Source organism: Portunus trituberculatus, chromosome 15 (assembly GCF_017591435.1).
Source record: "Portunus trituberculatus isolate SZX2019 chromosome 15, ASM1759143v1, whole genome shotgun sequence".
NCBI lineage: Eukaryota > Metazoa > Arthropoda > Malacostraca > Decapoda > Portunidae > Portunus > Portunus trituberculatus.
The window spans coordinates 19,223,167-19,295,255 of NC_059269.1; the positions used below are offsets into that span (position 1 = coordinate 19,223,167).

The 72,089-nt window shown below is 40.0% G+C and overlaps 2 protein-coding genes across 2 annotated transcripts; one reads left to right on the forward strand and one right to left on the reverse strand.

Annotated features, from left to right (window-relative positions):
• Nucleotides 1–15,157: 15,157 nt before the first annotated feature.
• On the reverse strand, nucleotides 15,158–21,007 carry LOC123504060 (polysialoglycoprotein-like). Its single transcript, XM_045254327.1, has 7 exons — nucleotides 20,921–21,007; nucleotides 20,703–20,834; nucleotides 20,421–20,541; nucleotides 17,556–19,490; nucleotides 16,678–16,771; nucleotides 15,925–16,023; nucleotides 15,158–15,401 (listed from the first exon to the last, which is right to left on the reverse strand). The coding sequence occupies exons 1-7, from the start codon at nucleotides 20,960–20,962 to the stop codon at nucleotides 15,362–15,364; spliced, it is 2,463 nt and encodes an 820-aa protein (XP_045110262.1). The 5' UTR covers nucleotides 20,963–21,007; the 3' UTR covers nucleotides 15,158–15,361.
• Nucleotides 21,008–22,166: 1,159 nt separating this feature from the next.
• Nucleotides 22,167–28,017, forward strand: LOC123504061 (aggrecan core protein-like). The gene is made up of 7 exons (XM_045254328.1): nucleotides 22,167–22,275; nucleotides 22,795–22,926; nucleotides 23,022–23,142; nucleotides 23,687–24,367; nucleotides 24,517–24,613; nucleotides 25,871–25,981; nucleotides 27,130–28,017. Exons 1-7 carry the CDS (start codon nucleotides 22,225–22,227, stop codon nucleotides 27,167–27,169), a joined length of 1,233 nt encoding a protein of 410 aa, XP_045110263.1. The 5' UTR covers nucleotides 22,167–22,224; the 3' UTR covers nucleotides 27,170–28,017.
• The last annotated feature ends 44,072 nt before the right edge of the window (nucleotides 28,018–72,089 follow it).

Below are 72,089 nucleotides of genomic sequence, written 5' to 3' on the forward strand. Positions count from 1 at the left end.
ATGTGTATGGAGGATGTGAGGTGAGGGGGAGGAAAGTGGCTACATAATTTTTTTGTTGTAAAAAGAAGGAACGGGGCTAGTCAAGACGAAGTATATAAGAATAGTTTACGCGCATCAGTTATTATATATTGCTGACTGATTAGAAGATTCACACACCTTTCTATGGCCATGAAAGATTCCAATGTGAAGGCAATATAGCTCTGTAAGCATTATCTTGTACAAGGGCTACGTACGGACAATTTAAATCTCCACCAAACTTGACAAAATACATGTATATAATTCTGCAAACCAAGCGAAATCCGAAGTGAAATGTCTCAGCATCAATACCCATCTCATTGCTGCATCTTTTCATTTTATACAGCATCTCTTACCTTCATTTTCTACAGTTCATTTTGCCTTGACGCACAGAATCATTGCGATCACTTAGAAGTAAGACAACCTTTTCAACCTCTCCCATTACACATATAATCAGTTTATTTTCCATTACATCCTTACCTTATTTCCTTCCCTAACCTGCGCAGTGAATGTCTAATAAGAAAATAGTATTGGAGGTGACTAACAAATTTGCCTGTAATTACAGTTTCCAGAAGCCTCCCAGCTGCGGATGTTGGGATAATATGCTCAAATTACCAGGCATTTTCCTCTCGTCTGTCTTGTAGATTGGGATGTCGTTAGCATTTCTCCACTCGCTAGAGACACAGCAGTTAGGCAGCGAGAGAGAGAGAGAGAGAGAGAGAGAGAGAGAGAGAGAGAGAGAGAGAGAGAGAGAGAGAGAGAGAGAGAGAGAGAGAGAGAGAGAGAGAGAGAGAGAGAGAGAGAGAGAGAGAGAGAGAGAGAGAGAGAGAGAGAGAGAGAGAGAGAGAGAGAGAGAGAGAGAGAGAGAGAGAGAGAGAGAGAGAGAGAGAGAGAGAGAGAGAGAGAGAGAGAGAGAGAGAGAGAGAGAGAGAGAGAGAGAGAGAGAGAGAGAGAGAGAGAGAGAGAGAGAGAGAGAGAGAGAGAGAGAGAGGAGAGAGGAGAGAGGAGAGAGAGAGAGAGAGAGAGAGAGAGAGAGCATCTTGATTATAGACACCATGGCATATGAATCTACCAGCAAAGAGACTGACAAAAAAAAAAGTAAGTAGAAAATATGAAGACTGAGTGAATACTTCTCTCCGATACCTTGATTCATGATATTTGGTTCTATTTTTCATTCTTTCCTCAAGAACGTGTTTTCTCTCATTGGTCTTAACTCTCCTCTCTCCAAGTCTCGTTTGCATTATATTCCTGATATTGTCTCTCTTGGTTATCTCGTCTAATAGATGCATCCTGAGTGTGCGATTATGAGTGAGTTACAGTATAAGTTCAGAGGATTTTCTCATACTCATAAATCTCCTCTGCTCTGTTGTTACTATCAGCTTGCTAATGTCAAAGGCTTTCATTTTTACCTCCTCCAAATTTCTTTTCACTTTAAGAAGCTACGGATGTTAGAATGCATCAACAAAATTTTCGGTCTCAGAAAAACGCAAATGTTTCGCGATGGTTTCCTAGATTAAATGCGATAAATTACACTGGAGTATATTCCCTTTTTGGACATTACAAAAATTGCGACTTACACACAATTTTCAGGTTTAAAAAAAATCTTCTTGGATAATCAAGACTATAAAACAGAAGAAAATAAGGGAAGCTGCAGAAAATCATCAGGTCTTTAAGTAGCAAACCTTAAACAAGCCTACATATTTTCCATCATCTAGTCCTTTCAATCCTGCTACTGATGAGGCACTGGCAATTCGATTACTCTTTACCATTGCACTTCAGATCCGGACAATACCTGCCTCAGCGTATGTATTTCAACCCTTTACTATTTCCTTGTACTGAGTAGAGAGGCAGTGTGATAGAACTAAGGTTTGGGAGATAAATCCTTTGTGATACTACCCTTTGTTTACGTGACTTTTAATTTCATACTTAGGCATTTACCGGATAAAGAATTGGTGTCGTATAGAACCGTAATAGAATAGATAGATTTTCATGACAATACCGATACAGATGCATTAATTCTTTTTTTGGCATTGAGAAGGTGTGGTAAAGGCTCACGGTGTACAGAGAACCCTCGTAGCAGCGCCTTCACTTTCCATGTAATATACTTTCTCTGACGGGTGAGAGGCGGTGTGGTAGCGCCGTGACGGGGGCAGACTGCAGCATCGCGAGAATCCCTGCGGCAATACGTGTTGGGTATTTAGGTGGTGTTTTTTTTACTTTTCCCACGAGAAAGGGACGGAGTTTGGACACGTGACTTAAATACGTGACTTGTAGCAGCAGTCAGTGTGTGTGTGTGTGTGTGTGTGTGTGTGTGTGTGTGTGTGTGTGTGTGTGTGTGTGTGTGTAATGAAAGGAAGGATAGCAGCGAACAGTCTCATAATGTCCTTGACGAAGAATTGCGACTAACGTCAGAATTTCTCTAGAATGGCCATCCGCGTGTGTGTGTGTGTGTGTGTGTGTGTGTGTGTGTGTGTGTGTGTGTGTGTGTATGTGTGTTTGTTACGATATTTAGCATGAATATTCACAAGTGCTTCGGGTCCACTGATTTGGTGAAACTAAAAAAGAGAAAAAGAAAAAAATAATAATAAAGAAAATAAATAAATAGATGTTTGCCTTGATCTTTTCTCTCTTTTTTTTTTCATGTAAGACGAGATTAGATCAACATCATTAAGTGCTTATCGACATACATATAATCAATTTACTGACATACACACCTCGACAATGAAAAGAAAAGGCACTAACCACCTCTATTTATGACAAAAATGATGGGAAATTGCCACCACTAACACGATCGAAGGGCAAACAGGACACAGGAGACCAGAACATGGGAACAAAAGTAATTCTGTCTATATTTTATTGTGACTGCTTGAAAGAGAGGCAGACATAGAGACTTCTTAGAGCAGAACCGATGAGCACACACACACACACACACACACACACACACACACACACACACACACACACACACACACACACACACACACACACACACACACACACACACACACACACATACACAAGCGTGCGTAGATACAAATAAGTACAAATATACACAAACATTCTCGTATAAATTCTCTTATCGGTAAATTGATAACAACTGAAAACATGAGAAGGCGAGTGAGGTAGACAGTTGTAGGTCCTGTGTGTGTGTGTGTGTGTGTGTGTGTGTGTGTGTGTGTGTGTGTGTGTGTGTGTGTTTACCTACTTTTATTTGCTTGTTTGCAGCACACACACACACACTCTGAGCTGTGTTTGTGTTGGCCTGTATCAATATCTACTTGTATGCAATTTAGATTTAAAGTCACGGATTTAGTTTTAAGCTGCCGAACGTGTGTGTGTGTGTGTGTGTGTGTGTGTGTGTGTGTGTGTTGGTAGGGGTGGCGGGGGTGATGATATCGTTTTCTATTTATGCCTGAGGTGATCACTCGCTTTTTCTTTATTTTTCTTCTTATCGTTCACTTCTATTGGATCTGCTCTACTATAAAGCTCCGTCTCTGCAGCTTTACATGTCTATTATTTCAATCTGAGATGTTTTTACTGCTTCGCCTTCTGCTTCTCCATCATTCCGTGGATTGAATCTGTAACGCAATGGACTTCACGCTTTTCCCTCGACCTTTCAAGAAGCCACTCGTGTATTTTCTTTTTAATCTTTTAGTACACATCTCTATCTGTTCTTTCTTTCATGCAGGAGAGTGAGCTGACAAGGGCGACGAAATATTAGAAAAAAAGGCCCACTGGAACCGCAGCCCGCCTTAAAAGATCAGAAAGAATTAACCGAAAGTCAGTTCAAAGTTTATGTTTATATTTTAATAGGTTTTGAATTCATTATCTCCTAATTGCCTTAATTGCCTGTGTTAGTGACTAGTAGTGCTTCGTTCTGTTCTGCTTTTTTGTAGTATTAATTTCAAGACATTTAGCGATTGACACCTTCATTGGCCTCCTTTATTTCAGAGACTTTCTTAGTATTAGTAGTTGTAGTGGTAGTTGTAGAAGATGTAGTAGTAGTACATAGGAACATAAGAAAAGAGGAATGCCACCAGGCCTGTACGAAGCAGTCCCTGTGTGTTTCCATCTATCATCCCCATCCATGAACTTATCTAATCTTCTTTTAAAGCTCCCTATTGACTCAGCCCCGACTACATGACCATTGAGACACTAGTAGTAGTAGTAGTAGTAGTAGTAGTAGTAGTAGTAGTAGTAGTAGTATTATTATTATTATTATTATTATTATTATTATTATTATTATTATTATTATTATTTATTATCATTATTATTATTATTATTAGTAGTAGTAGTAGTAGTAGTAGTAGTAGTAGTAGTAGTAGTAGTAGTAGTAGTAGTAGTAGTAGTAGTAGTAGTAGTAGTAGTAGTAGTAGTTGTTGTTGTTGTAGTAGCAGTAGTAGCAGTAGTAGTAGTAACAGTAATAGTAGCAGTAGTAGTAATAGAAGTAGTTAGTAGTAACGATGGTAGCAAAAGTAGATTTGTAATGCTCATTGTTATTGTGACAGGGCTAGTCATAAAAATGTTTGTTTTAGAAAGACATTCTTCTTTGGGGATCGTTTGGATAGAGGGAATACTTTTCCTTTGATCTCTGACCGGTAACCAGGAGGTGGGAAGATGAAACAGATCCCTTGACTGGAGTAATTAAGTTTTGTCTTGTCGCTCTTGTTAACCCGTGCTTGTTCATGTTTTTTGCTCTGTCACCCTTGCCAGTATCCCATGGAGTTGGTGTGACAAAAAAAATTCTGTATTAGACATAAAGGTTTCAGATATTACATTGGTACTAGAAATAACTGTATAATTGATGTCCCTGTTCCCTCTTTCACTGTGATATGCAATAATTACTAGCAAGGACCTTACATATTTCTTATAAGCACTGTTATAAAGGAAAGGGAATAAAAAGGATAGATTTTCCAATGTGTCTCCAGTTTAGTGTTTATTGTGTGGTGGAAAAAAGAAACGCCTCTAAATGGTTTGTGATTAACCCTTGAGTACCATGATGATTCATTCTGCTTACTCTGTGGCGATTTTATACAGCTTTAGAATCTTATGTGGGGAATTGAAATAGTGAAAACTGCGGCCATTAGTCTTCTGCCCTCCATAGATCCTTTCTAATGTCAAAAAAATGGTCTAATCGTACACAAATCTCAAGGTAAAAATGTGTCCCAGTATTAAAGGGAGGATTTGACAAACACACACACACGCGCACACACACACACACACACACACACACACACACACACACACACACACACACACACACACACACACACACACACACACACACACACACACACACACACACACACACACACACACACACACACACGATGCAATCTATCACTTAATAAGACTGCCACACAGACGCTTTTGTGTGTGTATGTGAAATCAAGTAAATCATGATAATGAATTGCAAATATTTGAAGCACATTTTTCTTCTTTTAAAAACAAACATATCCTTTTTTTTTGGTTCTTGTCTTTAAACAAGAGCAATGTTACTCGTCGCAAACTATTTCTTTACCTGTTGCGTTATATGTTTGTTTCCAATATTTGTGATTGTATACCTTGTAATTTTTTGTTCCATCAAGATCAGCGCTTTCCAAAATTTTAAATCTATTTTTCTCAGGAGGGAAGTTCCTTTCCTCAAGATATTATGTGTAGCTGCTTTCCTCCTGGGTTTGCATGGAATCCTCAAAGACCTTTCTCTAGATTCTGTCACGTGCTGGTGCATTCTCAACATCTCCTTTGATCCTAGTTGGATATCATATTAAACTTATATTTTTCTTCATGGCCTCCTTGTCCCTCCTACCTGCCTCCCATTTACCTGGCTCTGCTTTTCCTCGTTAGTCTCAGCCCTTACCAGGAAGTGATATGAAAGATGCGTTTGTTTCTACTCTCCTCATTAGCAGGACGGCAAGACGCCCGCCAGACATGCACCACTCCGGTCTCGTGATGTGTTCTGTCTTGTTCTTACTCTTCCGTCATGTCTGTTAATGTGCAGTGATGGAGGCAACGAGAGGCTAATGCGTGTAATTTAATGTTATTGGTATTACTGTCAGTATTACAATGATTTTGTTACTTCCACAACCGCCACAACCACCACCACAACCACTACCACTAATACTACCACCACCACCACTACTATACTATTACTACTACTACTACTACAACAACAACAACAACAACTACTACTACTACTACTACTACTACTACTACTACTACTACTACTACTACTACTACTACTACTACTTATTGTTATTATTTTTGCTACTTTTCTTCCTCATTCTCTTTTTTTCACGTAAGATGGACAAAAAATAATATCTGTTTCCATTACATACTACCTAATCCATCACCACCACCACCACCAACCACCCCTACAGTACCACCACTACTAACCACAAAGTGCCCTAACTTAACGCTGATGAACATGTGAAGGCGAAAGTTTATTAAGACCGTAGAGGGCGAAGTGTATGGTAGTTCAAGTCACCTTAGGCACCAGTGGAGCTTATGGTTGCAGGGTGATTCTTATAAGAGGTCTGCTTCCTGTTTCTCGCCCCTTCGCCCATCTCCTAGTCGCGCCATCCTTCCCCTTGCCCGATTGATCAAGCTTCCTATGACGAGAGAGAGAGAGAGAGAGAGAGAGAGAGAGAGAGAGAGAGAGAGAGAGAGAGAGAGAGAGAGAGAGAGATCATGTCAGACAGAGCTGTAAAAAAAACAAATAAAAATGTCCTTCTGAATGTCTCATGCTGCTATATTACGAAATGCTACATATTTGAGACAAGAGACTAACTACAGTAACAGTGAAAGTTGCAGGTACACTCTCGCATCCCAATGACATATTTTCCCTCACTAATCATCTGAACATCTCGTCATTCATCAGCACTTTCCTTGTAACTTGATGATGACTGATTATTTTGAGATCCTTTTTCTTGTTTCAGTTATTTTCGAGCATTGCACCGCCTGAAAATCGCGAAATCTTTTACTTTAACTTCTTTTATTTTCTTCCTTATCGATGTTTATTAAGATTAGTTGTTTCCGTATCGCAGTGAAATGGTCAATCTATGCTTCTTTATCTTTTCTCTCTAATATTTCTTCATTCTATTTACTTACGTGAGAGGTCCAACAACTGAGCTCATGTTTTGGTGCAATGCGTCTCTAACAGACCAGAAAAAGCAACAGATGGACCGTGAACTACTAGTACCCCTTTCCTTCACAAACTGGTGGAGAGAAATGACAGGAATTGATGTACGAAACTATACAGAATAAACTGGACGTGACTCTTGGGACCACATTATGATACTCTTCTGCGTCACACCTCCACTGTTTGCATACACAGGGTGGAGAGAAATGACAGGAATTGATATATGAAATTGTACAGAATAAGCTGGACGTGATTCTTAGGACCACATTATGATACTCTTCTGCGTCACACCTTCACTGTTTTCGTAAGACTATATTTGAAGTTACAGAGGTATATGAGGCTGTTTTTCATGGTTGTAGTGCCATGTCAAAGTTTTTACCTTATTGACAGGAGAAACACTCTTGAAGACGTACCCAATAATCTCTGGCCTTAGGAACTAGTCTTGGTGAGATAGTAAAGAGTTTGAGAATACGGATGACGTGTGGACCATCTATGAGTTTGATAGGAGACACTCAGAAGAGGTAAAAATGAGTGAGCTTAAAGAATAATGGGTGAAAGGTGGCAACTGTTATCTTTCTGTTGGTTGACACGCGCATTCACACACACACACACACACACACACACACACACACACACACACACACACACACACACACACACACACACACACACACACACACACACACACACACACACACACACACACACACACACACACACACACACACACACACACACACCATAAATGAGAATATTCTAGTGCATTACTTCACATCTTGATATGTTAATGATTTTGTCTTTGTGTTTATATTTGCTTTGACCATTTTTCCAAGTTTCAGGTTTTGAAGGGATTGATTATTTCTTCTTTTATTTCGTTTTATTCATGTGTTTATTAATAATTAATTAACTTATTATTTATTTTTATTATCATTTTTTCTTCTAAAATTGTATGTTTATCCAGAGTATTTTAAGTTGCTCTGATGTTGTCTCTTTGGTGAATTTATTTCCTGTTTTATCTGAACTAATATTACAAAATATTTGCCTGCTACTGCTGAGAGGTGAGGATCTAAGAATTTCTCACAAGATAGAATTAAGAGACGGTGACATAATATTCAGAGCAAGTTTACTTTGAGGGATAAGGTGTCTAGTGCTCACAGTTTAATTCTTAAGGTTTTTCATTGATATTGCTTAATGAAAAGTCAATGAGCACCGATACTAATGGAGTTCAAATACACGTAATCTCTTTCGCAGTGTATCAAAGCTGAGTTCAGTAATTGAAAATCAGTTGAAATTTGAAATTATAAAGATGTCCAGAAGAAGGAAGCGACTTTTCAGTTATTAATTCCGTCAAAAGAGAATATGATTGATGAGTAAGATAATCAATAAATTGTTTTCGTTAGTTGTCCATACTTACAACTTTCTGTATATTAAAGTATCGATATTTTTAGCTCTGTAAATTCAGCCAAATGGAATTAAGATTAACATGTGATTTGTTTTATTCTAAGTAAGGAACCACAATCTATGACTATGTACTATTAAATGATGATTTTGTTTTAGTATTATAAATTTAACCAAACAGAAATATGATTAATAGTGGTTGAGATGAACACAAAATTTACACTTGTAAGTAATCATCCATAATCTTATTTATGTACAACAAAAGACTTATTTTTTTAGCATGTGAATTCAACCAAATAAAAATATGGTTAGTAGTGAATGAGGTTAGCCTGGATTTCAAATTGTCTTCAGTATGAGTCCACAATACTACGACCAAACATTTCGTGTTTACGCTGCTTCAAAACGATCCTTAAGAAGTGAATAAAGCAAGATGTATATGTGTGGAGAGGATACACAAAGCAAGGTGGTGTTTGGCGTGACGAGTGGAGAAGGAAATGTCAAGGTTCAGCAGCGATTGTGTGGAATGTATGTTAAGAGAAAATAAGCATTGTGGCCTGATTTATTTGAGAAGAAAGGTAATGTGTTTGCCTGTTTGGATGACAGACTTTTTTTTTGTAATGTGTTGTTTGCAGGGCATGGCAACTAGAAGGTTAGTTTGTTTTTCTTCTGTCGACTTTCAGAATACGTAATGTTGTGAAGAAAACAAAACTAAAACATGAGTTTTGTGTGGGTTGTAGTTCTTTAGTGGTGCTAACTAATGGAAACCGTCTGCCTTATTATGACAAATAATTCTAAATATTCTTCATGTAAGCTATCAGGTTAGATAACAGATATGAACAATTGACTGTAAAAGTTGGATAACATTATAATGTTGGACAATAAGGAACAAAAACAAAATGTAAGTGATTTCCTACTTGATATAAAAGAAACAGCAAATATTTAATGTAGTTGGCGACTAACCTTATGTTTTGTCTTCAAGGGACAGAAATTACCATTGCATAATAAGATTTAAAGTTTGGGAAGTTAGTGATAATGTGAATGGCAACGTAACTAACTGTCTACGTTGACTTACTTTCCACTCTCATCCGCTTGTGTGGTGGTTTGTAGTGAAGCAGTGGATGAACATAGATGTAAAGGCGGATAACACTATGGTGTTCATATTTCAATCATCATTCATAAGCCAGATAGACTCATCCAAGTGTCTCTTTATACACACGATCTCTCAAAAAAAGCGATATGGAGTGGAGATAGATGATTGACGCATGCAACATTTACCCGGTGTCCTGAGTGACGGGGAGTGTCGCGTCTGCAAACACATTTTCAGCGTCTTTGTATACACAGGGACGAGGGGAAAGGAAAGTCAGTGTGAGTTACGAAAGTCTGAATCGCTGGGATCCTGTGGTGCTCACAAGTTTACATTCCCTTGGCGGGGTGGAGGGGTGGCCCAGGCAAGGCGAAAACCGCGATGACGCCACACACAACAGCGAGCAAGACCCATGGGAACCCGCCACCGCTTTCTTTCCTGGCTAGTATTTTTCCATGGATTTCCTTTTCTCTTCCACATCCTTGTCATCGCACGTCACCGCATCCTCTACACCAGCCCACTTTAAGAGCACGTCTCTACTCCGCGACCCATTTTTCTTTCACGATTTTCTCTTTCTCTGTCTCTCTGTCTCTGTGCCTTTCTTTCTGTCTCTGTCTGTCTGTCTTTGTCTGTCTTTGTCTGTCTTTGTCTGTCTGTCCGTCTGTCTGTCTGTCTGTCTGTCTGTCTGTCTGTCTGTCTGTCTGTCTGTCTGTCTGTCTGTCTCTCTCTCTCTCTCTCTCTCTCTCTCTCTCTCTCTCTCTCTCTCTCTCTCTCTCTCTCTCTCTCTCTCTCTCTCTCTCTCTCTCTCTCTCTCTCTCTCTCTCTCTCACTCACACACACACACACACACACACACACACACACACACACACACACACACACATTGATCTGTCTTTCTGCCTATCGCTATTTATTAATCTATCATTCAAACTATCTATCTATGTATCTAGGTATGTATGTTTGTATGTATGCATGTATCTAGCTAGCTATGTGCGTGTACAATATTTAGTATATGAATTTAGTAAAGAGAACTCTAAAATTAACTTCCGTGTACAGTTACAATACCATTCAGACACACAGACCTGGCCACCGTCCTTGTCTCTCCTCACTCTTAACAGTCCTCATTGATCACTGTGACACCTTTTATTCCACCCTCCCCCACCCTCCACACCTCTTGAACCCACATCCTCACATCCGGCACCAGTCAGTAAGTAGCTCCGCCCCCTCAGTGCTCTCTGTCTCCCTCGTTCCTCTTGACCTTCACCGTCTCCTCGACTTGTATACAGGATGTTGAATAGGAGACACCATAAGGGAACCCAGTAACACCCGGAGTAAATAGAGATAGGGTACGTTTTATACCCAGTTTTTCTTTCATGTTTACGTCGTCCTGGGTTGTCATGAATACGTAGGTGCTTTTTGAGGTCCGCTTTGCTTGTTGTCATTTTCAGTGGTTCTTTTTTTTCTCTTTTGTTACCTCCCAAATCCTTCCTCTTTCGCGTTGTCATGGTAACTTATTTGTTCATTTACTCGGATGCTCTCTCCTTAGTGCAGCTGCCTTGGTCTGTTGTGTGTGTGTGTGTGTGTGTGTGTGTGTGTGTGTGTGTGTGTGTGTTTATTTCAAAGATAAATCTGCGTCTATCTGTCTGTTTATCTGTCTCTCTGCATATCCTCCTGTCCATAACTTTTCTTCAAATGTTCTTCTACAACGTCCCTCCAACACTTGTCCGAACTTCGAGTGTATTAAGATATTGAATATTACGAAGCTCAGAGTACACTCGCTCTTCACTGTGCCACGGGAAAAGAAAACTGTGTGTCATTAAAATCTCTTGCTATTATTTTGCACGCCGCTGGTGACTTCTGGGCGTATCGTGCACGTTGGGCCGCCGCTTCTTTTGTTGCATCGTGGCGTCTGCGGAGACTGGACCACAAGACCTATCACCTTTTTTCTTAATATTTTAACTTACTTCCTTTATGGTGTGCGCTTTGCTGAGGATTATTTGCATTGATATCAAATCTTTGTTTATTATTCTTTTTCTTTATTAGTTTTAATCTTTTTTTTTTTGCGTTTGCAGTGTGTGTGTGTGTGTGTGTGTGTGTGTGTGTGTGTGTGTGTGTGTGTGTGTGTGTGTGTGTGTGTGTGTGTGTGTGTGTGTTACTTGTTATAACGATAAATGAAGAAAAACCTAAATTCACTTTGATTTACATTAGCATCGGCAGGACTATTCATTACTATCTTTTTCGTGTCACATTCGTCAGTTGAGCTTAGGATCAAATAAGAGGAAGTATGATCACAGTTGCGTTTCCTTGGATCCATCTCAAGATAGAGGCTGAAAGGATCAAACTCTTCGGGATCAGACATCATCGAGCCGCAAGAATTTTCGGTATTTGGTGTCTTGAGTGTCAATGGAAACACCAGAAAGAAAATGCTGTGTAGTTTGGCTGGGTTCTGATAGCAAGAGATAATGGCGATGGGTGGTGTGACAAGGTGTTCTGTCTGGCTGACGACTTGCTGCCGCCCCTAAGGAGTCTTGGTCTTTGCAGGCGACTCCGGCGGCGGTGTTATGGACCATTGTGAGGAGCGACCCTGATATGGCGACACGCTGCAAGGAACGGTAAGTGTCTCACTTCGTTGTTATTGCTCGTCGGGAGGACAATTGACAAGGGTGAAGAGCGACTTTCACTTATCAGACTGTCATTACGATCCTTTGTAACACAGGAGTGTGTGACCTCGGCACGCACGACCGAGGGATGTTAGTGACTTGGCTTTTTACGCAGGACTTCAATATTAACAATGTCAGGTACAGCCTGTGGCAGTATTATTGCACTGCGACAAGACTTTACCAGTGTACAGACTCAATTTGGCACGCGCGTTGGCGGCGTCCGAGGATATTGAAGTAAAATGTGATGAATTTCTTTGTTAATTCAGAGGAAAGCAGATTTGCCGTGTACATATCTTGCCACATTATGCATCATTCTAAATCATCACGCATGCTGGGGAGTTTTGGACTTAGGAGGACTCTCCATATCACCGCTTGCTGAACCAAGAGTTTATTATATACGCACGCATTAATGTACGAGGATGCATATGCAGAGTAATGTGCTCACAACGTAGTCTTGTTAAGGCTCGAGCAGCGAGTCATGAGGTCGAGTAAGCTTATTACCGGTAAGAATCTCAAACTGAATCTCCCAAAGGATCTCAGTAATGCGGCCATCTGACTGCAGAATATTTTGTGGCAGACTGGCATACTTTACCTCTTTGTCAAATAAACTATCACTTCAGTGTACCTGTAAAGAAAATGTCTTCATCTACACTTGTATTTTATTGTTGTTGTTGGTGGTGTTGTTGTTGTTGTTGTTGTTGTTGTTGTTGTTGTTGTTGTTGTTGGTGGTGGTGGTGGTGTTGTTGTTGTTGTTGTTGTTGTTGTTGTTGTTGTTGTTGTTGTTGTTGTTGTTGTTGTTGTTGTTGTTGTTGTTGTTGTTGTTGTTGTTGTTGTTGTTGTTGTTGTTGTTGTTGTTGTTGTTGTTGTTGTTGTTGTTGTTGTTGTTGTTGTTGTTGTTGTTGTTGTTGTTGTTGTTGCTGCTGCTGTTGTTGTTGTTAATATTGTTATTATTATTATTAATATCATTATTGCTGTTGTTACTACTACTACTACTACTACTACTACTACTACTACTACTACTACTACTACTACTACTACTACTACTACTGCTGCTGCTGCTGCTGCTGCTGCTGCTGCTTCATGCTACTGCTGTATACAACAGTTGCTCTAGTATCACCTGGGTGAAGAAGGCGACATTTTCCTTATCTTCTTAACACTCGCGCAAAGAACCAATCGCGTATTTAATTTTCTTTTTAATTTGACACCGAACAAAAGTGCAGCAGCTGTCACGCTCATGGACAGGAGAGAGGAAGAGGAGGAGAGCTGTGGTTATACTAATTGGGTAAAAAAACCCCATGAGGAATCCCAGGAAAGAAAACGAGAAACAGTGGAGAGTGAGGCAATAATCAGATGAATTACAACAACGACGTCGCCTGCAGTAGGAGAGTTACTACATGAAAGACTTAGAACCACTTATAGGATTCTTGTTGTTCTATACCTGCCTAGGATTCGCTACTAACTCTATGCTACATACCAATACCGATAGAAATGGGCCTTCGTTCATACCCTTGTCAGGAGAATGTCTGTCTCATGCTTTTGGAATCAGATAGTCGTTTAGTTACATAGGAAGTAATTTGCTGCCATTTCCTGTTGCGATAAAGGTGCTAGTAAGAAGGGCGTCTCACTAATATAGTCGTCAGAACATTCATGATTTTTTTTTTGCCACGGTTCAAGATTTATAGCTTATGGGAATGCAGTCTTTCTTCAGTTGCTAGAAATCGATCTATTGCCAATTTCATTTTTGTAGTGGTAAAGTATGATGATTCCCTGGTTCATACAATCGCCAGGAGAACGTCTGTGTGTTTCTCCCTCTATCCGGTTCAACACGCACCCAGCACTTGCTCCCCTCCTACTTGAAGACGTGAGAAGCTGAAGTGTCGTGCCATTTAAGCAGTGCAAGGAAACATTATAATCTCGTATATTCTTAGAAAGGAAATGAAAGGCAGACTCCGTAGTTCGTTACGTTAGAGTCGAGAGGGTAGCGAAGGTAACGAGCTGGGGAGAGGAAAGAAAAGGAAGTAAATGATGGTGCGTTGTGTGAAGAAAGTGAGCCGTCCAGCGGTGGAGAAATACTGCAGGCTTGGTTGCCTTGGCGAGGAAAGGAGTCACTTGCTCATGCCGGAAAATACTCCAAGAAAACTTGCTTAAGAGAACAAGTAACATGTTTAATATGTTATATTAAGTGCTAAACAAATAAAACACATATGGTAATTTATCTATGAAGAAACTGAGAGATACAAGTGAAAGAGATAACATTTACTCGAGATACGCTATGCTTCACTTGTCATTTCATTAATGGCTGGAAGGTGTTGCATGAGCTGTCTGCCACACGCCCTGAGACACCCTTGTATCTGTGCAGGCAGGTCAGGCAGGTCAAGGTGGTGCTACATCTGGGTAAAGCAAAGTTTTCCCACGTTTACCCTGGAATGAAATTTTGAAGTGCAACTTCTTTCTTCTCTCTTTTCTGGCTGCCAAGACTGTAGTGGAGCTTAGCGTAAGGTGCATGATGGCGGGGGTGATTTGCTCCTGGGTACGACAAATGACGACGGGCTGGCGGTGTAATGGTTAGCACGCCTGGCTCAGTGAAGAGAAGCGTCTGGTGGTGACCTTTTAGGCTCGTCTCTCGTAACGCTACAGCTCTGATCACACCACCAGCGTTCTTGTGACGGATGGAATGACGAGAGTCTTTGTTTTTTGTTTTGTTATTTTTTGATTTGCAGTATTTTACAACATGATTGTATTTCATCGCATTTTATCATATCTTATCACATTTTATCGTATTTTGAATGAATTCAATCATATTTTATTTTGCTAAACACTGTTTATAATACATGATGTTTGTAATAGAAAATACACGACTCAGATTGATGATTTTATTCAGGGAATTAAAATGCATTGAAATAATGATATATAAATGAAATCTTCGTTTGACAGTCTTGCTGATGTTTTACACTAAATGGTGTTGGGAAGACTGTGTTATATACGTTAGCTTTCTTCTGTGATGTCAAACGCCAATGGCTAAGGCTGGTGACGGGCGTGGACGTGTAGGGTCTCAGGTTGGTGCTACACAGTCATCTCCATTGCCGGTTTTTCGCACAGCACACTGCACAACAAACAGGTGAAAATTTTAGTATCAAGAGTAGAAATACATAGTTATACCCATTGTCCTTCAAAATTCACTAAACTGTAACCACAGTCTTAATTCTTCCCTTTCTTTATAGCTAATAAATACCTTTGCTATCATGACACCCATATGTTAGCATGTCCTTTGTTTTTCCCATACTCCCTTTCTGTCTGACGTCACGTCTTTCCCCTAAGTCCTCGCTCGCCGCCGCCTCAGGCGACACGCTACGCCTCCTGCCTCTCGTTTCGCTCGGTTTACACTTGTTGTGTATTGTGCTACCGTAAATACACTTTCATAATGGACTCAGGTGTCTCCATGCTACCCCTGTTTTACGACAACTACCACACCCACACCCATTTAATTATTTCCATAATACTTGTTTTAGGTACAGGTTTTCTTTTTTTTTTTACACGCATAAAATCACGCCATACCTGTAAAACAAAAATAATGACGCCATCACCAATAATTCCATAATCCTCTTCACTCTCACCACAAGACCCACCTTTTCATGAGCGTGCAACTGGCGTCATTCCACGAAAAGTCATTTGACATATTCATCTCCGTGCAGTCACCGTCGCTGTTTGGTTCTCCCTGACTCCACCTGGCGAACATAAACACTTAATTTCCATCCAACACCTTAGCCAATTAAGTTTGTTCCAGTTCTAGTATTATAACAGTATCTTGCAAATTCAGATGCCGAAGAGTTCTTGCTTTTTTTTTTTGTCAGCAGTGAGTTTTCTCTTGCAAACCATTTCTCTCACGTAATTGTTACTTAATGGATGTTTCTTTCTTTCATTCTTTTTTATGTAAGATGGGAAGACTGACCAAGGGCATAAAAAAAAAGAAGTCCCACTCAGTCGCCAGTCCCATTACAAAGCCGAAAGAATTAGCCAAAAGACAGGGATAAATGTCTTGAAACCTCCCTCATAAATGAAGTCAAGTCATACGAATCTGGAAATGCAAACACAGGCAGGGAGTTCTTGAGTTTACCAGAGAAAATTATGAATGATTGAGAGTACTAGTTAACTCTTGCATTAGAGAGTTGGACAGAATAGGGGTGAAAAGAAGAAGCAAAGCCTTGTGCAGCAAGGAGCGGTAGAAGATATCAAAAGAGCGATGAGAAAGAAGCTGACGAGTCAGTCAGAGGACTGCCTTAAACCTCTTTCTCACCGCCGCGTTAAGCTATTTGAGGAGTGTGTCGAAACTTGTGAGAATTATTTCTCATTATGGAAAATACTATCGAGCTGCAACGTACTCAGTAAATGTGGGTTGCGATCTATCCGTCCATACAAAGATTCCCTCGAAGTTGTTGTCATTCAGACCAATCCACGTATCGTCAGTCGCGAGAGCTGGAAAGTATAGTTATATCATTAGCATTATCGTTGTTGTTGTTGTTGTTGTTGTTGTTGTTGTTGTTGTTGTTGTTGTTGTTGTTGTTGTTGTTGTTGTTGTTGTTGTTGTTGTTATTATTATTATTATTATTATTATTATTATTATTATTATTATTATTATTATTATTATTATTATTATTATTATTATTATTATTATTATTATTATTATTATTATTATTATCATCATCATCTTTATTATTGTTGTAATTATTATTATTGACAAAACAAAATAAATCCTTAGACAAATTAGTGTAAACCTGCGGCAGTGACATCATTATGGCAGTATTGATGATCTTTTAAATTGATTTCAATTACCATAGCGGCGTAATAAGAGTTGTCTGATATCGCTGCTAGCAAACATTTGAAAGAATGGTATTAATTACGTGATTCTCCTATTTGATAAGAAGACTATTTTTTTTTTTAAGAATCTGATGATGAAAACAACCATTGATAATAAAAAGGTGAATCTAAGACGAGTTCTAAAAAGTGCACAAAAGTTCATAGTTACAAAACATCACATGATATCACCTTTAGGAAGAAAGCTGACGACAACGTTAAAACACTTGATCGAGTTTATCCGCGATTAAGATTAACAACTTCAAAATCAAATAGCATGCCTGTATATTCTACACGTATAGACAAAACTGTATCACGGATGCCCTTCTGACTATTCACGAGCGACATCTACACTCAGTTTGCTAACATTGAGAGAAAGAAAAGAAAAATCCATGGTGCATATTACCTCTAAGGAAGCTGGCCTGTGCTCGAGAGGTGATCTTGGCGTAGTCTGCATCGAACGTGTTGCAGTAGGTGAGGCCTTCCCCCCAGGCAAACTTTTCACCATTGTTGAATTTGAAACAGGATGACTCATAAAGCTCCCATCCAGGTTCACATAAATGCTCAGCAGTTGTACGGGCCGCACTGGTTGCACATTCAATTAGAGTCGTTGATTCTACTGTAAGTGTTGATGTGGGTTCAACGGTGATGCTGCTGTAGGAAGCGCTCTCCTCTGTAGGAACTCCAGTTGGACCGGTGGTGATTGAGCTAATCACAGTTGAACCTCCTGGACCGGTGGTGGTTGAGCCTGTCACAGTTGAACCTCCTGTACCGGTGGTGGTTGAGCCAGTCACAGTTGAACCTCCTGTACCGGTGGTGGTTGAACCTGTCACAGTTGAACCTCCTGGACCGGTAGTGGTTGAGCCAGTCACAGTTGAACCTCCTGGACCGGTTGTGGTTGAGCCAGTCACAGTTGAATCTCCTGGACCGGTGGTCGTTGAGCCAGTCACAGTTGAACCTTCTGTACCGGTGGTGGTTGAACCTGTCACAGTTGAACCTCCTGGACCGGTAGTGGTTGAGCCAGTTACAGTTGAACCTCCTGGACCGGTTGTGGTTGAGCCAGTCACAGTTGAACCTCCTGGACCAGTGGTGGTTGAACCAGTCACAGTTGAACCTTCTGGACCGGTGATGGTTGAGCCAGTCACAATTGAACCTCCTGTACCGGTGGTGGTTGAGCCAGTCACAGTTGAACCTCCTGTACCAGTGGTGGTTGAGCCAGTCACAGTTGAACCTTCTGGACCGATGGTGGTTGAGCCTGTCACAGTTGAACCTCCTGGACCGGTGGTGGTTAAATCAGTCACAGTTGAACCTCCTGGACCAGTGGTGGTTGAGCCTGTCATTGTTGAACCTCCTGGACCGGTGGTGGTTGAGTCAGTCACAGTTGAACCTCCTGGACCGGTGGTGATTGAGCCAGTCACAGTTGAACCTCCTGTACTGGTGGTGGTTGAGCCTGTCACAGTTGAACCTCCTGGACCGGTAGTCGTTGAGCCAGTCACAATTGAACCTTCTGGACCGGTGGTGGTTAAATCAGTCACAGTTGAACCTCCTGGACCAGTGGTGGTTGAGCCTGTCATTGTTGAACCTCCTGGACCGGTGGTGGTTGAGTCAGTCACAGTTGAACCTCCTGGACCGGTGGTGGTTGAGCTTGTCACAGTTGAACCTCCTGTACCGGTGGTGGTTGAGCCTGTCACAGTTGAACCTCCTGGACCGGTGGTCGTTGAGCCAGTCACAGTTGAACCTTCTGTACCGGTGGTGGTTGAGCCTGTCACAGTTGAACCTCCTGGACCGGTGGTCGTTGAGCCAGTCACAGTTGAACCTTCTGTACCGGTGGTGGTTGAGCCAGTCACAGTTGAACCTCCTGTATCGGTGGTGGTTGAATCAGTCATCGTTGAACCTTCTGGGCCAGTGGTGGTTGAGCCTGTCACAGTTGAACCTCCTGGACCGATGGTGGTTGAGGCAGTCACAGTTGAACCTCCTGGACCGTTGGTGGTTGAGCCAATAACAGTTGAACCTCCTGGACCGGTGGTGGTTGAGCCAGTCAAAGTTGAACCTCCTGGACCGGTGGTGGTTGAATCAGTCATCGTTGAACCTTCTGGGCCGGTGGTGGTTGAGCCATACACCGTTGAACCTGGACCGGTGGTGGTTGAGCCAGTCACAGTTGAACCTCCTGGACCGGTGGTAGTTGAGCCATTCACCGTTGAACCTGGACCGGTGCTGGTTGAGCCAGTTATAGTTGAAGCTCCTGGACCGATGGTGGTAGTGGTGGTGGTGATGGTGGTGGTGGAAGGGATCACTGAAGAACAAACCTCAGCCTGGATGGAGGACTGCAGTTGATCTGAGTCTGGGTAATGTTAAAGAGGTGTGTCATTAAATCTGTGGTGCAGGTGGCTCGTTTTGAATGAGAGATCGTGGAATAAGGTTGAATAAATCTCATTGAACTTTGACCTTCACTGACTCGCAATGCCGTGTAACATGAGGATGACTGAGAGCGTTTTGCATTTTGGTATTGTCTACTAAATCTTCCTAGTAGATGATAACCGTTCCTTTGGCATCATGTAATAATCAATGGCATACTGTCTAGTTGCAGTAGTATTAGTAATGATGGTAGTAGTAGTAGTAGTAGTAGTAGTAGTGATACCTGATCCCAAATAATCTTTAATTACACAGATTGACTTGAACTAAACAAGGTGGAATCTAAAGCTTTTCGTCTTATCAACTCTTCTCCTCTAACTGACTGTCTTGATTCTTTAAGTCACCGCCGCAATGTTGCATCTTTATCTGTCTTCTACCGCTGTTTTCATGCTGTCTGCTCTTCTGAACTTGCTAACTGCATGCCTTCCCCCCTCCTGCGGCCTCGCTGCACAAGACTCTCTACTTCTTCTCATCCCTATTCTGTCCATCTTCCTAATGCAAGAGTTAACCAGTATCTTCACTCCTTCATTCCCTACACTGGTAAACTCTGGAACTCTCTACCTGTGTCTGTATTTCCACCTGCCTATGACTTAAACTCTTTCAAAAGAGGAGTGTCAAGACACCTCTTATGTTAACTGGACCCTCCTTTTAGATTTTTCTGTTTTTTCTCTTTCTACTTTTCTTTTAACAGGGCCTGGCAACCAGAGGGATTTTTTTTTTTTCCAACACTGTGTTTGCCCTTGGCCAGTGCTCTTGTAATGTAAAAAAAAAAAAAAAATAAAAAAAAAAATTTTTGGGGAAGTTAGGCTACACTTTTGTTCTTATCATATTAATTAGGTTATCTTGAGACCCAACTGACCTGAGATGACTTCGACGAGAGAGCAATTTACAGTCCCGTTCTCTCCGTATTCCTGCCTCACCATCAAGCGATACTCGTCCAGAAGAGCCTCTCTCCTGAACACAGGCCCGGCGGTAATCGTCTGGTGGTATAGCATAGTTGTATGTCAGGGAGGCGATGGCGTAGTGGATAAGGTGGTGAGCGTACAGTCTCTATAGGCTATAACATGAAAAAAAAAGTAATCCAACCGAAGACCTCTCACTATTTTGGCCACCTTTGACTCATTATTCTGCCGAAACTTACCTTTACATCAGGACACGGGGAAGAACAATGGACTGTCGGCCATCCGTAGGTGAAGTCTACGGTGAGAGTGTCCCCGCACTCCAACGTTGTCTCTTGTCGTTTAATCTCACTCACCACGCCGCCGAATACTATCTAGGAGACATTAATTAATGCAATAAAATTTTTGAAATAATCCTCGCATGTAGGACTTTAAATCAGTATCCTCTACAGTAACTCACTTTGGCTAGAAGGATGACCACTGCTGCTTGTTGGCTCGCCATGATTCCAATGCAGTAAGAGTACTGCTGCCAAGGCTTTTATATAATCCAACATGCTAGATACCTTTATTTTTCTCAGTTGCTTGCCTTTCTCCAGCATTTGATCAGCTGCATTAATGGTGTAATTCTAGAACAAACTAAAGACAATTTTTCACACCTATTATGGATATTTGCGGTATTCACTGGGAAAACATCCAATATTATGTGATTACCAAGCATAATTGGAAGCTTTTGTGAGTGCCACCCTTCCTCACCTACATCAGTGCTTTGGGAGGCTAGATGTCGGTGTTGAAAGCAGCTCACCTGTTCCAACACTGAGCGCGCGGCCAGGTGACTCAAACTAAGCGGTGTTAACGAACCCTTTCATGATAGAAGAGTCGCTTTGCCATTCTCGTAATGCAAGTGATTTTTCTTAGTCTGAAGGTCACCGCCAAGTCAGACCAGGTTTAACTAGCACTGTAAGAATGTGATGTACCTTTTTTTCTCTCTTTCACATTTGATTACATAGATTGTGTATAGTGAGGAAGGGAGGTGTCTTTATGAATACATGCTATTAGTTACCATTAGATTTGTATGTCTTGATAAAACAAAAATGTAGAACACATTAACATGGTGTCCTCTAGAATTTATATTATAGTTTCTTTTTATGATAAATAATTAATGTAAAGGTGAAAAAAAACTAACTAAATTTCATGCAGCATTTAGAACCATGATGCAAAGCTGTTTACAGAAGAGTTCTAAAAAAATGAGCTACGACATCTCGTAAATTGCATGACGCGTGCAGGTGTATGTCAATTATTGCTGCACATTACACTGGCTTTCACGCACTGTCAGAGTAAAGAAATCCAAATATTTAAGAAAGAGATTAATATTCTGCAATCACTGTATTCACTCACACAACATTTTGCTTTTTTCTGACATCAATGGAAGAAATTACGCGTGTGTGAGCTCACGCACACACGCTTTTGTGTGTGTGTGTGTGTGTGTGTGTGTGTGTGTGTGTGTGTGTGTGTGTGTGTGTGTGTTTGAAGTTGTATTTGCACGCTTTAGTTAAGTGAATGTAAAGAAAAGAAAAAAAAAGCACCAGTAATAGACTATGTAGAAAGATCGATATTGACATGGGCTGTTGAGGGATAATTGACGCTTTTCAAGGATGTAGTTATCTACTTACATGCACCGCACTAAACGGCTCTTGGAGGACACAGGAGGACACTACTGCAGATATATAAAGGCTGAGGAGTGTGTAGACTCCGTGTCCAGTCAAGATGGAGAGGCGGCACTTTGCTCTGCTGGCCGTCCTGGCGGCGCTTTGCGAGGTAACTTTGTCATATACCAACATAACCTTGTAAATTCTTTAGATTCTTGACAGTAATGAATGGTGTGGATTTCTTTCGTTTGTGTAAGATATAAGAGTATGCCTGAAGTAAAATTTTTGCCCTTCTGCCTCTTTGCCTGTGTGTGTGTGTGTGTGTGTGTGTGTGTGTGTGTGTGTGTGTGTGTGTGTGTGTGTGTGTGTGTGTGTGTGTGTGTGTGTGTGTGTTGTGTGTGTGTATGTGTGTGTGTCTAAGTGAATGTGTGTTATATTTAGATGCATCTTTTATAAAAGTCTCCAGATTTCATCTGAAAGTAGAATGCAAGAATTAAGATTTTGACAGGTGTGAGCCATGAAAGAGCACTTGATTAGTAAATGCACTTTATAATTTTATATATGTAGACGTTCACTAAATATAAATAGGAAAAAAGAAAAATAATCCTACGCTTGATTTGGGTATATAAGGATTAATTTTCCGGTTTGTCAATACTAATGCTCAGCGAATGTGTGGTACGGCTCTCAGGTAGTGTTCGGCAGCGTGGTGGACGGAATCAAGAGGCAGGAGACAACGCTGGAGTGTGGAGACGTTCTCAAGCTTGACTTCACGGACATAATACCGACTGTCCATTGTTCTTTGCCGTGTCCTGATATGAACGTAAGTTTCGCCAGAACAAAGAATCCAATGACACCGAATTTAGTGACACTGTCGACCTGCTTGACAAATCTGTCCGCCTGATTGTACCACCGCAGACGATTGCCGTCGGACCGGTCTTCAAGCGAGAGGCTCGTCTGGACGAGTATGGGTTGATGGTACGGCAGGAGTACGGCGAGAACGGCACGGTGACTTGCTTGCTTGTCGATGTCATTTCAGGTCAGTTTGTCTCTAAAAAAGTATTCGCCATTAGAAATTTTCCAAGAAAAAAATCATCGTTGATATAAACGGAACATTATTTGTTATTAAATGGCCATTGTGAAAAGAGACGTACAGTATTTTTGGGGCAGATGTTCACGACCGTTGCTACTACTGCTGCAGTAATCCCGCGATCATAGAAATACGGATGTCATGAGGGTGCAGGATGTCCAGGAATGTAAAATACTATCAGGAGAAGTGCAATGCCACCACCAGTAACGATGATTTTCTTAGGTCCAAGTCCTGGTATACGGCACAATAGAAATCTCGATGTCAAGCCTCATCTGTTGACAATTTGAATAGATTGGCTGCTTGGCTCTCGCTGACAAAATAGTTGCATCAAACTTAATGACTCTGCAACATTAGGAAATTGTCAAGTAACCTATCACATTATATCTTTATATCTAATTGTCTCATTTACCGAAATCTGGTATAAGACAGGACACTTTCAGGAAGGATCAGAATCGTACCTGACCTTCTTTTTGTTTCTTTCTTTTTCTGTTAGACTCTCTCGCTCTACAGTCATCTCTCCAGGCTGAGGCTTGTGATTCAGTGCCTCCTTTCACTGAGGGCTCTACTGTGTCATCTACCGCTGCCACTGAGGGCTCTACTTTGTCAACAACCACTGTCACAGGAGGCTCTAGTGTGTCAACAACCACTGGCAGTGAAAGCTCTACTGTGTCACCAACCACTGCCACTGAGGGCTCTACTGTGTCAACAACCACTGCCACTGAAGGCTCTACTGTGTCACCAACCTCTGCCACTGAGGGCTCTACTGTGTCAACAACCACTGCCACTGAGGGCTCTACTGTGTCACCAACCACTGCCACTGAGGGCTCCACGGTGTCACCAACCACTGTCACTGGAGGCTTATCTGCCGACACTACTATCATTGCAGACTGCGCCGATAACATGGACACTACTGAGTCTGTTTCTGGCGATGAACAAAGCCAACACATTACCAATCCATCTTCCAGTGTGACAACTCCGTCCCCAACAAGCCTTCCTACCACTACCACCACCACGCCTCGGTACAAGTGCCCCAGTGACTTTGAGAGCTTCAATAATTCCTGCTACCACGTGTCTGTTGAGGAGGGTACGTGGGAGGACGGGAGGATTTATTGTGCGCTTAAGAACAGCAAATACGTCACCATTACCAATGATGACGAGTTCTATTACGTAATAAGTAAGTAACGCCAGCTGAAATTGACAGTTGTTTTTCTCCATGGTTGATGATATGGTGTGCAATAATGATAGTGGTGAATGTATGGGGTATATTTGATTGTATTCTTGTCCGCCTTGGCCACTATCTTCAATATTTGCTCCTTCATGTAGGCCTTCTGAGCACAGACACTTGGATTGGCCTCAACGACAGAGAAAATGAAGGTTTCTTTATCTGGGATTCCGACGGCACTGCTATCGATTACGAAATGTGAGTAAAGTATTTTCTTCTTTTTTCTATATTAAAAATCATATTTTGAGGATTATATCTAAAGCTATGATTTCCTTTACCTTAATTTTACAATATTTCATTTGGTAATATTGAACTATGCGTTCACTGTTGTGTACGTGCTCATGTAATATCAAATTCTTCCTTATAGATTTAAAGAACTGAAATATCTCATTGAAATGGAATACTGAATTCTTCTAATATTTTGTTTATTGTTTGTGTTGTCGCTAGATATTTTTGTAGAGCTATTTTCTTGTAAAAAATATACGAAAGGATTTTACCTGTATGTTTGGCCTTTTCTAAGTCTCGTTTAAAGAGACGGCAATGTAATAATGAATCGACATCAGAATGCAGACGAGATTCAGTGATAATAAAAAAATACCACTCAGATATAACAATTGTACAGAACTCTGCTTCAGAAGTATTATGAAGTTCATGCGCATTAGCTAATGATATTCATGAGCAGTGTTTTTTTCAATATTTCTCTTTTCAGCGTTTCTGTTTTATATTAATTGCTTCCCCGCTCTCTAACAATAGATTTCCGCCTTTAGTATTGACAAAGCGTTCACTGGGACTCATACGAGCATGTTCACCAATATTACCCACTTAGATTATTTGTTTTGCTCACTAATTATCCAGAACAGATTGCTTTCGTGCCCTGCTCTTCCCCTGCTTGGGCCTCACCGCGAATACTCCATGACGTAAAGGATTAAGCGCAACGGGGAAGAATAGGGAACTGCGTAGACTCGATGTGTTTGCGAGTACCTGAGGAGAATGCCTCCATAATTTAAGAGTAATCTTTTGCGCCTCACTTTTTAAGCCTTTCTTTGGGATATACATCATTTCACCACACTGAGAAATAGCTACGTAAAGTGTCCTCAGGAAACATGAGGAGGACAAGGATTTAGATAATAGATTTTTACATTGTCTGGCTAGTAAAAGGAATGAAAAGAGATTCCTAAGAATGATTTGTGATTAAGGGGAATATGTATCGGTAGCAGTGCAATGGAAGAAAAAATACTGAAGATGACATTTCTCTGTGTGTAGTCAAAAGGATTATCCAAAATTGGAGACGATAACTGTCTTGAAACCTCATTCTTGCAGCATTTCAAGTCGAAGCGAATTACTGCCACTTCAAGATCTAAAAATCCTGTAAATACATATCGGTGCGAAGGAAAAATACGATTCTATTAAATTATGGAAATGTGCTGTATGCGAATTATTGTTTGTAATACCCAGGTTTGCCTTCGGAGAGCCAAACAACGGTATACTTTACAGCGAGGATTGCGTCGAGATGCGCGAGGGGAAAGGCTTCATGTGGAACGACGAGGGTTGTGAGTCCTGGAGAAGGTATGGAGCTCAGGAACTTATATTGTACTTACCCTTTCTTGCAGTTGGAAAGCTTGTTATTTTGCATCCTAAGTAAGAGTATTGATTTTTTTTTTGCATGTGTTTGTAAAAGTAAGAGGAAAGTTTGAGTTAAGAAGTCTTTACCACATGATCCTACTTAATTTTCAGTCATATTAGTTTAATTGTGAGACGCAAGTACGGTATGTTTATTTTGCATCATGGCCAAAATAGTTAACGTTTTCCATTCTTTTTTTTTTTTTTGGTACGTGTTTGTTTAGTTTAGTTATGAGACTTAGGTACGGCATGTTTATTTTGCGTCATGGCCAAAAAATAGTCAGCGTTTTCCATTTTTTTTTTTTTTTTGGCACGTGTTTGTTTTAAGTAAAAAGAAACGAGGAAGGTAGCAAGTCTTTACTACATAACATAACTACTTTAAATGTGACTCAACTTTCAGACAATCTGCTTCACTCAGGAGACATTGTACTAAACCACTTTCAATATTTTCCTGAACGTATTGTCAGCTCTTAAATATCAGTTTTTGTTTTCCTTGTAGACTTCTTGTGGCGCGCCTGTCTGTTGACGTAAACCTGTTTGTTCCCCATTAACCTCAGTGGTCTTGGTCCTTTCCTTCTCTTAATAGAGCCACGACGAACTCCTCTGCTCTCTCTCTCTCTCTCTCTCTCTCTCTCTCTCTCTCTCTCTCTCTCTCTCTCTCTCTCTCTCTCTCTCTCTCTCTCTCTCTCTCTCTCTCTCTCTCTCTCTCTCTCTCTCTCTCTCTCTCTCTCAATAATCTCAGTTCCTTTACACGTGAATTTTGCAAGTTTTGAATTGGAAGATGTGGATTGAAAGTGTTGGTGAAATGTAACACAAGTACACAAATCCAAGTGTGCACATATTGCATGTGTGTGTTAGGAAGGTTTTTATTGTTCCCGCTGCTAATTTTGGTGTAATGTTCGCTCAGTGTTGTATTTATGAATTTAGAGAGAGAGAGAGAGAGAGAGAGAGAGAGAGAGAGAGAGAGAGAGAGAGAGAGAGAGAGAGAGAATGTGTGTGTGTGTGTGTGTGTGTGTGTGTGTGTGTGTGTGTTTTGTGTTTATGTGCGTACAGACAACTAAATTAACTCACTTTTCATGCACTACGTCTGCCAGATTTGCTTGTGAAGTGAGTCCAACTCAGTACCGACGATAAACCATCTGAATCACCACTCAAAGTCCTGAAAATTGGCCAACATTGAGAAAATACGTACTTCAAACAACTTCACATCCTAATAACAACAAAAACAACAACAAAAACTGTAGTAATGGAAAACACCAAGAAGCAAAGTTCGAAGATTATTAAGTTCCTTCCACCAAGAAATGAACATCCCAATTTATAGAAGAGTGATTATCATGAATAGATCGGAGAAATGGAATCTGCAACAAACAACATCCAGAGGTTTTAAATTCCACAAAAGCACACTATAAGAATGGACTGAGAGGTTTAAGATACAGAAACGCCAATTTTTCCATAAACTACTTGGTCCTTTCCTGTCCGTACTGGCAGCTCAGTACGATTTTTTTTCCTTAGTTTTTGTTGCTCTTAACGTCTTACATAATAAAAATGTCATGTAGCAGGAGCAGGCTAGAGGAAGACTAACACCAAGACGCAACTGACGCTCCTCAATTCTAGTTATAAAAAGATAGGAGTATCTGGCTTGCTTTTACTTCTGCCTGGCCACAATACATCATATTGACTGCAGTGCTGTAAGGAAACTTTTTCTTAGAACGTTTTCATGGCGCACCTCCGCAATACCTATATTGAATCTCTGTTGGAATTCATACAAAATTCATATTTCCCAATGTCTGTTCTGATGGGAATTTGCAATAAAACAACTATCTTCTCACGAGACTTTTTGTGATGGATGTGAAATATGATGGTATTGTAATATTTGAAATCTAAAGTCAAAGAAGAAATGTAACAAACACAATCAGGTGAATGACAAATGCTTACGAAAAAAAATGGTGAAGGCTGAAGACAGTATAAAGATGTTGAATGAATATTGGATCACATACTTATTTTACCTGACGTATTATTCTTTCTGGTAATGATACATAGGTCTAAGTTAATGAAGATGACCGGCTTCTGTCAAATGTATTAAGGGATAAAAAGAAACATGACCCACTGTGAAACTTATCTTGGTGATATACTATATACTGAGACCCATTAACTCCTTTGGTTAGTTTTCATGAAGAGAGTTGAAATGAAGTATAGTTGTAGCAATAGGAAAGCTATAGTTTAGATTACACATAGCTGTTACCAAAATAGTGGATCTCCTCTCCTCTTACTTTTTGCTGCATGGACACTAGAATTGCATAGGCAGCGCAGTCAGCCGAAATGAAGGCTTTTTGAGCACAGGTACTGATTGAGAGAAGCGAAAAAGACGGGTAAAGCGATACACGGAAAGAATGAGATAATTAACCAACAGCAATAAAACTATAGACATGGCTTAATTGGCGCAGGTGAATAGTGACACGACCACACAACTCCTGGACGATTCCCCAGCACGGCGCGCCCTGCTGCTCGCCCCACCTGATACCGCTACGGCTGCCCATATTTACAAGGACCCAAACGACCTCCCTTGCTGACATTCATTATCCTTACCGTGCCTGCTCGCGAGGAACACTGCTCCACCATTCCAGCCATGCTCCGCACCTGTCCTTCCTTGTTACCAGGCTTACGATCTCGGCCACGTCGCCTCCTGCACAAACTTCGTCAATTGAGTGAATCTGCAACTATAATGTGAATTCCACTAGTCGATGGCCAGGCCTAACGGAAAACTTCCTCCGACACGCTCCAATTTTCACTGATCGTCTAAACTGCCTGGGCGCTTCTGTGGCGAAAAAGAGAGGCGGAGGCTGTCGTCCACACTTTACACAGAAACTAACCTTTTACTTTCGTATTTTTCGTCCGTCGTAATATTTTTTTTTTTTTTTTACTCGTTCACGTTTCAATTCTACATTTCATTTTTTTTCGCTCCAGGTGTACACTGCCACCTTTCCCTCAGCCATCTTAAACAAACGACGCTGAATTTCATTGTAATTAGATGAGCGGAGCAACACCCAAAGATAAACACGCTCGTTTTCCGCCGCCCACTGTCTGATGCTCACTGCTCCTGCTGAGGTCTCGTGACACTGCCTAAGGATCGGCATTGGGAAAATAGTCCTTAATGGGTCGCAACACTCCCCAGAAAACCCCGTACTATTTTGTAGAAAGAGAGAGAGAGAGAGAGAGAGAGAGAGAGAGAGAGAGAGAGAGAGAGAGAGAGAGAGAGAGAGAGAGAGAGAGAGAGAGAGAGAGAGAGAGAGAGAGAGAGAGAGAGAGAGAGAGAGAGAGAGAGAGAGAGATCTGTGAAGGAAAAAAAATAGACATTCCCAAAAAACGACCAGAGGAAACTGAAGCAACACGAGGCACAAAGAGTGGGACCTTTGACTGTGGCACTGTGGGCGTTCATTTACCTCCCTGCTCTCCTTGGACGTTGCTGATGAGTGCGTGGCGACTGTGACCTCCCATCCTTCCCTCGTGAAAGCAGGTTGCAGGTGGAAAGCTTGTAGTCTGAACATGTTTTACAAGTACGTTAATTTTATTCTATGAGAGGTATTTATTTATTCATTTATTTATTTATCTGTTTTATTTATCTATTTCATTTATCTATTTATCTATATTCGTTTTGTGTGCATGTGTGTGTGTGTGTGTGTGTGTGTGTGTGTGTGTGTTTGTTCATGAAATCAGGTGAACAAGGAATATAGAGCTATCATAATCAGAATACACGATCTGTTCCGCTATGAGCAAATAGTCTGTTGCACGTGCATGTGTGTGTGTGTGTGTGTGTGTGTGTGTGTGTGTGTGTGTGTGTGTGTGTGTGTGTGTGTGTGTGTGTGTGTGTGCCTGGAATGCTGAGAACTATTTCATGGTTCAGAATATACGAGGGTGAGCCTTTAGTCAATCTCAGGAGCTCAAAAGTGCCGTCAATTCTCAGTGTTCTCCCCCTCCCCAAAAAGAATGAATGGAAAAAAGCGACAGAAAGGGAAAAAAATACACTTTCATTCACAGGCAAGAGCGAGAGCACGAACGAAGTGTCTGATGAATTAGTGGAACTGGAAAAAAGGTAACCTCTCAAAAATTACGTTCTTTACATTGCTCAAAACAAGAGGAGTGGAAATGTTTGCAGTGTTCCGAATATTCGTGTCTCTGTGTGTACTTGTGTGTGTGTGTGTGTGTGTGTGTGTGTGTGTGTGTGTGTGTGTGTGTGTGTGTGTGTGTGTGTGTGTGTGTGTGTGTGTGTGTGTGTGTGTGTGTGTGTGTGTGTGTGTGTGTGTGTGTGTGTGTGTGTGTGTGTGTGTGTGTGTGTGAAATGGTAAAACAATACATGTGGGCTAATGAAATAAATAAATAAACGGATCAACAAAGATAGATTCAATAAATAAAAATGATTTGTTAGAATTTTAGTTTTTCATCTCTCTCTCTCTCTCTCTCTCTCTCTCTCTCTCTCTCTCTCTCTCTCTCTCTCTCTCTCTCTCTCTCTCTCTCTCTCTCTCTCTCTCTCTCTCTCTCTCTCTCTCTCTCTCTCTCTCTCTCTCTCTCTCTCTCTCTCTCTCTCTCTCTCTCTCTCTCTCTCTCTCTCTCTCTCTCTCGTCGAGTCACTTTGGTGGAAGTCTTAACGATGCCTTTCGTGCGCCTTGGCAAAATAAATGATTCTCTCAAGTGCCTCCTAGACGTGTGTAAAAGGAGCAATTAAGCCATTTTGCAAGGGTGAACTTTCTGCAAAGATTATAAATGCGCCTTCTGGATCTCGCACCGAACAATTCTTAATATTAAATTCAGTCGAACCTAAAACACAACACACCGTCCGTGACTTGTAAATGATTTGCGTTGTTTGTGTCAAGGCTACTAGGAATCAATACAACGCTAATTATTGCAAGCTTTTGTCGTAAAGACGGTGAATACTATTTTGATGAAATATTCAAGCTAAACTTTTCTAATGGATGGTAATTTCTGTCAGAGTGATGGCTGGCTTTCTCAAGTTTGTGAGGACATTTTTCTTTCTGTGTTTAAGATGAGTTGCATTAAGACTGGCAACCCGGTCAATGCGAGATCTTCAAGTGTCGAGACTTTGGTCAGTTCTGTAGGCGAAGGGTGCCTGATGACGAACATGACTTCAGGTATAAGGCAATCCTCGAGCAGACCTTGCCATTTAACGAAAGTTTTTCTATATTACTTGTAATGTACTTGCAGGATTTATCAGTAAAAAGAGTGGTGTGTGTTTTTTTAAAGGTTTGGGGACATTCTGTGATTTTATAATAACCATACTATCTGTGAAAACACTGTTAAGACGTGTTGCAGTCATGAACTTGGTAACACTTATGGGACGTGGTGTAAGTATCGAAGAGTAACTAGTGACGATCGTGACTTCACTCGTAAGGTAGTTATCGTGCAGAACTTGCCATTTAAAGAAATTTTTTTTCATATTACTTGTAATGTACATGTAGAATTTATCTGTAAAAAGAGTGGTGTTTTTTTTTTTTTTTTTTTAAAGGTTTGGGGACATTCTGTGATTTTATGTTAAATATACTATATGTGAAAACACCGTTAGGACGTATTGCAGGCATGAAGTTGGTAACACTTATGGAACGTGGTGTAAGTATCGGTAAAAAAATCATGGACTAGTAACTATCATTAATATAGGAGCTGACACTTGTAGAATCTCATAGTGATCTTAGCGGCGTGCCCCGAAACGAATGCCATTATGACTCTGCACCTCGGGATTTGATGCGTGCCGGAATTCAAAAGACGCCTGCAACTTCCTGTAGGGCCTGATGAAGGTTTGTCACTTATTCATGAGAATGTTTACCACGGAAGTCATTTAAAGAACGTTCTAGCTGGGACTCACTAGAATACAGGATCGTCCCGTGACACAAGAAATAAATATCACAGAATATGTAGTTATGAAAAGTATTAGAAAGTTAGGAATAGATATATAGATTACGGTTATCAGCAGCCGTGTTTTCTCGTTCCTGATTGTGGAGGAGCTGCTTATATTAATTAGGATGTGAACAATTTTGATACATCAGTTTTGAAATCTAAGTCAAATCATCAGCATTAGCAACAACAATACTCAATATAATGTTAGTTGCGCATTGCTTTGTGGGGCCACGTAAATGCATGGAAATGATGCCTTGCCCTTTTTTGTTTTTTCTATGACACAGAAGTAAGCTTGATTTAGATAAAAAAAAAAAAAAAAAAAATATATATATATATATATATATATATATATATATATATATATATATATATATATATATATATATATATATATATATATATATATATATATATATATATATATATATATATATATATATATATATATATATATATATATATATATATATATATATATATATATATATATATAAATGTAATGCACTATGTTACTGAAATATAAGAACTGATCGTCAAAGCTTCATATTGACAATATTTCTAACTAACAAAACAACAATTAACAAGACTTTTATTAACAAACGTGATTATGAAAAACTCTTAGATTCACAAGGCTAATCAAAAGGATATTATTGCTGACGAATTTGTTAAAAAACGTGACTAACCAGCCGTATAAGCAACAAAGCTTTCTAGTTAGCAAAACTTTTGATGCTTTAATAGAAGATATAGAAACTCATCAACAAACTAAAAAAAAAAAAAACTTATGCACTTCCAACACATAAGCTCAATGCATACTTCTGAATTAACGTCCATTTACCTGACACAACTCTCTGCACGGAATCGATGCTTGTTACCTGGATTGCCTCCTCAATATAACTATTTTTACACAGATATGCGGCTCAATTTGCTGAAGATCGATGCTGGTTATTGGGTCGTGCGCAGAAAATAAACACCTGAATTAGTGAAAACAGTTGGGAAGTCTTACTAGGTTTATAGCATAGAAGAGCTAATCGAGTCTGCGAAATGGTTTACTGTGCTGGGAGGCAGTTCAGTAATAACCTTACACTGAGAGGAACCGGAGAAAGGAAGTTGAAGGATGAGGAGAGACTATGCTTTCATGAATGTGTGTGTGTGTGTGTGTGTGTGTGTGTGTGTGTGTGTAGATGGACGATAGATAAGTATATAGGCAAACGAATAGATAGAAAGATACATCGGCGGTTAAATGATATGGATAGATGCACTATTTACTGTACACATTGATAGAAAAGGGTATAGACAGGCAGACACATAGACAGACGGATAAATGGTATAGATAGACGCACTATTTAAACTTGCATTCTGTCCTGATACCTCGAGCTTCAGTTACTGCACAAAAAGTGTCAGCTGTCTAGAGGGGACAATATATTTCCCAGATTTAGGTCAAAGGCGTGTGTGTGTGTGTGTGTGTGTGTGTGTGTGTGTGTGTGTGTGTGTGTGTGTGTGTGTGTGTGTGTGTGTGTGTGTGTGTGTGTGTGTGTGTGTGTGTGTGTGTTCGTTCATTAAAATGCATACAATATATGTAAATAGAACATGTTCGAGGAAAAATGTAGAAGAGAACATTTCTCCTGATCAGACGATGATATGTTGGCTCGATGGTTGAAAATAGTAATAACCTTAACCACGTGTATATCTGTTTGTCTCTCTAATTATCCATTCATCTGCATTTAGTATCCATAGACATCTATCCATATGTATCTATTTCTGTAACTTTACAATTATTTGTATATGTCTATCTTTCTTTCAGTAGGTATCTGTCTATAGGAACCTTTTCTCATAAGATTTACTAAAAGTTGCTAGAGAAGAAAATAAATTGTGTTTTATGATTACATCCACAAATGATTGAATGGTTTGCATCATTCGCTTTTAACCAATACACACAGATTAATATCAAAATGTAGAACACAGGAGTATTTGTTGAACAATTTAAATAAGACTTCTTATGGTTCAGTATACACATAAAAGCAGGAAAATTCTTCTGTTAAATCTTAAACATGATTTTTTATTCTTAGATTGCAAGTACGTGTATCAACAGAGGAGTTTCATTACGGATTTAGGGGTGTTCATTATAGTTTTCCCATCTGCCTCCACATCATATGACTGGATCAAATGAGCCAAACCTTCGTATCAAAAACAATGCATGCTTTGTGTGTTGCCGTTCCCGCATTTCCATAACTGTTAATCCTGAACACATTTTACCCTTGTTGCAATTTTTGATAATAGATGGGAAATAAAAAGAAGGGAATACGTAAATCTTAGTTGTTCTGTTGTACTGATAATTTACCGAACCGTATGACGAGGCCGCCGTGGTACAGTGGAGCCATGCGCGCTTTGGGGTCCGAGGGGTATCCAAGCGCACGGGTTCGAATCCTGTCCACGGTCCGAGTGTAGGTTGGGCTTCCTCACTGGGGGCAACGGTGTCCTAGCGGGTGGGCTTTGAGATAGGAGGTACCCCAAAAAGTACACCCCTTAACCCATAAATTCCCGTGAAAAGCCCACATGGTAAAAAATAATAATAATAACTTGTATAAAAATCTTGAGGGTGACAGTGTCTCTCTTTTGGGGTAGAAGTGTTGACGTTTTTTGTCATCATTCATATAAGTTTTGATTTACTTCCAGATCATTTTCTCTCGCTCCTTTCTTTTTTCTTCCTTCCTTTCTGCTTCCTTTCCTTCCTTCTTTCCTTCCTTCCTTCCTTCCTTCCTTCCTTCCTTCCTTTATTCCTTCCTTCCTTCTTTCCTTCTTTATTTCGTTTTCCACGTACTACAATGTCTTTACTATTTTTGGCATTTCTCCTTTAAATCAACTAAACTATGAATGTATTCAAAAATACATCTCAGAAATATTTTATTGAATTGTAAAAGATTCAAATCAAATCACCTTTCCACAACCAAGCATTTCTGTGGTTGAGATTGAGCGGTGAATTGCTCTTCCAGTACAGCATAAATGTGTGACGAGAACGAGGAAGCCTTTGACTCTCCGATCGCTCTTAAAGTATTAGCGAATGCACCGCCGCGTCCGTGATGCAATACAGGCTGCAGTTAGTGATACGGAAGACCAATTTGAAAGCGTGCGGTGACTTGGTTTTGTGAATTAATGTACGTAGCGTCGCTTCGAATGTAAAAATTGAATGACAGTTGTAAGGAAGGTATAGAGAGGTCAAAATGGTAGAAGATATAACAACAATAAGAATATCAACGACAACAACAACAGCAACAACAACAACAACAACAACAACAACAACAACAACAACAACAACAACAACAACCACAACAACAACAATAACAACTACTACTACTACTACCATACTACTACTATTACTACTACTACTACTACTACTACTACTACTACTACTACTACTACTACTACTACTACTACTACTGTAATCACTACAGAATATGATCATTAATTTATCTTTAACCCTCTGAAACTTGTAGTCCTTTGGTATACTTGGGAGAAGGTTGAATGATTTTGATTCCTTCAGTACCATGGCGCGTTTTAATATTCTCTCTGGTTTCTATTTAGTGATCTTATACAGATTCAGAAACTTATGTAGGGATTAGAATAGTAAAGACTCTGGCCATTAATCTTCTGACCCCATAGACCCTTTCTAATCTACGTAAAATCGCCCAATCATACCCAAAACTGATGGTAAGAATACGTTCCAGTACTGAAGGGGTTAAAGAGCTTTATGGCCGCTCTCTTACTAATGAATCAGATATGTATTGTGTGAAGCAGTATTAAGTGTCTAGTTTCGTGTAGTTATGATTTACAGTATTCTAACAAAATTCGAAAGGTTAACAGATAAGGAGAGACATGCTTAATACTTAATATTAACTGTGAGTAGCTAAAAAGACTTAACATTATTAGTTAAACAGATCAAAGGGCTTAACATGTAAAGAGGCTTGATACTGGAAACAGAACAAAATACTGAGCACCGAAGTAAGTGTTGAATGTTACTCGAGTACTTACCGTGACTGCATAGTACCGTAACATGCTACATTGCCGCACATGCACAGAACTGACTGCTCAAGCGTTGCGTATATCTAATGCTGGTGAGATTCAGTGTTCCGGGAGCGTGAAGGTAAAGTGCTTGCTTTTTAATGTGGTGTTAGCGGGGAAATTAAGAGCGATTAACATACATTTGGCCAATCTAAAACTCCTTTCTGCCACTGTAATGCTCAAGAAGTCCTTTAAAACGCTAAACATACGTGCACTATCTGTTCTTAATGTGTACGTGCGCTCCAGCGTCGTGAGGTTACAGGAAATAAGTGTGACGTAGTGCTATCCCTTATTTCTAGCGTGTTTTGTTATTATGATCTTAATCCTATGATCTTTTATAGTATTCTTTTAACATATCAAAGGACATGTAACTAAAGGAGAAACTCTTGACACAGTGAAAAGTAGATGTAGTATTCTCTAAAATCACTGCATACTAATCAAAATAGATACGAAACATTTATGATACTAGGACTAGAAGCGATTTACTGCAGTATCTCCTCACTACACCCATTCCTATACTGTATTCTACTCTAAAGTGGCTCCTGGGTTCCAAACACATTATAGCTTACAGATGATAAGATTGATTTGATGTGAATAATACTTGCTTTCTGTTGATGAGCACACTTATCACAGGGACAGCTCACGGTTTTCCTCAAGATGTGACAACCACGCATTCCCCGGGACACCATTAGGACCCAAATCCAGGAACCATTTTAGAGTGGACGGGGGTATAGTCATGATGTAAAAGCTCGCTAGTGTGGTGATTGTAGTGTTGCCATTACTCTCTGTTTCAACCTCCTCTTATCGCTTGCGTCATTTTCACGCGTTACTTTTATTATTGCTGCGTGGAAATCATGCAGCCATTACGTTTTGGTAGAGATATTGTTAACCTGATCATTGCAGCAGTTAGTGGCGATGGTCTGGTGCTGAAAGTTACCAGTGAACTTTGCTGTAAGAGTGAATGTGTGTGTGGTTAGTGATTAAAGTTATAAAGTGGCTTGAAAGGGGGAGTGATGTCGTGCTAAGAGATTGATGAAGTGTTATTTAGGGCAGCTGTTCATTACGTGGACTTTGATTTGTTAGTATTGTTGTTTCTGTTACTGTTACTTTTTTTCTGATTTTGCTACTACTACTACTACTACTACTACTACTACTACTACTACTACTACTACTACTACTACTACTACTACTACTACTACTACGACTACTACTACCACTACTACTAAACTTCAGGTCACAGTCCACGGGTGCCGTTAGACCAGATGTTACAGCCCGTCCAGGCAGAACGCTCATGATGGCACGAACATTTTGAAGGGTCATGACACTCATTTGTTCCAAACCTCCACTTAAACGAAGAGAGAGAGAGAGAGAGAGAGAGAGAGAGAGAGAGAGAGAGAGAGAGAGAGAGAGAGAGAGAGAGAGAGAGAGAGAGAGAGAGAGAGAGAGAGAGAGAGAGAGAGAGAGAGAGAGAGAGAGAGAGAGAGAGAGAGAGGAAACTAATTGTCATTAATGTTAAGTGAGATGAGAAATATGACAGCTGTTTTGAAACTTAGGAATATGAGATGCGAAAAGAACGAAAATGATAAGTGAGTTGGTGTTTAAGAGTAAAAGTATTCTGGCATTTGTGATCGTCATGCAACCAAGAGCATAAGATGGTAAGGAAAGGTGCAAGAAACCATTAGACCTACATGTGGCAGTCCCTGTATGAACAATACCTATCTACATCCACTTATCTTTCCCATCCATAAATTTGTCTATCTTTTTAACCCCTTCACTACTGGGATACATTTTACCTTGTGTTTTGGGTATTATTAAACAATTTGATTTACATTAGGAAGAGTTTATGGAGGTCAGAAGATTAATGGCTAGAGTTTTCACTGTTTCAATCCACATATATGTTTCTGAAGTTGTATAAGATCACCAAATAGTTAGCAAAATGAATATGAAAATGCGTCATGGTACTGAAGGGGTGAAAGCTCCCTAATGATTCGCCACTAACAACCTAATCATGGAGTCTGTTCCATTCATCCACCATTTTATTTGAGAACCATTTCCTTCCTCTCTCTTTCTGTGATTTAAGTGTTTTATGCTTGAACCTGTTTTTGTCTTATCATGATAATTTCTTCAGACACCACCTTAAAAATTTCCATTTCATTACTGCAGTAGTTTTTGTTATAGCTGCTGATTAAACTCCCTCTCCCCAAAACAGAAAAAAAAAAAAATCGTCGCTGCTGCAATGATGTTAAAGACCAGGTGTGTTAGTAGAGATTTCATTGCAGTATTACCGCCCGCGGAAAAAAAGTAACACAAAAGTCGCTGTATTAACCGTTTATAAATTCTGAACCTGCTGGAGTGAAACATTTCCTCCCAAGATAGACTGGCAGCTCGCAGAAAATTTTGGTAGCGTGTCAGAACAAGCAATCAGCGAGGAGAATCCATTTACATTTTTCTCAATGCCCCATCGCACATAGAACGTTTACCTCACTTGCACCTCACTTTCCTCAATAGTTTGCTCTAGTCTGTGTCAGTATTCCCCTCTGCTATCTGCCTGGCGTGGCGTGGAGAGGACAAGAAGGCAAGACGCCCCCAAGATGTTGCTCTTCCGCCACACATGTCACTATCCTCGTGACATGAGTAACTGCATGGAGAATTCGCTGGTTCTAAACTCCGAGGACACACGATAAGTTGAGAGCTCCCTTGTGCGTACTGGCTCAAAGTTGTGCTCTGGCAAGTTAGCTGGTACTGGGGTTTATGTTCCAATTTGATATCACAATAATGAAATCACCTTAGCTATATAAAAAAAAATATTCTAGTAATGAAGTATTAATGTATGTTCCAATTTATCATTTCAATATCGAGTACCTTAAGAAAAGAAGACATATTAAGGTCGGCCGTGGTACAGTGCTTTGGGGTCCGAGGGGTCTCCAAGCGCACGGGTTCGAATCCTGTCTACGGTCCGAGTGTAGGTTGGGCTTCCTCACTCGGGGCAACGGTTTCCTAGCAGGTGGGGTTTGAGATAGGAGGTACCCCAAAAAAGTATCCCCTTTAGCCCAGAAATTTCCGTGAAAAGCCCACATGGTATAAATAAAAAAAGATAATATTTGATGATGTGATGGCTTAGAGTTCTCAGATAAGTGAACTTCTAATGGGCTTTGTGTTTGGGTTTATCATTACAATACCTGATCCTTGAAAAAAGAAAAAAAGCTGACTGTTTCTACTCATGCTATGGACACTGTCGACCTATATACTAACAGTTTTAATGTTGTGTACTGAATAATTAACTATTTGTGGGATATATGTCCTACGAAGAAGTCACAGTACCAATATCATAAAGAAATCAATTTTTTCGATTTTTTTATGTACTGTTTATAAGTTATTTTTGCAATCCCTAATTAATTAAAAAAACATCTTTATTTGACTTGCATCATTATTTTCACATTCAAATACGTTCTCTGAGTTGCAGACTGTTGGTAAGATGTGTGTTTGAATTTGAAATCACGTTATCTAGTCCTTGTAAAAACCAACATTTTCGACTCGTAAAGCTGTACTGTCATGTCCGGATCTCGTGTGCGAACCAGCGCAAACTCATGCTCTGAGAAGTAAGCAAATGAATGTATCTTTGACTTCAAATTTACAATACCTAATCCATGAAAAAAAGAGACATTTTCAGCAACTCACATGAAGTCACAATACCACATTCGTGAAAAAGAGACATTTTCAACAACCTACATGAAGTCACAATACCAAATCCATAAAAAGAGACATTTGCAACAACTCACATGAAATCACATACCAAATCCATTAAAAAAGAGACATTTTCAACAACTTATATGAAGTCACATACCAAATCCATTAAAAAGACATTTTCAACAACGCACATGAAGTCACATAACAAATCCATGAAAAAAGAGATATTTTCAACAACTCACATGAAGTCACAATACCACATTCGTGAAAAAGAGACATTTTCAACAACTCACATATCGTTTCAAGCTCTGGATCTCATTGGACAGGAAGTTGGTAAGATACGTGATCGGCTTACTAAGTCCCGTATTCCGAAACACTCTACTACTTTCAAGAGACTCCAGATGAAGTTACGTGAATTTTACGGTACTTTTATTATTTTGTGAAATATTAACAAGATTTCTATATTGTGAACAGGAAAAATAGTCTTGCAAATCCGGCTAGTTGTTTCTGGGTCTTTGGAAGATAGTAGTGAGAAAGCAGTGTCACAAGAAAGGGTTTAAATTGACGGTTATCCAAAAAAAATATATGTGTAAGAAAACTCATTAAAACTGCTTATTTTTAATTTTTACTTATAATTTTGAGAGGATTTTTTTTAGTTTCCGATATCTGTGAAGGAGAAAGAAAGTGAAATTGTGTAGTTTTGATTCGAAGAAAGTGAAGTTATGAGAAACTACACACACACACACACACACACACACACACACACACACACACACACACACACACACACAGTTTTATATAATGTGATAACACATTATATAAAACAATTTTTCTTCTCTCACTGCATATGATTTTAATTAAAACTGTCTGTCTTAGGAGTTTCGACTCGATAGACCATGCCTGATGTATATTTATTGATTGTAAATCTGCCTGTATTCCTTGAAAATGGCAATAAACTATACTTACATAGTTACTTACTTACTTACTTACTTACTTACTTACACACACACACACACACACACTCTCTCTCTCTCTCTCTCTCTCTCTCTCTCTCTCTCTCTCTCTCTCTCTCTCTCTCTCTTCATCATTCCTTTTCTTTTTGAACTGAGGTCACATAATTTTTGTTCCTCTTGGCTTCCTCGTCGCAGGAAGTGATTTTTTTTTCTCTTTCCTCGTTTACTCATCACCTTTACTGAGTCGGCAAAAGTCAAGACAATTGTTCGCTGACGGGAAGGAAAGCCAACGCAAGAGCCATGCATTATTCTTCGTTAGTGGCTTCCGTGTTTTCTTCCACATTCTAATTCTGACTAATGGCAGATTATGACTTACCTTCAATTAGAGAGAGAAAGGAAATCGAAGAGGAACTGTTCTCTCTCTCTCTCTCTCTCTCTCTCTCTCTCTCTCTCTCTAATGCATTCTGCTATGTGTGTTTAATTCCATTCTAATTTAGAATAAGTACAGGACAGAAGATTTAAAAGGCAATGGGGGCTTCAAATTCGTCGAAAATCATGGAAATATCAGATTCTTTTATGAAGATCCTCAGCACGCTAGCCAGCCATGCAGCGCTAAATTTTCTTCACCCACCCCATCGCAAATATGGCAGAATCACTCTTCCCTCTTTTCCTCCCCTCCATATCTAGAGAGAGAGAGAGAGAGAGAGAGAGAGAGAGAGAGAGAGAGAGAGAGAGAGAGAGAGAGAGAGAGAGAGAGAGAGAGAGAGAGAGAGAGAGAGCTACGTACAACTTTTCCATATTTATGAGTGTGCTATTCAGAAGAACAGTTTCTCCGGGCGAGTGTGTGTGTGTGTGTGTGTGTGTGTGTGTGTGTGTGTGTGTGTGTGTGTGTGTGTGTGTGTGTGTGTGTGTGTGTGTGTACGTAAGCCCAAGCCTGGCCGGGGGTGAAGGCGAGTGAGGATCGACCACTCAGTTATCTAAGCTGCTGTGGCCTCATCGACACTCCCAAGTGCTTTTCCCAGCGTTGGGGAGGGTACTAGAGGATGCTGTCGTCCCCTCTCGAGAGTCCACGCTATTATTTCAGAGCCCGAGGACCACAGCGCCATCCCAACCCAAAACACAGATAGCCAGTACTTTTTTTTCTCCTCTCGCTGTTTGCCTCTCATTTTTTTCTGATGAAGTTCTCTCTGATACTGTGTGTGTGTGTGTGTGTGTGTGTGTGTGTGTGTGTGTGTGTGTGTGTGTGTGTGTGTTCCCTTATCCTCTTCCTGGATCTTTTCCTTTCTATATTTACTCTCATTCATTTTCATGTCATTCCCTCGCCTTGCCTTCTTCCTATTCCTCCATCTCCTCCTCCTGTTCCTTCTCCTCAGTTTCTTCCTCTTCCTCTTTCTTCTTATCCATTTCCTTTCCCACCTTTTCCTTCCACTCCTTCTCTTATTCCTTCACTACCACCACCACCATCACCACCACCACCACCACCACTGCCATCGTCATCATCATCCGTCTCCACCGAGTTTTCCAGCCTTGCCTCTTGCTCCTTGTCAGTCCCTCGAGTTCTCTCTTCTTGCTCCTTGTTTTTCCCTCTTCCTCTGATCTGGTTTCTCCCGAGGGGATGTGCGAGTCAGGGCTTCTTTATTGGAAAAACTGAGGCTTTCTGTTTTATTCGTCTAAATCCTGGTAACGATTTTCTTCTCGTCTTGTTGTCTCGATATTAAAAAAAAGTGCTTTGAGAAGATGCGTCTCCTGTATTGTGTTGTGTTTTTAAGTTACTGATTTGTTGGTAATGGTACTTGATAATTTGCCAGTTTGTTGGAGATGTGAAGTTAGTGGTTTGTGTTATTAAAGCGTAAATTAACGGCAATTTTAGTGGTGACGAGGGTAATGGTGGTTATAAGCATACTTGTACCGTACACAAAGAAATGTGGATTACCGACTGTTGTCATTACTTACGTGGAATAAATTGTTCTCATGGTAACGAATTCTTATGTACAGAAAGTATTTGGTTGAGATCTCATCCAACATCATGCACCATCACTGTCACTAGAGAGAGAGAGAGAGAGAGAGAGAGAGAGAGAGAGAGAGAGAGAGAGAGAGAGAGAGAGAGAGAGAGAGAGAGAGAGAGAGAGAGAGAGAGAGAGAGAGAGTGTGTGTGTGTGTGTGTGTGTTTAATGCAAATATTACCATAAATAGAAAACAATAAAACACACTAAAAAAATAAATAAATAAGATAAAGTAGAATAAAATAAAACAAAATTAAATAGAAATACAAACATTTAGACTAACACAAATAAAAAAAAGCAAAGAAAAGGAATAAAATAAGAAAAAATAACAAAAAACAAACAGAGTAAGAAAGAAAAGTGAAAGAAAACATAAAACATCATTCACCATCACAATCACAACCACCACCACCATCACTACTATATAATGTTACGATGATCATGAAACTCTAAACACCAGTCGTTAGTTATTAATCGTCATTACTATTAACCCAACTATTAACCTTGACTACGACTGCAAACGCCGTGGTACAGTGGAACCATGCGTGCTTTGGGGTCCGAGGGGTCTCCAAGCGCACGGGTTCGAGTCCTGTCCACGGTCCGAGTGTAGGTTGGGCTTCACTCGAGGCAACGGTTTCCTAGCGGGTGGGCTTTCAGATAGGAGGTACCACAAAAAATGCTTAACAAATATGGAGACTATGATAGAGAAAAAAACGTTGTATAAGGAATGGTGGCACTAAAAGACATCAATGCAAAATAAAAGCTGTCAAAGAAACATGCATCACGAAAGAGTGTATATGTAACAATATATGATTTAGGCAGAGGTGGAATATCAAATGCGTAAGATGAATAACAAGAGATATTAAAGAAAAAAAAAAGTGACGAACTGAGATTTAAAACATAATTCCTTGCGATAAAATGACCTCGTTAGAACCTGAATGACAAAGAAACTAATAAAAAAAATATATATGTCAGAGCAGTAATAAAATCAGGTAGATGTACTATTCGGAATTAGTGAAATAAGTTACTTGAAGACTGACAGGAGGTAATGTGCCACTGTGAAAGAGTAAAGGGGTTGGGAGAGTGTGTGAAGTAAAGGAAGAGGAAGAAGTCTCTTTACCATACGATGAAATATGTATGTGGCAAGTATTCATTTATGCAAAAGAATGACTTACAGATGCGAGTAAGGGGAAGGAAGAGCGTGGCTTCAGGAGAGATAGAGATTGTGTGGAACAGACGTTTGGGCTCAAGATATTATTTATGCATGTTGGAGGAAGATTGCGCAAGAGAGCATAATGATGAAAAAAGACCATTGAAATGCCTTTACCAGAACGTTAATAGGAATGTGGAGAAGGAGAAGCCAGTTTTTCTTTTAAGGCATCTTGATACTCTTGTGAAGTGGTACAGTGGAACTATGCGTGCGTTTTTGGTCCGAGGGATCTCCAAGCACACGGGTTCAAATGCTGTCCACGGTCCTAGAGTAGGTTGGGTTTCCTCACTCGGGGCAATGGTTTCCTAGCGGGTGGGCTTTGAGATAGGAGGTACCACAAAAATATCCCCTTTAGCCCAGAAATTCCCGTGAAAAACCCACATGGTATAAATAAAAAAAAAGTCGAGTGAAAGTTTCGTATAATACTAACACAAAACACTTGATTGGAGCGAAATTTTTACTGATATTTAGTTTTGAAAGGCACTCAATATTGACAACTGGGGTAATAGTACATCAGAGGCTCCGTGTTCAACTCACAGAAGACTTGATCAAAACGATACATCAGCTCCGACGCGGTCTATAATACTTGTTACAGAGCAGGAAGTGTTTTATAAGTAAACGTTACACGACAAAGAGAAAGAATGTGATTTTTTTTTCCAGTTGAAACCACATGTTCAGTTTTCTTCATCTATCTTCTTCATCTATCATCTTATCTATTTTATATTTATTTCATACTCGTTAATAAATATGATTTCATTTACGTATCCATTATTTATTCACCTAACTTTGTGTATTTATGAATGTATTTATCTACTAACCTATCTATTTATCTTTTTATTGAGAGATCTGCCCGTTACAACTGAGCCTTTCATTATACGCAGCCCACGGGGATCGAGAGCCTCTCATCTTCCTGTCTTCGCTGCTTCTATTATTTACTACTGTCGGACTTTCCCCCGGAGTAACTCAAATGTATGAGCCTCGGGAGCATTCTAGGGAGGATGCTCTTGGTGCCCACACAAAGCTCCATTAGAAACAAAATGAGAAGTGGTAAGGGAATCATGTGCATTTGTGGTATTAGTGTATATTTCTTATGGTTAGTTTTACCGTGTGTGTGTGTGTGTGTGTGTGTGTGTGTGTGTGTGTGTGTGTGTGTGTGTGTGTGTGTGTGTGTGTGTGTGTGTGTGTGTGTGTGTAAAAAGTGCTTTGGTCAAAACAAGAAAGTTATAAAGAAAAGGCATACTAAAAATCATCAGTCCCTATAGAGAGTACACTGAAAATAGAGTTATCGAAAATTTGAGAAGAGTTTTGCAGTCTTCCTCTTGAAACTATTCAGATCAAGAGTAGGAAGAAATAGTGAAACAGGCAGATTGTAACATAGCTTCTGAGTGCCAAATAAATATAAATAAACTGGGAGATCTGAATAACATCTTTAGTACCTTCAATTTTGAATTTTTTCTCTTTATGGATAAAAATTATTAACAACAGCTCTTTATTTCGTGTCATCATTTTCGGAGATAGATTGCTGGTAATATGAAACAATATCAGAGGCAACGGTCATCTCGTTACGCATCCGTACAGTGATAATTGAGCTCCGATCCTTGCGCTCTGAAACCACTCCAATGTAAAGTGTTAGGTGGTCATAGCGAGTCCGCAGCGATATGCCTCTGATTGCACCTTGATTCCCGCACTGCCTGGCGTGGGAGATAGAAGGATACCACCCATCCAAACTTTGATGTTCTGAACACTTTACTTTGGCAATAAGAAACAAAAAGTGTAGATTAATCACATCACTCACTAATGCTGTCACATCCAACGTTGTGTGAACGATCATCTTATCATTTCGATCTGAGTGGATGCTGTATTCTAGTCCGTTGAAGGTTGTGTCACATGCAGTTAACGCTCGCATCCCAGCAAGGCTGCCGGTAGTACCCTCAGCGTCAGCCTTGATCCACCCAATATTGAGGATCCTTCACTGGTTGCCGTGAGACTTGTAGGCGATTCACTGGATTGTGATTCAATTTGATTGTGATTTTCTGCCAGAGATATCTATTCTGGTCCTGATTCTAAAACCGAGTTCAATACAAAAATGGTTCATTGTTTGAATTATGTAGACTGAATTAATTATATGAATGTAACTCGCTGTATTTCATGACGCATTTTGACATTTTTACGTTCCTGAATACAAAGAAACCTGCCAGTCAATTCCAGGTGTTCAACCTTTCCATTTTTCTTCCCTTCACCATGCACATGAGGAAGACAAATACATTTTTCTTTTAAGCTGTGTCCTCCTTTATTCCTCCTAGGTTGCCTGATAATTGCAACATGGCTTCATCTTCCCTTGCTTTTCTTTGTTTCACTCTAATCCTATAATTTCTCACCAGTTGTACCAGTAACTGATTCCACGCTCTTAATTTTCTATAGAGCAACATTCACGTCACCATTTCTTCCGTAAGCCTTCCTCAAACTTCATCTTCCTTCCTCACTACATGGTTCATCTCCCCAATGGAGCGCAGAGCTACAGTAACGAAAAGATAAACAACAATACTCATACCACACCACCTGTTCCTCTGCTCTTCTGTTCCTCCACTCAGTGTATCTCAACCTTCCCTTAACTTTCATTTGCCTCATATTTCATCTTTCACGTGTTTCTTGCATTTAGTTTGATTTTTTTCACACATGACTCTCTTCTCTCAGAATCAGCGTGTTATTACGTATTTTTGTTCTATTGTTTGTTTGGCAGTATCCTCCTTCCTTAGCACTTGTCATTGTCTATGCATTTTTCACGTTCAGTTTTGATTTTTTTCTTACACACACACACACACACACACACACACACACACACACACACACACACACACACACACACACACACACACACACACACACACACACACACACACACACACACACACACACACACACACACACACACACACACACACACACACACACACACACACACACACACACACACACACACACACACACACACACACACACACACACACACACACACACACACACACACACACACACACACACACACACACACACACACACACACACACCTCTTCTCTCATAACCGGTTATTGGTTTTCTTCTGCCGTTTGTGTGAACAGAAAAAAAAAAAAATCTCTGCTCCTTCATTCCTCTCCGTTACACCTGCTCCCATATGCCAGGTAGCGTCATGTCCTACCTATCCTTGCATTCAGTCTCGCTACGATTGTTCTCTCCCTCCCTGATGTTTTCTGAACACTCCGCCAGCAATTCTCCCTTCCCCGCAAAAACAAAAACTTTTTCCCAACTCCTCTCTTCACTCGTCTAACTCACACTCCATACATCCTGCTTGTTGTTATCCATCTTCCCTTGTTTGCATCTCTATTTTTTCACCCGTAGGACTCAATTTTACTTTATTTATTTTTTCACCTATACCTCTTACTTGTAATCCGTATTTCCTGGTATCTGTAGTTTTTTCAAGCATAGAACTGTTCATTTTACTATTTTCACCTTGTTATCTCTGTCCCATCCCTCTTCATTCACATAAATGCATTCTGTTTACTATTCCTCGGTTTAAGAGTATGTAGTATACTGTATCAAGTTTGCGTCACGTGTGGTCATATACGAAATTGCGACTAAGGGGCCAGATGATGATGGCAAGCGTGTAGATGGTATTAGGATATTGCAAAGTTTCTCGTGTTGCTGAAGGTTGCAATCAAAGTTCTGGGATTTGCACCGCAGTTTTGTCTCGGCTCGGGCAACTTTCGTGTGCCTCCATATTGGCCGGTAATGGCGTTTCTGGGTCGTTGTGTTTATATTGTACAGTATTATTCTTATGGGGAAGTTTGAATATCTCTAATAATACAGTCACTGATTTTTTTCGGTAGACAGGTAAATAAATAGCTAACTGGACAGATAGTTGGAAAGATAGATAGATAGATAGATAGACAGATAGATAAATTAATAGATATAGATAGATAGATAGATAGATAGATAGAGTTTGATAGATGGATGAGATAGACAGACAGATAGACAGACTGAGTCCATTATAGATAGATAGATAGATAGATAGATAGAGAGAGAGAGAGAGAGAGAGAGAGAGAGAGAGAGAGAGAGAGAGAGAGAGAGAGAGAGAGAGAGAGAGAGAGAAACAGACAGACAGCCAGACAGACTAACTGAATGAATGACTAAAAAACAGGAAGAAAAGATTATATCGAGTTCCTTATTGCGATGAGAATTTATACATTTTCAAATTAAGACATTGCTCTTCTAATTAAATCACACCATCACCTTTGGCATTTTTCCCCTTCCTCTGTTCTTTTTTCTGCTATTATAACGGTAAGGACAAGTTAGACTGATTACAGCAGATTTTCTTTTTATGATTTGGAATAAGACACCTGTTTTCATTTAGCTTCAGTGGTCACAAGTTATGCATCGCCTGACAGCAGACACAGTGAATGCAGGAAAAAAGACTTTGTAATGAACCTGCCTGTGAGCATCTGAACTTTACCGGCAGTAATTGGTGTGGGGGAGTTATCGCGTCAAGGGAAGCAGAAAAAGAGAGAGACAGAGAGAGCGAGAGTGAGCAGGAAGAAAGAAACAATATACTTGGATTTTCTACTTTCTTTGTGCGGGAATTTTCTGCAGCTGCATTTCATGAGGAAGCTCTGGTGTGTTCGTTCTTCCTGTGATGAAGTATTGGTGAAGACTCAAAGGTTTCTTCTCCACGGCGTCTGTTAAAGCAGAGAACCCGGTTGAAATGCTTCGTCTTGTGGAGATGGTACGAGGAGGGTGGTCTTGTTATCAGCCCTCAATATGTTCGTGTGTACCAATAGTATTTTTTTTTTCTGATCATTATATCTTCTTTAGTTGAACTTTAGTAACGATGCATTTGATTTTGAATATGAAGTACTTTATCTCTCGTGTAACACTAGTATTCCATAAACACGGAGATTATAACTATCTGGCCACAGCACCAATGTTTCCCTTTTTGCCAGCGGTACCAGCGCATTGAGCTTCAAAATGTGATGGACATGAGGTAATATTCCCCAAATAAATAGGGATTATAGTATCCAGATCACGACGACAATGTTTAATAGACGTGAGTGAGTGTAATGGATAAACGATAACTGCTCATATGACATTACACCATAAATGCATAGAAACGATTACGATTACGAAGTGACAGTAACAATATTCCCCTGGATAATCGTGAGTGGCAGCAGCTCCAGCCTCAGTCCACCTCCCAAGTTACATAACACTGTCCCAGCTATAGATCTTCACCACATCACGCTGACTGCTGTGCATTCGTGTAGCATATTACTTGTTCTGCAGCTGATGCGTCTATAAAACAGGTCAGTCCCAGTGCTGTTACTACTGATCCTGCGTGTTGCAACAGCTGTGTGACTTCCCCTGCGTGTGAAGGGTAATACGGCGTGCACTTCATCACAAGAAATTGTCTGGGCAGTGTACCAATAACGTGCAACCAACTAATTGTGATGTACGTGCATCAGCAAAGTAATGTGGTGCGCTTTACTCATCCGTACGTATTCAACATGAGAGAGAAAGCATGCAGTCGCCACATTACATTTCCCTGTTTTGAGTGAAATGGAGGAAATGAATTTTTCTACTTGCACACGTGAGTGGGTTCTGCCAGATGGAGAAATAAATGACTCGGGTTGTGGCAGAAAAATTACTACTTAGCGTTACATGTAGTCTAATTTAGGGAGGCGGTGGCATAGTGGATAAGGTGGTGAGCGTGGGATCGGGCAGACGTCCACGCGTAGGTTCGAATCCCACCACGTACAGCCTTAAAACACTTTGCCATTTGTCGTGTGGTCTAAAGTTACCTACATATCACCATGATACCCAGGTTCTAGGTGGTTACACTCAAGATGAGCTTGGGCGGTGATATGGGCCCTAATGTGGGTACAACTATAAATAAAATTGCCTGCGCCACTAATGGGCGGAAGCTGAACAACGCCTTCCCATACACTCTTCAAGTGTGCCTATAGGCGCTATAGGCCTTACCGTAAACTCGTTTAGTTTAGCTTTTAATCTATATAATGGAGTTTTTCATTACAAAGAGTTAGTGATAAGAGTGTGCCTCCATTATGTATATCATTAACAACAGCTTTACTCTCTCGTCCTTCGTGATACAAGTTAATACTCACTGTATTACATGCGTTTTCATGACTGTGACTGCATTTTCTTTTCTTCATTGCTATTAAAACCTTGAATTATTTTTAAAAACATATATTTCATTTGCATCACTAACAGGAAGATAAGGCTGGATCACAAACACACACACACACACACACACACACACACACACACACACACACACACACACACACACACACACACACACACACACACACACACACACACACACACACACACTACAATAAAAAAATAACAAACTTCCATTCTTTGGCTAACTAATTTATTCTTTATCTTTAGTGCGCACGAATCAAAACTGATGAGAAATGATAGTGTGGTGAGTTCAATATCGTCTTCTATTCCTCACAGGCAGTACATTGCTACCTGCGCTACTCAGTATGCTCCGGGGAACAGACAAGCATCTCGCGTACTAACCCCGCCGAGGAAAACACAGCGAGGGATCCGAAAAACCCATCACGCGAGGACCAGCAGGTGATCCACAGACAGGTAAGTAGGCATAGTGCTAGGTTCGCCTCCTCCTACGTGACATTGTTATTGGTGTTGGTTTTATTAGAGTTCTCGTGTTCTTGTTGGTGGTGATGGAGGTGGTGTTGGTGGTGGTGGTGGCCATGTTGTTTGTTGTTGTTGTTGTTGTTGTTTTTGTTACTGTTTTCGTCTCAATCTTCTTGTTTTCTTTTTTTTCTCGTTTTCCTCCTCCTCCTCCTCCTCCTCCTCCTCCTCCTCCTCCTCCTCCTCCTCCTCCTCCTCCTCCTCCTCCTCCTTCTTCTCCTCCTCCTCCTCCTACTCCTTCTCCTTCTCCTTCTCCTTCTCCTCCTTTTCTTTTTATGTGCTAGCGTAATTCAAGTCTCGTAATAAACCTAAAGTAATCTCAAGGTCTTATCGTAATTAGATAACACCTTACCACAGCAATTATGTAATGTATGGAACCATTATAACCAAATACAAGACACAGGAGGGGATTACAAATAATACGTTTTAGTATTTAGAGCTGTGGAACAAGAAAAGACATCTCAGAGGGGTTGGTAATTAAGAAAATATGTACCAAATAGCACTGAAAGAGTTCATGTTTATCACCCCAGCAGTTTCTCTTTCTTTGGCATGTTAATAGGTGTCTCCACGCCATTAGCCGTCGGTAACCTTATTATAATTCTACCTTGCTTGCGATGCTGACTTAAAGTGTGTCATGCCCTCATTATACACGACAGTTGCTGTGTGAAAAGTTCGTGAAATTGCAAACAGCTAATTTATTTGTGAGTTGTCTGATTTCATGTTCTTTCCTCTCATTTTTAAGTTCTGAATCATATGTAAACCTGAAGAGTGGTCGGTGGATATTAAGCTTGCGAAAAATGATACATGCTTGTGCGATGTTAATGAAACTCAAACATTTTTATCTGCATCTTTCATTAGGTCAGTAATTACACCTCGTTGATATTTCTATTTTCTAATATATACGATGGATACCGGTGTGCTAAATATTTCTTCTCTGTTTGCTTTACTTGTGTTCACTCATATATTTTCCTTTTCATTTGTTACTCCTTTCATTTGTTTGTGCTGAAGTATTTGTCATTTTGTACAAGTGTTTTACCAGGACTACGCCATTCGCCATTCAGTGAGTCATGACATACAGTTAATAAGTTATTTATCATGCATGTCATTGTCAGATGTGAACAAATCGTAAGAAGAAAAAAAAAAAACTAACATTCTACTTATATAAAATCTCTTATTATTGTATTGTTGAGCATCCAGATTTGTCATAACGATCCTAAGTATTGCCAAAACTCAGATGTTGATAAGTATTGTGCAGCATCCGGCGGGGTGTGGTGCGCTGGGGTCTCGTCACCTCGCGGGTGCTTTAACTTCTATTTCTGGTCTCTGTGTTTGCTTTAATCCGCGATCCAGGAGACGGAAACTGAGCGCGCGTCATTCAGTTGTTCACGGATGAGACGTAACTGGATATTCTGGCCCATCTTCCGTGCCAAGGAGACTTCTGTTTAAGCTGACTAAATAGCAATCGATTATTCTTTTGTTTAAGCTGATCGATTATTCATTCATTTATGAATTTACCTAATTCTACTACTGGGAATTAAGATGCAAATGAAAATTGTTCTCAATCTTGGACGTTACGTAAATGTTGGTTGGGTGTTTACCTTGAAGGAAGCTGCGTGACTGTCCTCGGCGACAGAACCTATTCTCTTTATCATTGTTCCTGGAAGCTGGCACGAATTAGTAATCAATTTCCTGAACCTTTCTTGCTTGGTAAGAATTTTTATCGTATTGTCGTTCCATTCTCCTTTGATCTTGGCAGAGTAATAATTGTCCTTTCTATAATTTCCTGGAGCAGTATGCCTCATCAAGATGCTTTAAAAACTGAGGAAATTTTAAGTTCCTTCGTCCCTGTGTGGCTGAGTTCTCCTGTTAAAAACTATGTATATATTTTTCTTCACCTCTGTTCTGTACCAATCAGAATGAAATCTGTGAAAAAAAGTATTGCCAAATGATTTAATTTTACTAAGTGACGATGAGGAGCAATCTGAGCACGTGCCATGAAGGTAAGACGGCATGTGTCCATCCATGGCTGTTCATGTTGTTTTCACGTCCCTGAAGCAGAAGTGCATAATGAGTTCTCGGAAACACTCTGTAGCGACTTGCTTGTCTCCTCGCCCATCCCTCCTGAGCACTTCAATTATTCCAGTGGGTTGGTATTCCCTCGGTGGTGCGTTACCTCACCATCACCCTTAGAAACCGCTCACGGGAGGCAATTCACCACGAGGGAAAAATGGTAATCACCCTGTCTGTCTTCCTCAATTCCCCGGATGGCTGCTGGCGGGTGTAAGGCCTTGAGCTGTACGCTTATCCTTCAGTCACTCTAACGCAAACTAATCTAACTAGTTCATCTTACCAAGCGGCGCAACACAAGCCTTCACGAAGATAAGAATTGAATTATGCACCTTCCCTTCCACAGCCGCTGTTTGTTTGTCTCCTGCTGAGGGATATTGGGAGTGACGTGCTATTAGTCCCCATTGCAGTGACGGCGAGGCTGTGAGGGAGGCGGCGTGAGGAAGCTGGCGGGGATAAATGTCTTGATTTGGGAGCCACCGAGTCAGTGAGCTACTGGAGTGAAATTATATATGGCGCAGTCCTGGTACGGTCTCTCCCCAGCGGTTATTTTACTAGGTAAGGGACGCTTTCCTCGCTTCTTGGAAAATGAGCTGCTGCCTGGAGGGATAATGGCTCAGACTTTTTTTCTCAGTATATTGAGAAGCCACATAGTGTTTTTGGTGCTGAGTGTGCTTGTTTATGGTGGAGCTGGAAAAAAAAACATTCATGAACTAAGTAATCATCTCCATAGGTTGTGGAATTTAGAGGAAGTGAAAGACGCGTGTTCTTAATCGTTTAGTGTGGTGGTGACTGGTGGTGGTGACTGGTAGTTGCTGTTTATTGTGGTTATGATAGTGATAATGGCTTTATCTTTTATTCTGATCGTGTTTGCTCTTGTTGTAGTGATGCTTTTTGTTCTTAGTGTAACAGTATTGTAAGGATTGCGAGGTGCAGATCTGACGGCTTCTTGCAACTTTTTTTCTTTTCTTTTATGTTTTCACTTTCCATATTACAATAGTGGTATTTCTGGTTACAATAGGATTTCATACTGTGATGGTGATGGTACTTTCAGAAGAGAATGAGTCACTGAACACTACTCACCTTCATGATTCAGTCTTTCCCCACCCACTCTTACGAATAAGTATAGCGTCAGTAGAGAGAGAAAGATAGAAACAACACAGTGATTCAGGAAGAAGATAGCTGAGAAATATTCCTGTTCCTTCCATTCCTCAAGACACAGAGCAAAGGGACAGCTTGACAACTGAGTCCAACTTGCAGGGAATGGCACGACAGACTGTAAAGACACGAGCATTAAAACAGCGTCCCCCGAAACTGGCGCCCTAACCAAGTCGTCCCTCACTCGCTCTATGCATGTCGAGCCCACGTCCAAGGCTGCAGGTGAGGGGTAGTTTTGAAGGGAATATTGTGCTGGCATATGGCAGTGCTATATGTTGTGATCTAAGATGTGGGGGTTGAATTTTGCTGATTTTTGGTTTGTAAAGTGGGAAAATAGATCTTGGTGTAATACTCTCTCTCTCTCTCTCTCTCTCTGTCTCTGTCTTTGTCTCTCTCTCTCTCTCTGTCTCTGTTTTCTCTCTCTCTCTCTCTCTCTCTCTCTCTCTCTCTCTCTCTCTCTCTCTCTCTCTCTCTCTCTCTCTCTCTCTCTCTCTCTCTCTCTCTCTCTCTCTCTCTCTCTCTCTCATTCTTTCTTCTGTTCTCTTTCACCTGCGGGAATACTATCTTACACACTTGTTCCACGGTTTCTAAGTTTGATTCAGACTTGCACCCTCTTCACCAAACATTCCTCCTCTTCTTTTTCTCGTCGCCGTTGTCGTCATCATCGCTGTTGTTGTCTAATACTGCAAAGAGAACGCCTCATGTATCCTACTATGCCTCACACAACACCTGTGACTCGTACTACACATAACACTGCAACATGTACTTTTCATCGCAAAGTATTGAAGGCAGAGAGCAAAAAATATCAATTGAGTTGGCAGAAGACTATTTGAGGTTTTATAGTCTCCTTCATGCCTTCCTTCACCTTCACTCCAATGGTATTTTCTTCTGTTTCACGCATGAATTTAAGTACTCTTTTTTTTTTATCTCTTGCATGGAACACTGCCACTCTTTCTGATGAACAACACTCGCCACTCATTACCGATACACGTGTTGCTAGCGAATACGCCCGTCATTAATCCTTCGTAATGAATCCTCTCTCTTTCTCAACATTCTCCATAGAGCTGCATTTTATTTTCATCTCCCCGCATATTGACGTTCGCTACGTCATTGGAGTGTTCTTAGTAAGGCAACTTCATCTTTATATTTCACAGGATTACATCTATCACTTGGATTTGAGGAGAAAGATTTTGTGCATTCTCTCCGATATCAGTCTTCAGATATGTGAGGGATGGGAGACAGGCAACACCAAGACACTCATCCCACTTTCTATATGTATAACACGCAGCCAAATGAACGCCCAGTGAATAGTGAAAAAAGATGCGAAAGAAAAAGATGCAAAGTTCTTGTCGTCTTATGAAAAAAAAGGCGCCATGTTCCAGAATAGCACAGCTTTGTTTGCATAGAGACGAGGAAAGTCCAGCCTGCTAGACCCGTGTTTTTAGGTCATCTGCTCTTTTTCAGCAGGAATTCTGTGGTGGTCCTCCCGCTCATGCAGACGGTTATGTACGGCCCCGCTGGTGTGTGCAGCACTATAGGTGTCACGAATGGCAAGTGTGTGTGGGAGTTGTTGTGACGCCCAACATTTTTTCTCTGTGTGTCTTCAATACATTGAGCCCATCCAAAGATTCGTGGAGATTGTAATACTCCCTCGTAACAATGTCCAGCTGTAAAAGGATATTCTTGAAATTTCCAGGTTATCTACAAATATCACTGCAGGTTTCGTCTCTCCTCCCCAGCATCAATCCACTTCCTTGCACTGGACGTTGAAATACCACCGTGACTGCCAACTGATAGAGGAAAATCACCGGCATCACGCATTCAGGCAATAAATCTCAAGCACCAATGTGGCCTTCCCAAAGTGAGACTAAGGTGTTCTAAAAGTCATCCATGGCCTGATGAAAGGATTGTTGAGGAATAGTTAAAGTAGATAGTATGACAAGGACGTTATATGATGAAAGACAGCCTTAGAGAGAGAGAGAGAGAGAGAGAGAGAGAGAGAGAGAGAGAGAGAGAGAGAGACACGGGAGGGAATGGGGTGGGGAAAGACGTACCCTTCCTACCGCCAGCATGGAAGTTATGTTTGCTTTTTTTTTTCCTCTTTGAGGACAAACAAACAGACATATTAAAGTTTAGTTCCCATCGTCACCACGAGTGTGCGATTGTCGTCAACAAGCAAATTTTCAGAAGCACACCATTTGTTTGTGTTCAGATTATGGCAAGCGTTACTACGACCATCTAAGCCGAAAATTGTCACAACAACGAATTATAAGCATTTTGGGCACTTTCTCTGTCTTATTATCCTATTGCGCTGTGTTTTTATTATTACTGTGGCGCAAACGACGTACAGACATAAGCAACTCTGTACAAAAAAAAAAACATAATAAACATAACAAAAAGCGGGACACAAGCTGAGAAGATTATTATCGTTATTGTCGTCACCAGCTGCAAATATTATGTTAGAGGGACCACTCCTAGCCCATCTCCGGTTCCTTACTCAGCCCATCCTGTCAGTGTCACAGCTTCCTCTCCCGCCTGTCACAACAACGTCCTCTTCCCTGCTTTCACCGCACTCCGCCCTGTCTCCGCCCTGTCTCCGCTCCCAGACTGTCCTCGCTGTCTGTCACCGCCACGTTTGCTTCACTCGTGCATGTATTCTTTTTTCCTCTCAGTTTTTTTTTTTTGTGTGTGTGTGTGTGTGTGTGTGTGTGTGTGTGTGTGTGTGTGTGTGTGTGTGTGTGTACTGCACTTACTTTTCTCTCGTGTGTTTATTACATTGTTTTGTAGGAACGGAGCTGCACATATCTAACTGTGAAGTGAAATTTACAAAAAAGTTATTTGCGTCAAAAGTCTATCGCTTCCATATTAATCATCTATATTGAAATGTATTTTTGTATGGGAGTTGTATTTTTGTATGGAGATTGATGTATTTCAGTCCTTCAATGTATATTCTCTTGTCCCTCGTGATGTGGGAATTTATAACGAAAATGTATTAACTCCTTGCTAGTTATTCTATATTGAAAAAAAGGGAATCATTGTATTTCAAAGTGCTTTATATGAAATGTTATCCGTGATGTAAGAGCAGAGCTTACGTTGAATTACCCAGACGACAAAGGTTAATAGAGAGTGAAATTCTACCTCACTGTTGTTTTCCAAGTTTCTGCAGCATATACATTTTTCTGCTGCTTTTCTTTTCTTTTTCTCTCACAAGTGAAATGTGTATTCATCAATCACCATATACTTAAAAAATCACTTTGCTGTTGAATGTTAGTTCGTGAGACGCTATGTGATCTATTTCTTATAGACCTCACGCAAGACTCACTAGTTCGCGAAATGGACGGTTCAGATGTGCTTTGTGAGGCAGCATCACTATTTAACAGGTAGTGATTCATATTTCCAACAGCGATTTTTACAATATGTTTAGGTTAACCTCGAGAGACATAGTGATTGTACATATTAATGAATAGCATAGAATAGAAGCCCACACCACAAAAAAAGAAAAGGTATAGTAAAAATAAATGAATGAATGATTAAATAAGTATATAAATAGAAGTGCTGAAGAGAATAGTAACGGAATATTAACTGCGAATACAGAATAATACACCACTTCTAAAACCACAAAGGATGATCCCCCCAATGAAGAACAAAACGAGACACTACATACTCCATCGTACTAAAAAAACCTTGACACTGGAATTCCTAGCCACAAGTTTAGCACTACACAAGAATACCATTTTGAGGCCACAAGCTAATCCTCAGTGATAGAAGAAGGAAAGCCTGCAAAGAAGCAAACAACGGTGCGTACAGAGGTATGTTAGGGGAACGGAAGGGGAAAGCCATTAGTGGTCTGAGAGGGGAGATGGAAGCCAAGCCAACACGAACTGAGATAGAGAGGAAAAATATACTGTACTCAAATTGTTCCCTGGATAAAAGACAATGTAGTAGGTAGATTTAAAAAAAAGATAGCAGACTTAAAACATAGAACTCGTATGCTAAATATAATAAGATAAATCATATATGTTAAGAAGGCCCCGGAAATGTGAAATGTACTGTATTCTAAATATTTTACGGCAGGAGAAAGATGACAGAAAGCATGAAAAGTGCAAGAATATTAAGTCACATTGAATATTAAGGGAAGCAGACTTACAAGTAAACAAGATTTCCGGCATTCGTATTCCATCACAAGGAGAAATGGAAGAAATATGATCAAGACTTGGAAACCAGGCACCAATATCTTTTTCCAGAGGACAACACCTTCAGCCTTGAACGTTTGTCAGTCTTCAACGACATAATAATCTAACTAATGAAATGAAAATACCACCACCACCACCACCACCACCTTCAGGAGCAACAACAGGCTGGTCAACTCTGGAGCTGCTTTCATGTTTCTGTGTTGCCTCCTTCCTGCTACTTGAACTCTTTCCTACCAGCCTCTGATAGGAATGATTTTCAAGGCCCACCTGGATGAATTGTTGGGTCATCATGAAGCAGAGTCCTTACTAAACCGTAGTGGATAATGTGGTGAGCGTGGGATCGGGCAGACGTCCACGCGTAAGTTCGAATCCCACTACATACCACTTCACTTACTCTTCAATGATGCCTACAGGCGCTATAGGCCATAACATAAAAAAAAGGAGTCCTAAAAACACTCCTTGAGAAGTAACGGTTTCTGGTTGTGCGTCATTCATCAAAGGAAACCTGATACAGTCTATCCCGTTATACTCCAGTTTTTTTTTCCTCTTGAACTAGGTGAAAATATTCCCACAAAGAGGAAAATAAAATGCACGGAATTAATGATCAAACTTTTTCGTACATACATGGTTCATTAGCAAAGTTGTGTGTTGATAAGTTTGAGTCTTTCTTCCAAGCCACGTGAAAATGGACACAGAAAATTAAACAGATGAGCTTAATGATCAAAGTTTCTATGCACATGCTTCGTGTATGGCTCCCTAACAACGTTGTGTATTAAAAAGACAATATGTTTCTCCAAGTTACCAATGACTTGATCTTAAAGGAAAATACCAAATGTCTTAACTCGATCAAAGAAAATCAAACTCCTCAGCTCGAGTATTTCCCAGAGGTAGATAACGATTTGATTTTAAGGAAAAGTTAGAGTTCTTATAGCGAAATGCAAAACACGTTAGGAACATCGAATTGCTTATATTTTCTTCTCCATTCGGGTCAAAAAAACAAGACTCGTTTTTTTTCGCATTCTGGGAAAAAAAGAAAACGAAAGAAAGCAATTATTAACCTTCATTAATATTTTCCATCCGAGGACAAAGATATCAGACACGTTTGTCAATTATCATCCAGAAAAAAATATCTGATTCCGAATTAAAACATAGCAACAAGAAAACAACTTTAATTGATATTTTCTTCAGAAGGTGAGTGCGACCCACTTGGAGTCTCTCTCTCTCTCTCTCTCTCTCTCTCTCTCTCTCTCTCTCTCTCTCTCTCTCTCTCTCTCGGTAACGGCGAAAAACAACTGTCACTCATTTTCTGAAGAAAAGCAACGCCACAACAAATTTTGCGGGGTTGGTTTGCAGCACGTAGTTTGTTGCATGAGGTCGTGACGTCAATCGCTACAAAATAACTTCTGAGGAAACAAAGCTTCTCGTCGCTGACAAAGGTGAGGCGGGGACCAGTGGATGCCCTTCAGGGACAGACAAAGAGAGAGAGAAAAGGAGAGAGAAGCGGGAGGAGAATGATGGAAGGACTCGAGAATAAACTGATGAATGAATAGATATATTATGAGAGCTCCATGACTTGAAAATAGTATCATAAAAAAAATATAGCTTATCTGAACATTAATGATCAAAATTAGGACATGATCTGAACCTGACTGACTTCACAACCCCGGCACGTAAAATCTCCGATGTATTGGCAAATGAAAAAAAAAAAGTAAGAGACTCTTTCTGCTGCATCCGACAGGCCAGTGGATCAGATTTTGTATCCTCTCCTTCCTCCCTTCGCCTCCCTCTCTCAGCTGTTGACAGTACCATCAGTCAAGCCTAGTTTCCCCTCCTCTAGCCTTGACTGCCAATAAAAGCATTGAAACGCCGGACAGTGAATTTTCGGCATGTTTTATCCAGACCAGCTTCCAGAGGCATGATGCGACACTGAGGGATATCAACTGAGCAGGGAGAGCGGAGCGTGCGTGGGCGACTCTTCGGCGCTTTCAACAGATACTGCTCCCGCTGGCCATTCACGCTCCCGTCATGGCGTGAATTGGTTGAATGAAAACTTGAACTTCTTTTCATTACCAGATGAAGAAAGTAGCTGAGAAATAAACAAACAGAGAATACAAAGAAAATAGATGAATGCTCTTCTTTTGACCCCATTGCTGAGTGTCTCAAGGTGGCGGGAGGGACTGACGAGCCTGCCAAAGAGGAGGAAGAAAAGAGGAAATGAGAAGAAAGAAGAGGAAGAGAAAAATAAAGAAAAAAAAAAAACGAGGCTGTAATAACAAAGTTGGAAGTGAGGGAAAACCTGGCGGTCCTCGGCAGGACAGTAATTGGAGAGAGAGAGAGAGAGAGAAGAAGAAGAGAGAGAGGCTGTAGAGAGAGAGAGAGAGAGAGAGAGAGAGAGAGAGAGAGAGAGAGAGAGAGAGAGAGAGAGAGAGAGAGAGAGAGAGAGAGGGAGGAGAGAGAGAGAGAGAGAGAGAGAGAGAGAGAGAGAGAGAGAGAGAGAGAGAGAGAGAGAGAGAGAGAGAGAGAGAGAGAGAGAGAGAGAGAGAGAGAGAGAGAGAGAGAGAGAGAGAGAGAGAATGACAAACGCTGAAAAAAAAAAAAACTGAATATGCTATCAAGGGACTCACGGAATTGGAAGGAGCCTTAGTAAGAAAGTAATTACGGCGGCAGGTGGACAGGTAGGCTTCCATAACATTAGACAGAACCACAAGGCACAGCATCCAAAGACTCCCTCGCTGGGCCTTCCTTGTGTCTCATGTACTGGTCACAAAGGGAAAGCTGGCCATTCATACATCAAGATAGAAGAAAGCTGGCCATTAATATATCAAGATAGAAGAAAGCTGGCCATCTTGATTCAGAATTTTGTATATTGAAGTCATTTTACATTGTTACAATTTAAAACGCGAAAATTGATGAAAATAAACCAAAATAGAGAAACGAAATAAAAGTTACAAAAATGAGTTATTTTAGTGGTTTTCTGCTTTTTATGCACCAAAACACAGAAAATCACGGAAAACTCGTATATACACACTATTTGTTTAAAGAACTGAAATGTGTAAAAAAAAAAAAAAAATGCTATTTTGGTGGTTTACAGCATTTTAGGCACTAAAACTCAGAAAAGCAGTCAAAACAAGTATATACACTGTACTTGTTAAAACGTCTTATTTATGTGTTTTGTAGGTGTTTTCTGAAAAAAACACTATCTCGTGCAGTCTAATAATAATACACGTCCGTGACAAAAGACAGGGATAAAACAAAGATATGAAAAAAAAATATTCCCACGGTTCGTAATTTTTTTAATATTTTTTTATTTTATTCTATTTTTATATATATTTTTTTTATATTTATATTCATATGGACTCATACTTGTCCAGTCTTCATTAAAATATCATTCCTAACTTTTATGAAGACCGTGGGGAGTACCATGAAAGGCGACGTTTTAAAGGAGTATGGTCTATCTATCTCCTCATCGAGGGAACCACACAGTATAATGTAAAATGCTTCATGCCTCGATCTGAATAGACATTTAATTTAGCAGAAGAAATGTGCTTTAGAAGTAATGAAGGAAGGAATCACTGATGTAAAATGGAAAGCATCTAGTAAATATGTGTGCTGCAGCCATCCTATATACATGAAAAATGCGAGAAATAGTGCAACGCGAGTCTACATACATACTTGAAAAATAAAGAGTATAAGTATAAGGAGAGCACATCTTAAAACTTTGAATTTAAAAGACGAAAATTCAAACAATCCCTGAAGAATAAGTCAGGAAATACTAAAAGAATATCCTGAGAGACCAGCTTCAGGAATAAGATAAGAAAAGATACCAAGCACATAATAAACAAAGTTCCAAACATGAAGACTGGTCGGATGCAGAGACATAGATAGGGCTGAGGAAAAGAAGATAACAAGCAGGGCAAAATATCTGAGTGGCTAGACCCTGAGAAATAACAGAGAGAGAGAGAGAGAGAGAGAGAGAGAGAGAGAGAGAGAGAGAGAGAGAGAGAGAGAGAGAGAGAGAGAGAGAGAGAGAGAGAGAGAGAGAGAGAGAGAGAGAGAGAGAGAGAGAGAGAGAGAGAGAGAGAGAGAGAGAGAGACGAAAATAGTGGTGAAATCCAGACAAAGATTTAGAGGTAAAACTCAGCACAGAATGACACACTGCTTTGGAATATGGAGGAAGTTTGGAGGCCTTTTGTCTACCATTCGAGATGTGATAGCTTTTGTTATTCCTGCAGATCACACTCTTATTCCAACTGTTCCTGCTGTTGCTAATGCTGTTTCTATTGGTCTACTCTTTCTGTGTGTATTCGTATGCATGTATTTGTGTGTGAAATTTAAGAGAAAAAGAATGAAAAAATGCAGGGTGATGTGTATGAGGGTAGAAACAGGCAAGAAGAAATAATAATAGTGTTTATGGGCCTGAATGTAAAAGAAGTGGAAGGGAGAAAGAGAGAAAGTTTCTGGAAATTGCTATGAGAATGTTTAGGGGAAGTAGAGTGAGGGTGTGAGAGAGAATGATTGTAATGAGAGGTCTGAATGTGAGGGCTGGACGATGCCGAGGGTGGAGTAAGTAATGCATAGTGGGAGTGAACGAGGATGGGGAGTATCAAAAAAGTGTGTGAAGAAAGAAAGGTCATGAAGTACTTGGGTATTCTAAAAATGACTGTAAACATGAAAGTTGCGATACATATGGATAAGGTGTGTTTAGTTTGAAATATATTGAATAATGAATGAATTATGAACGAGAGTGAGTTCTGTATTAAGGATGAGTTGGTGTATTGTTGAAGGGAAGTAATAAAGGCTTCATTAAGTGCTTGGCTCAAGATGTTTGGGTTATGATAGTGAATTTTTATCTGACTTATTTGCATCGTGGATCTGATTTGTTTGAATTAAGGAAGTGTTTATTTATTCATCTTTTTTTGGTTTATTTTTCATTTGCTTCACTTTTTATTCATCTTTTCTTGATCTTTTAGAAATAGATCAACGCGTATCTGACTTATTTGCATCGTGGATCTGATTTGTTTGAATTAATTAAGGAAGTGTTTATGTATTTATCTATTTGTTTTTTTTTATCAATTAATGAACTTTTTTTAATCTTTTTTTCCTTTTACAAATAGATCAACTCTTATCTGATTTGTTTGCAATGTGGATCTGATTTGTTTGAATTAATTAAGAAAGTGTTTATTCATCTATCTATTTGTTTATTTATCAATTAATTAACTTTTTTTAATCTTTTTTTTTTTTACCTTTTAGATATAGATCAGTTGTTTTGCTTAGTACGTCGATGTGATTTTTTTTGTTTGAGGTACAGTATGGAAAATTTGCAATGGAAAATGAAGACTATTACGTGACACATCTCCCATGCTATGAAATGTACACCACAACACTAACAGAATAATCGTATAGCTTGTTTTCAGTGTTATGACATGTAAGGACGTGCAGCAGAATTGATGAAATGCTCGCATTATTGCATTAAGGTTTTTCCAGTTTTTAGTGATATTAACAAAGTTAGCGGTAAAGTTAATTACTCCCAACACTCACGTAGTTTATGCAGCGCTTTGTTAATTAAACTCAACTAAACTCAACTCTGGACAGATTGACGCCTCGCCCGCCACCACTGGGGACGGTGAGTCTGCTACGTGTAAAGGAGGCTGACTGAGGACGGCAAAAAATCAAAATAGAATACGAAAATAAAGAAAAAAGATATAGATTAATCTTCCCTAATGCAAAGTCAGAAATGCTGGCCAAGGGATATAAAGAAATTACAGAAAAAGATGAATAAATGAAGTAAAGGTCTCTTCATTACCTCTCCTTCCAAAATTTAATAATAAATTATTCTAATAACGTCGGTCTCTATATATCAGGAAATGTATTCATGATTCCCTGGCGAAATAGTGCGTGTCATAGGAAAGGTAATATTAATATCAGAATCGGAATAATGAGTCCCGCAGATGTCTTAAGATGTCTTTGCTAAGATTATTGAAGCCATAGGGAAGCTGAGACACTGCATCAGACAGTGGGTTCCATAGTTGTGGCTCCCGTAATTTACCTGTGAAAGATGCGCAGATTGAAACTACTATAATAGTAACCCGATGCATCTCACTCTTACCACTACGTCTGTTTTTGTATTTCAAGGTAGTGAGTTCCAGAATTGTGAGTTCCATAACTGATCAGTGAAAAGGATGAATGACCATTATGCTTTCAAACATAATATCCTTATTGTGTTTCAATATTTCAAAGGAGACTTTAGAACTTGCCACCACAAAGGATGAAGACTGTTTTTTCTATACCATGTAGGCTTTTCACAGGAATTTATGGGCTAAAGGGGATACTTTTTGGGGTACTTCCTATCTCAAAGCCCACCCGCTAGGAAACCATTGCCCCGAGTGAGGAAGCCGTGGACTGGATTCGAACCCGTGCGCTTGGAGACGCTGTATCACGGCGTACTTGAAGCAGTACCAGTGACTCTTAAATTTCACCATTACCATAATTATTTCAGCATTGCAAGGCGGGTTGTGGAAGGGCATAGCGTGTGTATTTTTCATTCTTACACACAAACTGCTTCTTAGTATGAGATTTCTACGGTCGATACCAAGCCACCGCGTTGAGCCAGGTTGTGTACATATTCTTTAATGTTTATGCAGGCGACACCTCGTGATATGTTATTTTTACGTCCACGACCATAGCACTGACATTTAATAAACGCTATTCATTACTCCTGAAACCATGTGGAGAATTTTTCATTACCACGTGATAAAGGGGATGGTGACTCGTGTTACATGTTGCCATTGGTGTACTGTATGCAAAGAATGGAATGTTACAAGAGGCTGCCTTTTATTTTTAAGCATTGAGTCGTACTGAGCAGCCTTAGTGGTATTGAAATATCGTAATGGTTAAAAGTCAATTTCTATACCATTTTTTTTCATTTTTGTTTATTTTTTTCTTTAGATTAGTATTTAAACATATTTCCCCTTTTTTTATTGTTTTTTTTTGTTTATATGTGCATGTGTCCTTGTTCAGCATCCTTCACGAGTTGGAAGAAGGAGGATAAGATAAAAGTCATACATGCGAGTATTACCCCCAAAAAAGTTGATTGTGCAGTAATGGTGAAATTAATTGTGACGATTGTTCTTATTAGGAGTGAGGCGATGACGTACCATGAACTCAAAGGTGACACACTTATTCCCTGATAACTTATAACTCATAGTCAAAGGTAACGAGAAAGCTGAAACATGCAACATTCAAAAGGCCGAATGACTTGTGGCAAATAATGGTGTGCAATTCCTGGTACCTCATCACAGGAATACAAAAGTTGACACTCCTTTTGCAGTGTGAGTTATGATCTCGCGAGTATTGACTGGTGTTGTCTGAGCCTTCACAAGTGACGAAGAGGAGCAGGCCGGGGGATGGCAGGAGGCAGTGACGAGGTGGTTGATAAGACGGAGAGTGGAAAGTAGAAAGATTATCCTAGGTATCGACTTTATTGAAGATATTAGAGTGAGTATGCGAGGGATATAAGGTTAAAGGTAGTTTTCTTAAGAGTTCTTGATTTTACGTGTAGTAAGAGAAGCAAAGGAATTATGTGGAGAATACTTTACTAAATCACTCTACTCGTTCCCGCCTATTCGCTTTCAAAAACTTTCATTGCTAAATCATAAAGGATGTAAACTCATAGCCCTGCCCACCGTTACCTGAAAACTTTACTTGCTTATTCATAAAATTTGTCAATAAAAGTGTATATTCTCGAAGACTATACACATTGTTACGTCGTCAACCTTCCTTCCATTTGTATCACTTTATCTAGAAGAGCTTAAGTGTATTTCTCCTGCCTTCACTTTTGATTGGTAGCACTAAATAATAAAGGAAAAAAAGCTCATTACTCTCTTAACTGGTCGTGCTGGGTGTCTTGGATGTAAATGTTGCCATCCCCACCTACCTTAAACTGAGGTGGTGGAGTCGAATGCGGAAGAAAAATCAGGGACACAATATTTTATAACAACTTTTTTTATTAATCGTTTCTGTTAAACTTCGGTTCCGTAACTAAATTGAAAAAAAGCCATAAATTTGCCTGATATATGTATATATTTTATAGATAGACTTTTCCACCCCCAATTTTTTTTTTTATTTACTGGTGGTATGCAGAGTTTCAATATGGTGAACAATTTACCTGTCTTCTCATGCCGATGTGATCCATTTACTGGGGCTTCCTTTTTCATAAATCGGCTGGTGTCATGGAACTGTGAATAGAAAATACTAGGCCACACTTCCCTCTCACCCTCTCGTTCCCTCTCACCTACTTACTTTGGATGCAGCTGTGGGTGGAGCCAGCACGTCCAGAACACGATATGATGTGACTAATAAATGCGAGATAATTGCATTTACTGCTACTGGAGTTATAATCTTACCATCTACCTTATGAAAAGTAAAGTCAAATGTAAATCGGATGAATATGTTGAAATAGAAGCATTAATATGTTTGAAAAATACCATTAAGAATGTTTCTATATTTTTCATTGCTATACGTAAGATTCTGCAAAACACAAGGCACTAGATTAGGAATACATATATATGAACGAAAGACATAGAGTATAAAGATATACAATTCAATGAATGACAAAACACACGAAAGAGAAGGAGAGTAAATATAAGATTTTGAAAACGCTATTGATATTGTTCTCTTTTTCAAGGCAGAACGATTCTTTTAAACGAAAACTTGCTGATGTATTCTGTCTGAACCGGAGCAGCATTCCTCTAGCGCATGCCAGCCACAGGTGTAATGCAGCACAAGAGAACCTCACACCTCATACTGACGTGGTGAAGATGGATATGAAATTCTCCATAGTACACCGCACGTCCGTCCACGGCGATATATCATCAGTAACAGCACATAATTCTAAGAGGAAAGAGCGACAGTAGCTGAAGAAGAATATAAAAATTGGTAAAATATGTATGGTTGCTTGAAGTGTGTTACAAGAGGTATCGTCTCATGGCCGTCATGAACACACTCAGTCATGTTCGACAGCTGTGGCTCAGTCGTTGTATCTAGGTCACCTTTTCTTTTGACGTGCAAAGCCCCTATTTGCAATTGTAATTATACGCACGCTAGGGAAGAACAAAAGCTGTATGTAGAAGACAGGACGCGAGGGCTTAACTCTGCTAATGTTTCTTACTTTCTCTCATGTATCATTTATTTAATCTCTCAAGAAAACCTCGACATTCTTCACTGCAATTTTGTTATTACCAACCTGACTTGCTTTAATATGGTTTTTGTGGACGTTTTCTAAGAATATTAACGAATGACCAGCAAATTATCATCATATTATGTACGAAATTTCAACGCTTCGGTGGGATTTTGAAAGAATGCATGTCCTTCCGGTATAAGATTGTCGTGGAAGGAAACTTCTAAAAAAATGTTGAATAACTAACATTATATCATTAGATTACAGTATCTAAAATAATCTCAACATTCTTCTCAACAATTTCAACTTACAAGCCTTGATTTAGAAAGGTTCACGTGTAAGTCTCCAAGAAAACCACCAAATCACTAGCATTAGACAATCATTTATAGTTCTGTCCTAGAAAGTCGCCTACTAATCCAGAAATTTGCATCCCCTTCATATGTTCGCGCGTTTGTTGCTTCACTCAGCTGTTGCCAAATACATTTCAATAGGGGAGGATTTGACACAGCTTCCCGCGCAATGCCACGGTGTCAGCACGGACTCGGTGGCGGAGATGTATGAGCTTTGCAGTGCTCCAGAATGTTTGACACGACTGCAGAAAGTTGGTGGTGGCAGTGGGCGTGTGTGTCGGGTGTGTGTGTGCGAGCGGATCACGTCATCTACTGTTCGGCTGCTGCAGGTGACGGGGGATTTAAAAGACCCACCACAGAGACGTGTATGTAAGACTGGCAGAGGGAAGGTGTAGTTTTATTATATGGTGTAACAAGAATGACCGATTGTGTATTTTGTCATAAGTTTATCTCTCCATGAATGAATTGATTTGTTTATTTATTCTATCTATTTATTTTTTTTTTTGTGTGTGTGTTCTAGTTACATTCCTTTTACACACACACACACACACACACACACACACACACACACACACACACACACACACACACACACACACACACACACATTTCTCTCTCTCTCTCTCTCTCTCTCTCTCTCTCTCTCTCTCTCTCTCTCTCTCTCTCTCTCTCTCTCTCTCTCTCTCTCTCTCAACTTTTCCACAAGCAATAGTGGGACAAACTACTCTCTTTCTGTGGTTACGCTAACTTCTCTGTGATGGCAGGAACGCAGTCTAATAGTTCTTGTTATTACTGTTGTTATTATCCACTGGGCACTGCAACTTAAGGCATATGTTGCAATGTTTACTGCGCCTCGTACAGTACTAGTGAGAGGGGCTGCGGGGAATGACCGTCTGTTCCCCTCCACGTCCGACTTATTGTCTCTCCTTCAGGATGACAAATAAGGACAATGGATGCCGTTATATTGCCTTCTTCCGTTAGATTTCTTGTCGTTGTGTTTCTTTTGTCATTATGTTTTATTTTTGTTATTATTTTTTTATTATTGATATTTCTTCTTTTCCGTCAAAATCCAGTATAAAACGCAACAACGTTCTTCATAAATATTGAGGTGAGAGCGGTAGGTAATTCTATACGTGAGATCATACGAATAAAAACGCTCAGGTTTTGGTAAAGAAAAGTGTATCAGTGGCTAAACATTTGTCAGTAAAAATACGATATAAATACTCTAATCTTTGTAGCATTTCATTTCAAACCAACATGTCGAGGAAGTGGATTTCTAACTGCACTGACATTCTGTGCTGTGTGATATGTGATACTCAGACTTTCGTTCATGTTTTTTTTTTTTTTTGTTTATACCATGTGGGCTTTTCACGGGAATTTCTGGGCTAAAGAGGATACTTTTTGGTGTACCTCCTATCTCAAAGCCCACCCGCTAGGAAACCGTTGCCCCGAGTGACGAAGCTCTACCTACATTCGGACCGTGGACAGGATTCGAACCCGTGCCCTTGGAGACCCCTCGGACCCCAAAGCACGCACACTTCCACTGTACCACGGCGGCCCCTTGTAATTCTGAAACTTATTAAGATAATAACGGAAAACGCTTCATTATTCAGTGTACGTTTTAAGAGACCACGAACAAGAGATCCTTATGTTCTGTAGGACTCTTAACGTAACTAACCAAGAAGAGAAAACCAGTGTAATAGTTTCCAATTGTTTAAATATTTTCTGTGTATCTTATATACTTCAATTCTACGGAAATATCAAGAATCTGCTGAATCTCCTGAATGTATCGTCTAGAAACACTGGGAACACACACACCCACACACACACACACACACACACACACACACACACACACACACACACACACACACAATTAGAGAGAAAGAAAAATACTCGCAAAAACATTATAACTTACAATCTTCCTGTCATGAATAAAGAAATTGAAATATACAAGTCAAAGGAGAGCATTTAAAGAACAAAGAGCAATCATAACAGAAACAAAACACCGAGACAAAGAAAGAGAAAGAGAAACAAGAAAATGACAGAAGTAAACACTGGATAGAGCGAGAGGAAAAAAAGTAAAAGAAAAAGAAAAAAAAAGTGATCCTGGACAAACAAAATTAATCTCTTTTAAGGACAGAAGTGACACCGTTATTAAATCTACGAAGAGAAAGAGTGAGAGGGATTTAAATAGAGTGGCGCTGAGAAGTACAATATCACAATGCATTTATAACACGTATAGGATGCATTCTCAGAACACCTACTTGCAAAATAGAAGAAAACGAAAAAGAAGAAGTTAGAAGAAGAAAAGAAAAAAAAAATAAGCAGACGAAGAAGAAAAAGCAGCAGCAGCAACGGTAATAGTAGTAGCAGCAGCAAGAACAGCAAAAGCAACAACAGCAGCAGCACCAGCAGCAGCAGCAGTAATAGTAGTAATAGTAGTAGTAGTAGGAGTAGTGGTGGTAATAGTAGTAGCAGCAGCAGCAGCAACAACAACAACAACAACAACAACAACAACAACAACAACAACAACAACAACAACAACAACAACAACAACAACAACAACAACAACAACAACAACAACAACAACAACTACTACTACTACTACTACTACTACTACTACTACTACTACTACTACTACTCCATGAAAAATAACAGCAGCAATAGCAAAAGAGACCAACAACGCAGCAGAGGCTAGAACGTATTGTCAGCTTCACGATGAAAGAAATGGCATCATCCTCGTCATTAATCCTTTGAAATCAAGTTTTCTGCTCGGACATAACAGAGAAACCTGAGGCTAACTCGGGTCGACAGTGTGACATCGGAGCTCCATCAGCACCCGCAGAATTAAAACACCTGGCGATACCTGAGTTTACTAAGAGCCGTAATTTTGTATTCTGTCTTTGCATTCACCTGATTTGGAAGACCAGAGAGAGAGAGAGAGAGAGAGAGAGAGAGAGCAGGAGCGAGAGAGGATGCGGGAACAAACAGCCAGGCAGACAAACAGCCAGACAGACAAACAGCCAGGCAGACAAACAGAAAGACATTCAGAGGATGAGACAGACAACGAGAAAGACAAACAAATAGACGGATAAAATGTGCAAATACATAAAATTATCAGCAGATAGACTGACAGCCGATTACGCAAGCAGACAGATAAAAACAGACAGACAGACACAAAACACATTAGACATATCAGTAGAAACATAGACATACGTAAGTAAACAAAACCGAGTAGAGAGAGAGAGAGAGAGAGAGAGAGAGAGAGAGAGAGAGAGAGAGAGAGAGAGAAAGTCACATTCTAATTGCAGTAATGTACCTTCATCCCCTCCTCCACTGATAGAATCTCCTGTTCCCTCGCCTCCCACTCTGCCTCGTTAATGAGTGGCCCATCAATCTCCGCCGTGGAAAGAAGGCGAGGAATAATGAGCTTCGGGAAAGATTGTAGAATTCGAGTTTCCTTTTCTTCTTCTCCCACCGACGCCACCAACTTGTCGCGATGAAAAGTTATAGAAGGAAAACCCTCGCTAGTTTTATTTTGCGAAACTAACCAAGTGTCACCCAAGAATAGGAGTTTTTTTTTTTCTCTCTTTCATGAATAATAAGTAGAGAAAAAAAATCCTTCCTCTCTCTTTCTCAGTCTCCCTTTTAATCGATTAGCAGATTAGAAAGAGGGAATTAATTTTCTCTTTTTGTTTTTTGTCTGTGTATTAAATGCCTTAAGTGAGCGACAAATGTGATAAAGAGGCGACATCTGTATAAATCAGAGAGAGAGAGAGAGAGAGAGAGAGAGAGAGAGAGAGAGAGACTGTGTGTGTGTGTGTGTGTGTGTGTGTGTGTGTGTGTGTGTGTGTGTGTGTGTGTGTGTGTGTGTGTGTGTGTGTGTGTGTGTGTGTGTGTGTGTGTGTGTGTGTGTGTGTGTGTGTGTGTGTGTATGAATGAATGAAAAAAAATAGATAAAAAATGCCCATCCTTCGTACATTATTTGAAAGTGTCGGAAATAAATGTAGGGCAACTTGGTTTTTTTTTCATGTATGGAGCAAAACTGCAACAAAGGCAGGCTAGACTTGTCATACATATTAACTTTTATCATTTTTTTCCACGAACAAAGAGCCTCCTTACTAAAGTTGACTTCCGCTAATGCAAAGGGTAGATTTAGTGAAGCTTGCAATGTTGTTGTGGTGATGTGTAGCTATTTGTGTTGTTGCTTGTGCCGAGTTGTCTTGAAGTAGAGATCACTAAAGAAAATAAAAGAGGAAAGAAAAGTTTATAGTGACTCATGATGTATGAAATTTAAACTTTCCCCTTATCGCATCGCTGTTGTGTTTAAAATGTCATTCTGTTACACACACACACACACACACACACACACACACACACACACACACACACACACACACACACACACACACACACACACACACAAACCATTACTAAAAAAAAAACAATCCCTACTGATAATTTAACTGTAAGAATACTAATAGACTGACCACTCGTTTGCTTGGTTTCAAGGATACACGTACTGTACATCATTATATAGGGCGTTTCTGTGTCTCTCTTACTGTCAGT

Bases quoted from the DNA above. Each gene is read 5' to 3' on its own strand.
- LOC123504060 (XM_045254327.1), bottom strand. From the start codon at position 20,962: ATGGCGAGCCAACAAGCAGCAGTGGTCATCCTTCTAGCCAAA. The intron at 20,542-20,702 runs GTAAGTTTCGGC...CTATACCACCAG, and splicing joins CCCCGTGTCCTGATGTAAAG to ACGATTACCGCCGGGCCTGT. The intron at 15,402-15,924 runs GTGGGTCTTGTG...TTTGTTGTGCAG, and splicing joins AGTTGCACGCTCATGAAAAG to TGTGCTGTGCGAAAAACCGG.
- LOC123504061 (XM_045254328.1), top strand. From the start codon at position 22,225: ATGGAGAGGCGGCACTTTGCTCTGCTGGCCGTCCTGGCGGCGCTTTGC. The intron at 22,927-23,021 runs GTAAGTTTCGCC...GTACCACCGCAG, and splicing joins TGCCGTGTCCTGATATGAAC to ACGATTGCCGTCGGACCGGT. The intron at 24,368-24,516 runs GTAAGTAACGCC...TCCTTCATGTAG, and splicing joins CGAGTTCTATTACGTAATAA to GCCTTCTGAGCACAGACACT.